At 37.2% G+C, this 72,089-nt stretch overlaps 1 non-coding gene and 2 pseudogenes across 1 annotated transcript; 2 read left to right on the top strand and 1 right to left on the bottom strand.

The window, feature by feature from the left end:
* Positions 1-4,110: 4,110 nt before the first annotated feature.
* Positions 4,111-4,183, top strand: Trnaa-ggc (transfer RNA alanine (anticodon GGC)). The gene has a single exon. It is a non-coding gene; the product is annotated as a tRNA-Ala (tRNA).
* A 17,974-nt stretch (positions 4,184-22,157) lies between these two features.
* LOC144256064 (TATA box-binding protein-associated factor RNA polymerase I subunit A-like) lies at positions 22,158-43,850 on the bottom strand (annotated as a pseudogene).
* A 20,062-nt stretch (positions 43,851-63,912) lies between these two features.
* The window catches only part of LOC144256065 (transport and Golgi organization protein 1 homolog), a 13,080-nt pseudogene continuing 4,903 nt past the window's right edge, over positions 63,913-72,089 (top strand).

Consider the following 72,089-nt stretch of genomic DNA (forward strand, 5'->3'; position numbering starts at 1 on the left):
TCATGCAAAACTCTGTTCTGACCTCACATCACCTCTGCTTCTAGGACCTGGAGCATCAGGACTGGGGTAAAAGGGGTAGAGAATGGATACTGAAATACAGGAAGATCTGGAAGGCTTCAAAGGAGGCCAGTGATGACATCCATAGCACACAGATAGGAAAGCAGTCCTGAGTCAGAACATAGCCCTGTGGCCTAGAAAACATTAAAAGAGGAGCTGGGTGAGAGGCTCTCAGCTCCACGCTGGCTGAGAGCCACCCACGTTTGCCTATGTTTGCTGCTGATGGCTTGCACTGAAAACTACTCCCAGGTCCCAGGAGTATCCCTGTGGCCAGCACATTCTGGAAGACCCTTGGAGATCCAACCATGGCCTCAAGCCCTCTTTAGGTCATCTCTATTGGGAGATAGGCTTCTTTCATATTTCTCCCATATTGAAGAAGTCCAGGAGATGGTAAAAGGCTGACAAATGAAAGAAACACATTTACAAAAGCATTGCAAGAGTTCATGGTCAATGTGTGTCTGTTTGTTTAGCCTTGCAGGGATTGGGTGGTTTGTGGGATCCCTGCTTAAAACAAGGTAACATTCAATTTGTCTGCAAGAAAAATAGGAGATCTAGTTCCAAGTTCCTTATGCATCAATTTTTTCCACAGTTATTTATATGTGCTTAATATGAATTTTAGAATGACTCCTTAGGCTCTCTTCTATACCTAAGAATTCACCAGTGAATAAAACAAAAGTCTCTTTTCTTCTAAGGCATAAATAAAATGTCAGGTGGTAAAAAGTGGAACAATGGGGGAAGGGCAGAATCAATCTAAGAAGGACAGTGTGTGTTTGTGTGTGTGTGTGTGTGTGTGTATTCATGCACACATAAATTAGCATGATTTTACAGTTAAGGAAGGCGTCTCTGATAAGAAAACATCTGAGCAAAGTTCTGAAGGAAGCAAATGATCAAACCTTGTGGGTATTGCAGGAAGAGTATTATGACAAAGTACAAAGGTCCTGATGGTAATGGTGCAGAGAAACCAGTGTGGAGGAAGGGCCATGCAGGAGTGGGAATGCAAAGGGAAGGGATCACGGGGTCACTGAGGCCACTGTAAGGTATTGGCTTTGACAAGGAGAGAGACAGGAATCCCTGAAGGTTCTGACTAGAGAGTCATATCTAGTTTTTCTTTTAGAACAGGCTCTCTCCTGGTTTAATAGAGAGATTGTAGGGGATGAGAGGAAACAAGGAGACCAGCTCCTGCCTACTATATTAAGATCTGATTTCTAAATGATCCCAATGCATGGCAAGTATTCAAAAATGAAAGAGCAGACAGCTAGCATTTAAAATGGAGAAGAAACATTTGTAGTTATCCTTTTAGTAGACTGGAAACTTAAAATGTCTTGGAGACTGATAAGGATCAGAAAGGTTAAATATTTGTAATAAATAACAGTACTGAACAGAGAGAGTAAACACTGAAGAAAGATTCAAACCTGTGTCTGTCTCCAAGCCTGATATAATTAACCACTCCTTCAAATCACTGCCAAATTCATCATTCTATTTTTCACATTTCAGCCAAATTGAACTTGCTAAGAAACAGATCTTACACTGTGGCTGTATTTTGCCTCATGTCCTGTGGTAAAACCCCTCAATAGTCTGCTCAAGACCCTGTATCATCTAACCTCTATGCTCCTGAATGCAGAAATTCTTTTAATTCCCTATATAAGGCACTTTCTTACTTCGAGGCCTTTGCAGACTGTGTTCTTTCCTCAAAACATTTTCCTTCTTAGAATCAAGGTTCAAAAAAGTATAACAAATCACAATTTCTTGAGAGACTAATATTGAATTCCTTTCTTAAAACTGTTATGACATTGTGTTAAATTCTTTACATGTATCAGTTACATCTAATATTTCTAATAACAAGCACTTTTGTGTCACACAACTTTTAGTGTTTCTATTTCCATTTTGGTCTTTGCAAACAGCACCCCCTGGAGTTGTGCAGAGGGTAGTGCACTAACAATAGCCCTATCCAGTAGACACTCATTTTCAAAGTGGGATAACTGAGGAGTAGACTAGTTAAGAACTTGTTCAAAATCATACAGAGAGCAAACTAAGATTCACATCCTGGTCTGCTTCCATCAACTGTTCCATTAGGTCATCCCTGATAGTTGGTAAAGTAATGCTGGACAATTGTTGGATTTGGGCTTGAATGAGCCCATTGAAAGTCTCTTGGCTTCTATGCAGGTTAGGAGAGCCCAGTTAGCAATAGTCTCGTGGAAGGTTTCCAACAGCCTGGCTTTTATCTTATGGATTAGAGACTCAAGCAGACAAGCATCAATGACTGTGGTGTATAGCATGAGGGCTGGCATGTTCCTAGAGACAGCTGCCCTATGCTCCCTGCCCTTTAGCAATTGCCTGGCAACCTTTTCCTGCATGCACAGTCAGGGCTCTCTCTTAGGTTGGCCAAGAAAAAGTCCTGACCTCCATCTCTGCCCTAGCCCACATCTCACAATATGTTTTTAGCCAAATGAGGATCAGATGTGTAAAAATGGATGGATTGGTGAAAATCCATTGTCAGTATTGGGGAAAAAGGAGAGGGGCTGTTGAGGTTACCAAAAATCATCACATTTATATTAAAAAAGTGACAGCATTATAATTTGTGAAACCAGTGGACAAAAAACACTGATGTAAGTTATTGGCAATAAAGCAGCCGGGAAGAACTCTCTGGACTTTGGTTGCTTTCTGTATTTAATGAATACCGAATACAAATGCTTGTGAGGATGTGGGAGAAGTGTTATCTAAAGGAGTATCTTTTTACCCCTATTTTCTCTCTTCCATTATAAGATTCCAGAAGTTCTACTTAACCCTCCCAATTTCCCCTGAGGGATGTGTGTGTGTGTGTGTGTGTGTGTGTGTGTGTGTGTGTGTATAAATTTATATATATATATATATATATATATATATATATATATATATATATATATATATATATATAAATTTTCCATGAAAATTAAGCAGGAAGAACAGAGGCCACAGGTACGTTGGTTTGCTGCCTGGCTTTCTTACATTTTTGCCTTGATCTACTAAAGGCTGGTAGCTGATTTCTTTGGTGGATTCAGATCAACTCTATGTCTATGTCAAGGGATCACTTAGGAATACCCACTTCATCATCAAAATGAGTCTTCAGCCCAGTAAGTATCAAGAATACCTGAATTATCTTCTACTCACTATTTATTTTAAAACAAAACAACTTTATCACCTATAAATTACAAATTTTAATGACACTGACTGAAAACATGGTAAAGAGATACCTGGCTGCCAGTAATCCAGCCCCCTGTGATGAAGGGAGAAATCATAGTTACAAGGCAGAGAAACACATGCCTACAAGATAGGTGTTTATCAAACTGCTTTGTAAAGCATAAGGAAGAACCTCAGTTGCAGAGGGGCCCAAAGAGGAGTGAGGCAGCAGAGTGCCTGCTCCCCACAGGAAACTGGGGTTAGTTTTAACTCACAAGAAGTACCTGACTCAGAGGAAAGGAATTTGCTGGTGTCCTCACCAGCCCTCACACTGGATGGCCTAATCCCATCTATTGATTGGCAGTGGGGTTATTCCAAGGAACTCCCTGACTCGCCTTCATCAGGACTTGGAATTCCCTTCTATGTAATTCTTGCTGACTGAAAGCCTCAGAGCTAAGCAATTAATCTATTTCTAAGGCAACATGAAAGCATGTATAAATCTTTACCCATAACTGATGCAAGTACTTCTCATTGCTTCTAGACAAAGAGATGATTCCAGAGGATGAAGACATTTTTCATGTGACATGAGACCATCTCATCTAACATTCAAATACTCCTCTGGCTCCCAGCCTCATCTATCAGACCAGAGGCAGACTTCAGAAAGAAACTTAGTTTCCACAGTCCTCTCTGCTACTACCTTTTAAAACTTTTTATTTTGTTTTCTTTCTCTCCCCAGCCTCCCCAGAAAGTTTTCTCTCTGTTGAATGATAAATTGGAACAAGTCATGTAGGGAAGTGGTCTATGGGAGGTCTTGTGAGGGGCTCAAGTCCTTCTTCCCAAACGAACAAAACTGGATTGAGGATCCTGTCCCAGGTCAGAAATCATGCAGCTAGGGGCTGGGGTTGTGGCTCAGTGGTAGAGCACTTGCCTGGCATGCATGAGGCACTGGGTTCAAACCCCAGCACCACATAAAAATAAAGATATCGTGTGCACCTCTAACTAAAAAAACAAAACATCTTAAAAAAAAAAAAAGAAATCCTGCAGCTAAACTGTTCAGCAAGGGAATTAACTGGGGTAAGAACCAGGTAATGTGACCAGAAAAAAAAGACTTAGGATAATGAATAAGTTATTGGAAAAAGGTCATGTGATATATATGCCAGCCCTTTTCTCTCTCTTATTTTCCTGTATTGCACTAACTACTTCTATATGCTGTGTACTTTATTCAGTAGTTCTACATATTGTCTTTCTCCCTCTAACAGATGTAAACCCTATAAGAGCAGCAACTTTTCTTCCTTTTTTCACAACTGCATTTCCAGTTCCTAGAGGGGAGCCTGGCACCTAGAATATGTACAGCACATGTTTACTGAAAGAATAAAATAATTATCATAAGGGTCATGAACTGATTCACCAAATCTCTGATGCTGAATCAGAATCTGGGAATTGGGCCTGGGCATTTGCTTTGGAAAATACTCTCTGTGAAATGGATGAGCCCTAAAATGAGCAAAGTTCAGCATCAGATTGAAAAGCCAATATCAGTGTAAGCTGAAGGAGAGGAAATTGGTATTTCAGATTCACAGCAAAGAATCTCAGGCTGGAAAAATTTCTCCAGCACAAAGAGATGACCTGGGGCCCTGACATCTTGCTCAGCACCTGCTACATCAGCCCTGGCTCACTGATTGTACTGGCTCTGTTGAGAGGGTCCTGACACTGGAGACATCCTCAAGGAAGCCTATCTTTTCCTCCTTCGAATAAGTAAAAGGCATCTTGTGTAACACCAACCAAAAATCACCTCCATTATAGAGTCCCTGTAAAAGGAAAAGAGCACCAAGAATTTAAATTTTTATATTAACTCTGCAGGCTTACATGGAAATGTGGGCAGGTAGAAGAAAACTGGAGCAGAAAGAGTCTTCCAATAGAAAATAAAGAAAGAAGAATTCAGAGAGAAGATGCACTGATAATCTTGGGTTCTATGTGAAGTCAATCAGGATTGTCCTCAGAATTACTGTGCCAGGGTATAAGCCCCCTCCCCTCCAGGGTCATTGATGACAATAATGATTGAAATTACTGACCTGAGTATTTGCTTTGCATTCATGATTCCTGCTGACCTCTCTGACAGTACTGCAAGAAGGCCTGTATTATCGTTCTCATTTGATAAATTAGAAAAGCAAAGAGTTCTTACAAGTAAGTTTACAAAAGTCACACAGACTTAAGTGACAGCTGGGATTTAAAATGCAGGTACTTTGCATTACACCATAATGATTTTTGTTTGCTTCCACGGCTTAGGGAAATAATGCTGTTCTTTGAGGACAAAGAGCTCTGCATATAGGTACTTAGTGTAGAATAACCTCTCACACTGCCCCTGCCTCCCACCTGAATAAATATGTACAGGCTGCATTAGTACATGCAGGGCTTTTTGTTTTTTCATTCCCTACCACAACCCCTACTTTTATAAACACTCATATTCATCACGTAGTAAGGGAAAGATGATTCATTTGGGGGATCATCAGCTGAAGTCTGAGGTCTGAAATCATTCCAAAGTTAAGGTTCTTCCACTTGCTCAGGAGGAAAAAAAATGGAGAAAGAAATCCTAGCAGTGAAAAAGCAAAACTAAAGAGGGGAATGGGATGGGAACCACAGAAAATGATACAGAACGGTCATCACAAATAACTGAATATTTCACTACTAACACACCAATATATTTTTTTCCAAGAATCTTCATGCAATGCACAAACTTACTTTAAGTCTTTTTTTTTTAATTGGTCAGAAATCAAGAAAACCTCAAGAACAAAATATCATTCATGGTTTCACCTGCGGAGCTTTACTTAGATACTCATATGTGCCAGATGCCGTGAGGTGTCACTGCAGAAAAAAGTCCACTTACTAGGAAACACAATTCTTTAATTATTAGAGAATCACAGGAGAAGAGAGACATCCCTGGCTTTCAAACAGTGACATCACTGAACATTCAATTAAACTACCCAGTTCCTAGTTAACTGTCGACCATCTTAGGTTACTAGAACCAGGATTCTAGAAACTTCCTCACATCACTCAGTCTATGGCTCTACAGAGATTTCAAGTATAATCTTAAAATCTTGGTGTAGGACCTTGGAACATCTCCTCTGGACTCTGGACCTTACAGGGTCCTCCTGATGGACAGTGATAAATATTTTAGGTGATAATCTGTTCATTATTATCCCTGAAGAGACAGAGCAATCTTTCTTTGATGTTTGACCTTACAAGGAAAAGGAACATGGTCATATGCATGCTTTTATATAGAGGGGACCCCAAAATATTTCCTACCTTAAAATATGTTTTATGCTAGCTGCTGCCATTTAACCTTAATGAACTTTTATATAGTATATTCTTTCTTTATTTCTAGGTCTGGAGGGAATGGGCCCTTCTTGTACTCCTCAAGCAGTTATCAAGTGGCCTTAATGTGCAAAGCACCTTCAATACACTTCAGGGATTACCGAGATAATTGATACAAGGTCCCTGCACTTAAGGAATACCCAGTCTTTGTGTGAAAGTTACCATCAGGGACCATTAATATTAAGAAGAAGGAAAATTATATAAAGGAGGAGATGAGAAGGATGACAAAAGTTGGAAAGAGTTAGAGAACATTCCAGAGGGAAGAAACAGGTGAAAAAGTCAGAGAGCAATGCTTCTCCAACTTCAGCTCCCCCAGCATTCACCTGGGAACAGCACTGCAATGCAGATGCCTGGGCCCTATCTTTGATTTATAATAGGTGTAAAGAGGAACCCCAGATTTGTATTTCAACAAGCACCATGGTAATTCTGAGAGAGTGGTCTTGGATCACCCCTTGAGAAGCACTGGTGTAAAGGGAAAAGGGCATAAAGAAAGAAAAGGAGCCAGCACAGGACAGAACTGGCTGAAACCAGCTGCCCAGAAACACAAGCTGCCTAAAAATCCGAGGGCAGTGTTTTCCAATATCTAGAAGAAAAAGATGTGAAGTAATGTTTCAGATGAGCTTTGCCTCTTACATACTGGAATTCTAGGCAGGACTGAAATATGACAGGCCTGTGCACGGGTTTCTGGGAGTGGGGGGTTGGGGCTGGAGAATAGGGGAGAAGGGACCCTAATCCGGAGTCCTATGACACCCAAAGAGATTAAAGTACTGAGGTAATTATGAAGCACCTACTTCATACATTTGCTATGGATTACTTCTGCCTCCTCTGAGCGGACACAGGCAAGGATTGCTAGGACATTCTCTCACATGAACCAAGACTCAGGATAAAATAAAGTCTTCAGAGACCTCTCCAGTTTCTACAGGCACGCCCTAGGGAGAGGCAGAAGACATGCAGAGCCCCCAGACTGGAAGCCTTGGATGATGAGGAAAGCTGCACTCATTAAATTATAGGCCTTTTATGGGGTCTCACCTGCTCCCCCTCTTCACTACTCTGTGCAGTCACTCTTGCTCCTTAGTATGCCTCTTGGAACGGGGAATGATGAATACAGAATTAAATTTCAAGCTGCGTGATAGGAGCATCCAGAATGACTTTTTTTTTAATCTGAATTTTACGAGCTTTCCCGGCTGTCATTAGGTTTCAGCTTTAAGTAGATAGCTTTTCAGGAGATGGAATCCTATCAACTTGAGGTTTCTGAGCCTTTCAGATTTTCCTGCATAGTCTCAACTCACAGTCCTTGAAACAAGATGATGCTCTTGAGAAGAGGAGATGTAGGAAGCAAGAAGAAATATTAAGGAAAAAAAAAGTCAAGTGAATAGATGCTCACTTAATGGTGCCCCTTTGCCAATATTCTATGCTACCATTTTCTAAACTTCCTGACAATATGCTCAATGGCTTGGCTTTTAAGCCAAGTGTAAATTCAGATAGAACCAGTAAATTTAAAAAAGGGAAGTCAGCTTAGAAAGGAACTTGTCGAATCTTATTATTTAGAAGAACAAATGGGTTGTCAATGGCTTATGGAAAGCACATTTTTTAACACAAATCCTTGAGTAGTTTATAAAATAGTTTTTCTACCAGAGAGGACATTTAGTGAATGTACTATTTAAACCAATCCTATATACTTGCATTTGAAGAACTGTTTAAACGTTGGCTTCTGTGGTATAGTTTTAATGCTAGCAACTATGCTGACACTACTGTATTAGTATTGTCTTTTTGTCATAGGTGAACATTGTGAGAGATGCAGATTCCCCTATCTCAAGAGTAGCCCTGAGAGGAGACACTGAGAGAGAAAAAAAGTGAGTGAAGAAAGAAATGGTAAACATTCAATCATTTTTTTTATTGGTCGTTCATAACATTACATAGTTCTTAATACATCATATTACACGGTTTGATTCAAGTGGGTTATGAACTCCCGCTTTTACCCCGTATACAAATTGCTGTATCACATCAGTTACCCTTCCATTGATTGACATATTGCCTTTCTAGTGTCTGATGTATTCTGCTGTCTGTCCTATTCTCTACTATCCCCCCTCCCCTCCCCTCCCCTCCCCTCCCCTTTTCTCTCTCTACCCCTTCTACTGTAAATCATTTCTTCCATTTGTATTATCTTGTCTTACCCCTCCTTTCCTCTTATATGACATTTTGTATAACCCTGAGGATCGCCTTCCATTTCCATGCCATTTCCCTTCATTTAATTTGTAAGTGAAGATAACATGCCTATTCAACCTTTGTTGAAGCAGACTGTTTTCATGAATATTAATGACTAATGAGAGAACACACATTCGTTCATTCATGAATCAAATATCAGATGTCTGTTTTATGTCTGATAACATACAAGTCATTGGGGTTAGAACCACCCAACAGACCGTCACAATTGCTTATGGAATGTACACTCTAGCTGAAAGATAGATGACAGATGCCAATTTAAAGCATACCCCCCACCAAAAAAAAAACCACATAATTACTAACTCTAATAAATGCTATAAAGGAAAAAACACAATCCTACATGAGTAAGTAATGGAAGACTTGATCTATTAGGGTGTGGGGAAGGCTCTGCTGAAGAAATAACATCAGTGAAAAATGAAAAAACAGTGTTGGAGTGCAGGGCCTTATGTGGGCACTTTTGCCATTATGCTTCTCTGTAATGGGATTACTCACAGACCTACCTTCTTTGATATGTTGAGTATGAGATCATGTTTGGAAAATATGGAAAGTAGCTCTTGTAATTTATATGAGACTTTCCTCTTGGAGGTCAGAACCATCCAACTGCAGTTAATTGCTCTCTACCACAATGTTGGGGACAGTATGGCGGATGGAAGGATCCCTGGCTTAGGGGCCAAAAGGAACCAGTGCTGATCTCAGCCCTACTGACCAGCTATGTGTCTTCGAACAAGTGACTTCCCCTCTCTCCAACTGACCTGGAAATTTGGAGAATTTTTCTAATAATCTGTAGCTGGGCTATTCTAATGCTCCATTTTGGCATTCAAGTTCATCCATAACACAGCGCCCGTCCACCTTCCCAGGTTTGCTGTTCCTGGTAGTCAGCTGAGCTATTTAATGAAAATTACCCAAATATGTGTCATGTTTTCCTTTCTCTCACCTTTGTACCTGTCCTCAATATCCCTCTCAAATGTCAAGTTTCTTTCTATAAACTTACTTTGATTGCTAGGAAGGCCCTTAAAATTCAATTAGCTTTGCCTCATCCCCGGACCCTCTTCCTAATAAGAAAACTTAAACCCTGCTAATTCAAAAGCTTTTTCAAAGCCACACACCACAGAAATTACAGAATTGGGCTGTAAAACAAGCTCTCTGAGTTTCTAGGCCATCCTACTTCACACTACACCAATTGCTAGGATGCCCCAACCCCACTGATGCTACATTTGTATCTCTCACAATCTACAATGAGTGACAGGCATGGGCAAGCCATGGCCAATGGACCATGAAATTAAAATGGTTTTTCCATTTTTAAATTATTGGAAAAAATGAAAAAAATATATTTGATGATGTGAAAATTTCATGATGTTCAAATTTCAATATCTCTAAATAATATCTTATGGAACACAGCCCTGTTTATTTATTTATGTATCATCCACAGCTGCTTTCTTGTTGCAAGAGCAGAGTTGAGTAACAGCAACAGACCTTATGGTACACAAAACCAAAATATTTACTTTATGGATATTTGAAAAAACAGTAAATTATACAAATAATAATCTTGGCTATATTTAATAAGATATAATCTTATCTTTTTCCATTTTCCCATGGCAACCCCCATACCAGTTAGCATGTTCACATAAAAGCACACAGGCAGAGACAGGAACTTTCTCTCTCAGTACTCATCTGTCAAGTTATGGGTCAACCCTTATTGAGCATTCACATAGCAGAAAATGTTTTATTCATTTATCATTCCTTACAGAAGCTATAAGGCTTATTATGATTAGTATTACTATTAATTATTCCCATTTAATAGATGAGAAAATGGAGACCAGAGAAGTTAAGTAACTTGCACAATGACAAATATGGCATCTGTCAGATTGAAACAAAAATTAGAACTATCATGAGTTAGTCTGCTGACCTCAGAGGCCTTTAGTTTGAGTACTCTAGGATCCTTCATTTGATTAATTGATGTCCTCAAACGAGAAGTCAAGTCAAGTTTCTCTTTCCTCCCTGGGAATCATTAATAGACATCTAGGGATTCTTGAGGCCAGAAAACCGGCATATTTCCATATTGTCAAAGAAAAAAGGAACTGTAATTTGGGTGAAATGACTTCAGAGTCACGGATCTGGATTCTTCTATCTCCTGTTTCACTTTTTGTTAAGTCATTTAACTTTTATGGTCTCCATTTGCTTATCTGTAAAAAACAAAAATTTGATGATGTCTGACATCTTTTCCAGGCTGGCCATGGTATTAACAAGAGCACTGACACTGACATTATTAAAATAACTGCATGTCCAGGAGAAGAAAAACAGTGAAGAGCCTTGGGAAAAGAACCACTGACTTCATCCCACATCGATTCACAGATTTCATCTTGGGAAGGCCCACACCCCCGAACTTTTGAATGATTATTTTGTAATTAGGTGTTTGTTTGTTTATTTGTTTGTTTGTTTTTGTAGTGTTGGGAATCAAACCCAGGACCAAACACATTCTAGGTAGGTGCTCTATCACTGAGCTTTACTTCCAGGATGAATGAAAAATTATTTTGGAAGAATGACTGGAAGCTACCAAGAGAAGGCACTTCTGCAAATTCTGATGCCACCCATAGTGGGGGCCCCTACCACAGTCTACAGAGAGGAAGGGAAAGTGTGGGTATAGAGAGAGCTGTCCGATTCTCTAAACCTTTTGCGAGGACTGGACACTGTACATGAGCCTAGAACCAGGAAAAAAAAAAAGTGAGAAGCTGGAGAATCTTAAGGGAGAAAACATCAGGGCCATGAGTGCTAAATGAATAAACTCACCTGAAATGGTATGAGAAATATAATCATTGAAGTTTAATAAAGAATAGGCTAGCAGGTGGTCTGCCCTTTACCTCACTTCTGAATGTTACAGCATCTCTCCTCCAAGAGATGCTACAAGTTCATCCTAAATTTTGGGTTCAAAGTCTAAAACACAACATCCAGTGCATTAGGCTACCATTTGTTCTAGATTTATAGTTATCGAGGCATGGTCCTATGGAGGCATGGTCCTCAGAGCAGAACTGAGGAATCATGAAATGACCCCAAATTGCTCCAGGGTTGCCTCTGTCATCCATTAGCTGGGACATGGTTTATTTTTTTTTTTTTTTCAAAAGTGACTAGGCTTTCTTTTTTTCTAAACCCTTTTCACAGTGAATGAATTAATATGCCTCTTCCTCTATAAGCCATGTCCAGTGTTCTTTTTTTCCTTTCAAATGCTCCAGTACTTACTTGCTCAGGTGCAAGCTGATGATCTACCTCACTCAATCCCTACCTTTCACATGTAGGTGTTCTAGATCATGACATCCCTGAAAGCAGAAAACATTATACAAAGAGCATGTCCACTGCACATGTACTAACCACCAAGTACTAACACGTGGACAAGTTATTCAACTGAGTCATAACTTTCTTTTACTTTTCTTTTTTTAAATAGGGATGATGATGATTCCTTGCAGGGCACTCATGAATACTAAATTAGAAAATCAGTCTAAAGCAACTAAACTAGTCCCTGTTACATCGTGAATGTTCAACTAACATCGAACAACCTCACTTCTTCAGCTGCATTCTTGGAAAAGCCTAAAGCAGGGTCTTGCATGTGCTCAATAAATGTCCTGTTTGGGTTGATGTAAATTGTTAAATCACCTCTTTGTCTGTTTGACTTTGTCTCACTTTAGATTTATCCTAGAAATTATTATTCTGACTTCACATGTAATCACATCTGCAAAGTGATTACTTTTGTCTTTTTAAAGTTAAGATGGACTCGAATATTTATATTTATTTTCCTAGATCTGTTACATGAGCAGGGGATCCTCTAAATTATTATTGCACTATTATATTCTAAGCTATCAGTGTGAATATTCCAAAATGATATAGGAGATTCTATTCAAGATTTTAAGGATATCAAATTATTTGAAGGATATCAAAATATTCAAAAATATTTTGCCCATTTCTCAGAAGCCTTAAAATGGCTAAATTTTCAAGAAAGAATCCAAGATCTATTACCTTGATGCTGCTGATGCAGAGTAAAATTTCATTGTGGAGCTTTATTTTTGCCACTTTCTGGCTACTCTCCATAAACAGCCCATTCCCAGGTACTCAGCTCACTCACACTTTAGAGAAAGTGTGAAGAGTCCTCAGAGGGCACTTGGTAGGCATCAAACAGGTTTCAAACCTCTTTCACTTCCTGTGCATCTTCCTGTGTTCCAGGTCCTCGGGACTTTCTATCCGCCGGCTGATCAGATAAGCCAGTCCAAGTTGAAAAATGAACATATGCTAATGGCTTATAAAATGTCATGGTAGCTCTTTCCCAGGTAATATTATTGCATTAATTCATTAGGCATCTGCTGGATAGAACTCCTTCATCCAGATGAATGGTTTTAATAGGATTTCAGATCCTACATCTGCCAATGAATAAATGCTTTGAGCCTGAGAATGCTGTGCCCATCCTCAAATGACTTGATAGACTGCTGCCTAGGTTGTATTTGCCCTTGACCACAAAAACAATTTTCTTTGCTTAAGTTGCCAGTCAGAGCTTTCTCCTTCCAAATGGTCCTTTCCTGCTTCAAAAAAATAGCTAGGAAGTTTTCGGTAAAGTGGAAATGTATTTCTCTCAAACCTGTGTCTATTGCTACTTTCTACACCCTCAACTAGGCAGATCAAAGGACAAATACAAAATACTTCAGGTTCAAAACAGAATCGCCAGCAAAGAGAGCCTAGAAATAACACTTGAGACAGCAAGGACTGCCAGCAACTGTCTTCCCAAGTTGAGTCAACACACTGGAAAAAGACACCAGATCTCCCTACTTGTATTCTAAACTGCTGTTGATGAACACATACCAGAGATTACTCTGGGAATATCCAGGTCAGAAAATGGGCTGTTTGATTCACAATTACAATGAGAACCTAATCATTGATTATTTTAAGTCTTCAAAATATGTACTGGGTAAAAGGTATTTTGTGACGTGGGGGTGGGCATGAGAGGCAGGGGAAGGAGATAGAGAGAGAGAGAGAGAGAGAGAGAGAGAGAGAGAGAGACAGAGAGAGGGAGGGAGAGGGATGGTGGGCGGACACAAGAGAGAGACAGAGAGAGGGAAAAGAGAGCTTCTCTTTTGGAAAGAAAAGGAAGGAAACTGAAAACAATCCCACTGCACTTAATGAAGCCCCACCGGACTAGTCCTAAATCCAAATCCAAATCTCAAAGGCAGATACTGAAAACTCACACTCCCAGAATCTAATACACCCCAACGGGTCAGAAAACACTTGACATTTAATTCCACTAGATCTTAGATCAATCTCCAGGGAATAGAAATCCTTTTGTTCAGAGTGAAGCACAGAAACAGCTAGTTCAGCAACCTACTGGCCTGGTTAGCCACAATTCCTACTGAGAATGAGATCTGAAATGATAGACAGCTTAGGGAGCTGTGAGAGATGCTACATAGGATTCTGGAATCTAAGGAAAGTCAGGAGAATATTTACCACAAGAGGGAGCAGGAGAATTTGGTAGGAATGGGAGACTATAAATATAGAGGTTATGATGAGGAGGTCTACCTATAGATGCAGGAGGTTACGACAGAGGGTTGTAACTAAGAAGTCATAGGATATTAGAGGATACTTTAGCAAAAGACATTCATCACTTAGAGGTTAGATAAAGGTTGAAAGATACCAGAAGAAGAGAGAGATAAAGCATGTTGATTTCTAAATTCTCAGCAAATATAAGGCGATGATTTAATTTTTATTTGAAAGCAACACATGCACACAGTGCAAACATATAAGATGTTAAAACGATTTGCTCTAACATCCCCTTTCCACTGTGTTATCTTTTTTTCCAGATTTAATATCTAATTCAATTTGTATCTTATTTATTTCCGTGCTATAAAGGCAGCCGGCTTATTCCCTACATGCCGTTTTCCCTCTATCTGAGGGGACAATAAAGAAAGAACTGATCACACTGAATGACACCCTGAAAATCAGAGGTTGAAGTCCTAAAATGCACTTATTTTGAAACAAACACATCCAAAGGCAAAGTGAAAACTTACCTTGCTTTTGTTTTTTTTTGTTTGTTTGTTTGTTTATTTTAGCACAACTTGGTTGGATCTGATGAGCTTTTCTCATCATTTATTTTGTCAAAGAAACAGATTAAGCACTGAGAAGGAAGGAACCATGCATTTACTTTGCAAGATAAATAAAAGTCTATTTTTGTCTGATAAAAAACATGTTAAATATAGCTTGTTAACAAAAAGCTAAAGCTGTCTTCGAATGAGTTTTATTTTTTCAATACATAGTAAGTTTGAAAGAGTAATTAATGTAATTCCTACAAATGAGTCCTGTAGGTGTTCAAGACTGTACCTCACATTCCTTTTATAATTTTATTTTGAGTTAAAGCACTGCCACTGTTGTTATGCTTTCCTTTCCCTGCATAACCAACAAAAGGATTATCTAGTTCTTAATCCAAATCCAAAAGGATACAGTAGAAACCATTAACTAGTAATGGTAAAGTAAATAGACAAGGAAGTAGATGGATAGATAAACACACAACCTTCATATTCTGTTAGTTCACTACTATAATCCCAGCCCTATTAAGGCTCCAAGACAGAGTAGATTAAGTCTGATTGTCATGGACATTCTTACATCCTTTGCACAGCTAAATGGTGAATAATAGCTTACCTCTGCTGAGCGCCCCCCCCCCCATTTTCCCCTTTTTTTCCTAGGAATTAATCATTCTATTTTTAATAATAGTAAAAAAAAAACCAGCCATTTTAAGGAAGAAAAATGGGGGCTTCCTTTATAGCAAGTGGGAGAAATTTTAGATAAGGAGTCCTTATATCCAAAGAGAATCCTTCAGGCAGGCAGCATTTGTAAAATGAAAACCATTTAAGAAAACACATCTTTGCTTCTTGGTGAAATAAGTGATTCCTCCCCCACCAAATCACTCACAAAGCCCCAAAGATGGATCTTTCACACCCAGCTAACCTCCCAATTAAGCAAGTTTAGCAAACCCCGAGAGCTAAATACAAATAACACAGGATTTGAAAGAGGAATCTAAAGCCAGTCATTCCTGTTCTGGCTTTGTTTTATCTGAAATGAATGAAATATCTAGATTCATTTTCCTCCCTCCTTTCCTGACTTGCTGCAGGAGAGCTCTGACAGAGAAAGAGGAAGCATGTAAGTGTGTGAGTGTGTCCGTGCGTGTGTGTGTGTGTGTGTGTGTGTGTGTATGCGCGTGTATGTGCGCCCATGAGAGCGCTCCCCTGTGTGTTGGGAGTGAGAGAAGGGGAAGGTGTATACTTTCCATAGTCTCTCCTGGACCTCCCTCCCCTGTTTCCCTTAGGAAATCTTCATACAAGTCCCGGATTGTGGATGTTCACTGCTCCTATTCGGAGATACTCAAGCCAATGTCTTTAACCAGATCTGATCAGAAATCTCCACCTACTCAGTCAGCTCCTCCATGTTCAGGATGGCTGTACTGTCTTCACCACATCTGTCATTTTTAAAAATGCTTTTTCTACTACACCTCCCACTGATATCCTTTTCTCTCTTTTTAGTCTTTACACCTCCAGCAGGACAAAGTTTGTGTTGTTATATTCACAACCACTAGTGGCTGACTAGCAGAGAGAGGTAGAGAGCGCCTTCAAGGCAGCCAGAATAAGGGGGGTTAAAACCATAACCTAGTGCAAAAAAAAAAAAAAAAAGACTTTCTTTCTAGCGACTGCAGACCACAGGCACACTGCTTTCTTCAGAAAATAAAGAACATTCTTTGTTAAATTTGATCGCCCCTTCTCTCAATCCAACCACTGCTACTTTATCTGGGGAGGGAAATACGAATTGCCAGCCCAAGTCATTCATCAGACAGCGACAGAATCCGTGGAGGGAGGGCGAGTTAAACAATCAAGGATGCACATATGCTGTATTTTTAAAAGCATCGCCTGCACGGATTTGGTTTCTTGAACCCACTGTTCAGCTATTAAGACCTCCCTCTTCTTGACGAAGGAGGAGCCAAGAAGGATATCCTCGCATCTCAGAACATAGACCATTTCCCCAAGAGCCAGCACAGCCCCCAGGCAGATAATGCAGCCGCAAAGTTCCTTTGGAATCTCTTGGGGAATGATGCCTGTGTGTGCAGAATCCCCAATGAACACCACGACATGGTGCCCAGAGACCGAGACCCTGTAAGTCCACTCCCCACATTTTTTCCTTGTCTGTCCCCTCTCTTCGGTCACACCTCCCTCTTCTCCGCAGTCCAGGGTGAAGGAGCACCCAGAGCCCATCTGCAAAGGGGGGGGGTCGCAAGTGTGGCCTTGGGAAAGACCCCAGGGATTACCAGGAGGAGGGAAGACCGCGGAGAGGAGCCCAGTGGGTGGGGATGCCTGGGTCCCTAGCAGCGCTGCTTACTGGGTGGACTTAGCTCTCTGCTCCCGGAATCCTCAAAGCCCAGTGCGGTGCAGGGCGCAGCATCCCTCCTTAACAGCCCTTTCTTCCTCTGGCAGCCTGCACTGGCAGACAGGCACCCTCACGCCCAGAAGCACCAGCCCGAGCAATTTCACTCCCCCAAGCTCAGACACTCAGAAAATGTGCAGGCGCGCGCGCGCGCGCGCACACACACACACACACACACACACACACACACACACACAAATTTGGAAACCAGTCTTTTGCCAAAACGAAGGAAGTGCAGCCTTATGAACAGCAAGAGGAAAACAGTTCACGGTATCTGACTGGATTCCTTTTGCTTGCCCACCATAGGATCCTACCTGCTTTGAGGAGTGTGAATGGATTCTCTCCAGTGCCTCCCCGCTAGTAGGAAATACGGCAAACTCTCTGCTTTTAAATAGCTCCCGGTCAGGAAGAGGTCGCTCCCATCTTCTGCGGGAAGCACAAAGCAGGCGGCGGCGGACAGACTCCGGTGCAGCGCCTGCGCGAGCTGGAGAGGCGGCGGCAGCTGGCAGTGGTGCGCGGGGGCGGGAGGCAGCGCAGAGGCCGGCAGGCTGGGAAGGCAGGAGCCCGGCGGGGTGCGCACACCCGAAGCTCCCCGCGCTCTGGCCCTCTGCGCGCTCCCCAGGCGGCCTCAGGGATCCCTTGTGGTTCAACCTGCAAGTTTCTAGAGCACCGGGGCGGTGGGGAGCCCTTCCAGCCTCCCGACATCTGCCCCTGAGGATATAATTTTTCTATTTCCTCCAGGTTCTCGCCACACAGTGCGTCCTGGCCGCGCGCTAGCGCTCTCTTGGGCACCAGGCCCATGGATTACACACGCGGACCTGCGCTGCAACTTTTCTTTTGAACCTTCTTTGCCTCTTTCACAGACAGAATTCCGACCCCCCCCCATTCGCCTACCCGTTTCTCACCTCTGAATTTGTTACTCCAGATATATCTTCCTTCCTCCACATTCTGCCCTCTGCTAAAGGAAGCTTTCTTTTAGCAAAGGAATCTGAAGATGTATCAATGATTTTTTTAAATCTTTACTCCATGTTTTTCCTACATATCATGTATGCAGGAGTATACGCTACCTACTAGATGCTGACACAAGCAAATAAGGATGGAGTTGGGGTATTCTCCAACCAAGAACTCTGAAAGGCTACCCGTGTTGGTATTTTGCTCAAAGATTGCAACTCACTTGGGAATAAAGACCAAGAGGCTGTTTAGTGTGAAAGCCATGCCGTTTTAAACTACAGAGGAGTAAAAGCTGAGCATTAAGATTGAGTCAGGAAAGACCTAATGCAGCAATCGACAAACTATTCATTGCCCTTTCCAAGAGAAGCATTTTAATTGCCAATACATCACTTCCCCATAATTAATAAAGGAGCATTGCAGCAGGCCCTTGCTCTCTTGACAGCTCATTCATCCTTACAAATCCTTAATGACTTGGCAGGATGAAAGGCTAGCCTCACCGTAGAGTTCACCAGCTCCCAAACCTGGCTGTACAACAGACACACCTGGAAATGCAGACTGATGCTGTAGAATCTGATACAGACTCTGATGATGTAGGTTTCACGTGGAGGCTCTGAGTTTGTATTCTTAAAGCACCAGTTGATATTGGCCCTTGTTGTGACTTACCTAGGTGTGTGGGGCCAGGACCTGCTATATTGGGAAAGTGAGGGGAGGAAGGAGCTGAGAAGCACAAGGCAGAGTTCAAGTTCTTTATCAGATTTTCTCCTGATACTTACAATGTGGCTCTGACAGTCAGGTTTGGGGGAGAGAGATTCTGACTCCAGGAATTCCAGTTTGATTCTGCAAAAAAAGAGCAAGGTATTGGAGCAGTAACACTCCTTTATCCCTATGTCAGTGGCTCACAAACCTGACTGCATTCAGATATCTTCTGGAGCTTTTAAAAGTCCCAGGGTCTAGGCCACACCCTAGAATGATTAACTTGCAATCTCTGAGGTTAAGACTTGGGCATTAGTAATTTGTTTTTATGTTCCCTGGTCCATACCTATGTGCAACGAAGGATGGGAACCACTGCTCTAGGCCAGTACTCCTTAAACATGAATGTGAGTCTGAATCACCTGGAGATTGCAATTACTCCTTCAGTAGGCCTGGAGTGGGCCTGGGATCTGCATTTCTAGCAAATTTACAAGTGACATTGATGTTACCCTAAAGGAGGACTGCTCTTTAATTAGCAAAGGTCTGGCGTACCCAGTACCCATCCAGCATTTAAGGACACTCTGGCAAAAGAAACTCCAACCCACTGCTTGCCTTGCAAATTTGCAGGAATCCTCCTTCCCTGTGAACATTTTCCTTTCTTTTATAAGTTTTCTTGGAAGCTGCTCTCCTCATAGACTTTTGTTAGACTGCACTGAGTAGTGACACTTGGGGAGACAGAGAAGATCACCATCTTTGGGTTAGAATATATCCTCAGCCAAAATTCGCTTAGATCTTGACATCCAGGGAGTGTGAGAGGCAGATATTTGGCTCATACTAAAGAAAGGCTCTAATTTTCTTTTTCTACTCTACTTTCTATTTTCTCCAGCTAATTCTATTTACATTTTTAATGAGTCACTAAAGTATATTACCCTAAAAAAAAAACCCAAACTGTTATTGATTAGAAAATTCCAATGAGATTAAAATTTGATGTTTGAGGCCAGATGGCTTAAGAGTTATGTTTTCTAAATTGTTTTGTTTCTTCGTGTTTACAACACTTAATTCTTGTACTTGTCATTGAGAAAAATGATAATATCAAATCCCTATGTTTTTATTAAGATATTTTTTAAAAACCTGAAATTATATTGTACACAATGAAAACCTACAACATTAAATGAAGTTAAAAATTCACTTAGTAATTTGTGTTTCTTACAGGTTCTTTCCTCTTAAAAGAGTAAATTATTTGGAGACTTGGATTAACTTTGCAATATATGTAATGTGCTTTATGCTATGTTATGCTTTTTAAGTTATCTTCACTATCTCTCTTCCTGCCTTCAACTAATATGGGAGAAGTTAACATAACTATTCTGATGTCCCAAAGGTATTTCAAGTTTAATGACTCAAACAACAAATTGACCTATCATGTTCCACGGACCTCCACACCACTCTGTATTTTCTATCCTGATGAATGCACATTTACTCAAGATGGAACCTTGGAATCATGTTTCCTTCTAGGTCTTTCTCCTGCCATCTTCCTTCACCTTCCCACATCTTTCAGACAGCAAAGCAAATCAATTCTCTTTTTCAAATATGCTCTAAATCCATGTCTACCTTTCTACTCCCATTACCTCTTTCTCTAAAATTTAAATAAATCCTTACTTGGCTTCAATCAGCTGGCCTTCTCTTCAATCCGTCCTCTACATTATACCATGATTACCTTTCTAAAATAATTCCTGAGCATATCATTTCCCTGCTTATAAATTTGCATAGCTCTGTTACTTAAGTTACACCTCCACAGAACAGCAGGATCTAAGTGCTTCCCTTGGGGCCCCACCCACCTTTCCAGGATCATCTCCTCTCTACCTCTTGGTTTACCATTTACAAGTGCCTGGTCCAGAGCACACAATCTGTAAATACGCAAATGACAGCAGGAACAAATAATATTTCTATGGCTCTATTTGTAACAATCTGAAGGAATGGCAAGTCCTTTAAATTCCCCACTACTAATTCTTAGAGATCCCAAAGCAAGATTATTTTTCTCTTCCAATCAACTAGAGTCTGATTGGATAATCTTTTTTATCATGTTTTATATCAGTCAGATGTTATTACCTTATGGAAACTTATATATATATATATATATATATATATATATATATATTTAAATATATATATATATATATATTTAATATATATTTAAATATAAACATATAAATATATATTTAAATATAAATATATAAATTCTTAGGTACTTAGATATATGTGTGTGTGTATATGTGTGTGAGTATATGTACATATACATATATATAATTAATGCTTAAGGGGTTGTTTCTGAATTCACAGCCATTCTATAGTTTTGCTTAGAATAGTGGCTATTAGACACCTTTAAAACAAATATTTTAAAACACTTTATAACATACTTCTTCATTATCCTGAAATTCTTAGGTACTTAAACTTGCCTACACCCCTAATTAAAGACAAATATACTATGTCCAGATTGTCATATGAGAAATTAAATTTTAAAAATTATAAAAAAATATTGTATATTTATGTTTGTAATTTTTCAATAATAATTACACTAGAGAGTTAGATGTTATATACTCTTTTAATAAACAGCCTCGGATATAAAAGATTGGTAGCCATTCTAAGAGATACTAAAAAATGAAAAAGTAGACATATTTAAGTGGATCCCCCCAAAACAAAATCAAAACCTAGTGTTAGGTTAATTGATGACAGACCAGATAGAATTATTTGTGAATGAAAAGGTAAAGAGGTAAATCATAAAGTTGTAATAGTAAATCAAAGAACAGGGGCTGGGATTGTGGCTCAGTGGTAGAATGCTTGCCTAGCACGTGTGAAGTACTGGGTTCAATCCACTGTGTGTGTGTGTATAATATATATTACACATAATTTTTAAAAATTATATATTTTTTATAATTTTTAAAATATATATAATTTAAAAAAATCCTTTCTCAGATGCCTTTTCATTGCAATTAGATAGATTCAAAATACTTTTTCTTCTATTTGTCCTAACTCTTTGGTGTGCCTGAAAACTTCTTTCTCTAGGTATTTGAATGGCTGACTACATTTAGTTCAGAAGTCAATCTGTCAGAATCTTTTCCTCTGAGGAAAGTTTAAAATAGGTTCTTTCCTCTCCTTCAAGTGAAACTCTTTCCCATTCGCTGTCTTACACAGTTAGCACTTTTGTGTCTAAAATCGTTCTTCCCTCTCCTATAAGTCCTACTCTATCCTATTTTCCTGGTTTATGTACTTAACACTACTCAAATGGTCTTACAGGTGCATTTATTTTCATCTCCCTGCCCCCTGTCCTCATTCATCTGCAAAGGACAGTAGGGGAATGGAAACTGTCAATTGGATTCACTGCTGATTCTCCCAAAGGCATACTGTAGGTGCTGAATGAATAAATAAATGAATAGCAGGTGACTAGATGACTGACTAACTGAAATTTAAACCAGAATTGTAAAACACTGGCACTTCTGTTTAATTGAAGCATTATGGTGCTAAGAATGTGGATCTATGATCATAATGGAGTATGTACTTAAAACATACACATCCATCATAGGCATTTGTTAAGGTCTTTCCATGTGAATGGCACTGAGTTATATGTGGAGGTCAATTATTTTGACGGAAACAGTCTGTCAATCATTTTCACCCAATTTTTTCAAACTTTCTTTAAAGAATTTCAGGGAAAAAGTCTCTTAGTTCTAACATCTGTGAGAAGCTTGTGGAGAGTGTGAGAGTAAGTCATATTTTTACATTTGTTAGGAGTGTTTATAGATTCTTTGCTAGATTTAAGAAATTTTGAAAACATGTATAATTTTCTGTAACAAATCACAGTCAACATAGTAAAGACATATGTTGCTTTTGTAGGTGTATTTTTAAAAAAAATAATAATATACTCAATTCTATTTTTAGAAACCTGAAGGGTGGCACTGCATTGGATATCTAAAAGTATGAGTAACTGGGCAGAAAACAATCATTTCACTGATGTTTAAGCTGGTGATCATTTTGAGAAATGCTTATTAAAATATGTTACCAATGTGTGGTGAATAGTGGTTTGATATGAAGTGTCCTCTAAAAGTTTATGTGTGTGACAATGCAAGGATGTTCAGAAGTGAAATGATTAGATCATGAGAACTATAACCTAATCAGTGGATTAATCCACTGATATGGATTGACTGCATGGTAACAGTAAGCACCCTCTTCTTTTAGAATGCACCCTCTTCTTTCTGATTGCTTTCCTCCTCCATGCCCTTCCACCGTGATGTTCTGCCTTACCTTAGGCCCAGCTGTCTATGGACTGAGACCTCTGAAACTATAAGCCAAAATGCACTTTTCATCCTCTCATTATTCTTGCCAGATCTTTGGTCATAAGAACAGAAAAGCTAACTAAAATTATATACACACATATATAGAATGTGGTGTGTGTGTGTGTGTGTGTGTGTGTGTGTGTGTGTGTATTTATATCTGGTTTAGTTTTTTTGAGAGGCTGTGAATCAAACCTAGGTCCTTGCTAAACATGTGCTTTGCCACTGAGCCACATCTCCATCTCTGAGCTTGTAGGTTTTCATATGTAAAGAAATCTGAACCCAGACTACCTATGTGAACATAAGAGCAGTTAATAAAAAACACATACACACACACACACAGCAACACAGAACTGTTCTTTATGGTGGCTATGATCTAGCACTTATTCTAGTATTTTATATTATTTTTTTGTCTTTTTATATTTTATTTTTGAAGAGCTTATCAGACCAAAAAAATCAAGGAGGAAAAGCCCTCTTCATCGATTCAGCATTGTGCTTCAGTGGCCCAAATGATTCACTGCAGTGACACCTCTCCCTTCTGGACAGTAATAGTGAGGTAGAAGCAGGGGATGCAGATGTGGATGTGACAGCAGTTCACAATGCTGTTTGTCATCTCTGCTTCAGACCCTCTCATTCCCCTTCTTCTCAGAAGTGAATAACATATACTTAGTATATATTTAGTGACAGTAAAAATCAAACATTCCTGCTAATTATGTCTTAAAGTAGCACCAGATCAAGTGAAGTTACAGTAATTTTGCTGCTTCACTTATTAAATGGCATATGTTCATTAAAGTGTTCAAAGTGTCAAGTCCCAATCTTGGGACTGGGGTATAGCTCAGTGAAAAAAAATGTTAGTATAGCATGCCTGAGACCCAGGTTTGATCCCTAGAAACTAAAAAGTAATCCTAATCTTAAATATTTTGCTATAATTTCTATTTTCCTGTTAGCTAGAATGTCTGGAGTTTAGCTGTATTTAGTGTCACTAGGAGAGCAGTACATGGTTTCATTTAATAAGTAAAATGATTATTTTGTAACTGATAGATATCATTTTCATTTCTTTCATTGTGAATGATAAAACAGGATGTACTTACTTTGTACTTCCTTTTTCATTTCCTATTTTATTTGTTTTACAATTCCATATATACTCGATATAATAAATCTAGAGTGCCACTATATACTTTATATTGAACCCTTTCTAAGGGATGTTTTAAAGATCCTGCTGTCTAGTATTCTTTGATCTAGAAATTATAGTAAAAGTAATACTTTTGTGACCCGCTTCAAACAATTATCTCCTGTTTCCCGAACTCTTTTACGTACTAAACATTATTTTCTAAGCACCCCCCAAAAGACCTTGGTTTGTTAGGCCACCTATCTGGAGTAGGTATTGCTTACTTACTTTTGCTTCTTGACTTTGACCAGAGGAGTTTTTTAAACTCTGCTGTTAGGAAGAAAACATAAAGGTTATCTGAACGTGACACAGCAGAATGAGAACCATATACAGTATCTTACTCGTTCATCTCAAAGGAGTAACTAGGGCAAAAAGAGAATGAGAAACATAAGAAAAATAGATCTTACTTGCTGTCCATTTGCAACCTGGTGGGTACCAGAGTAGAGGCTTTAAATAAAGTAAAGTAAGTCCCACTGAGACACACACAATAGCTAGTTTCCTGTTCTCAGGTTCAATAGTTAGAAAATGTCAAAGCTGGGATCTGAGCCAACTCTGCTCAGACTAGTGCACTACAATACCTCCACTTCAGGAGACATCTGTATGATGTACAATCACATCTTTGTACTAATATTTTTTTGTATCTTTTCTGGTTGGGCTAGGATTTGTGTCTTTGTTTAACTGACTCTGGTCTAGAGTTATGTTCAGTGTGTCTTAAACCATTCTTGTCTGGTGCTGTCTAATATGGGGCTGCTCTGTTCTCTATATCAGGGTCTTTATAATTAATTGCAAAAAATCATCAGTCTATTTATTAGTCTACAGTAACTAGAAATCCAGGTTATAAATATGCTGCTGACAGTCTTGTTGAAAGGATGCAGCCCTCCTGAACTTTCTTCCTGTAACCTAAAGGCATCCAGGTATTTAGCACTCTGGGAGTAATGTAACTGAGGGCTTTCAGGTCCTGAATTTCTGTTTCTGAGCTCTTTGCTTGCTGTCTTTGTGGTCAACATTCTCTTGCTTGAGGGGCTGGGGAGATTTTTTGAAGAAACAGGCACTCCTGAACACTGGGTCAGAGCTGAAAACAAATAGTTGTCATACTCCTTAGGAAGTATCACTGGAAGTATGCACTTAAATCCCTTGTCTGGGTAATAACAGTTCTGGTTTCTATGCTTGAACCATTGGTTTTAAAATATGCATGCCATCCAAACTGGTTGTCTAAAATTTTTCCATTGAAAGTGTTTTTCTTAACTAAATATTTCAGCATTTCCCCTCACATAGACAACAAAAAATGAGAAACTGAAGCTTATTATGAAAATAAACATTTAGACATCATCTGAAAAATCAAGATTAAATTCAAACCGATACAGTGAATTATACTTTGTTTTTTGACAGATCTCCAAAAAAGCATTTTTGACACATACTGTCCGTATATTCCAATTTACTAATTATAATTCAATTTAAAAAAATTTTTTAAAGACTGCCTGCTATCTGTTTTGTCCATGAGAGTATTCCCTAACCCTCTAACCCTAACACTCAACCCTAACCCTAACCCCTAACCCCAACCCCTAATCCTAACCCCAACCCTAACCCTAAACCCTAAAACCTAACCCCCAACCCTAACCCTAACCCTAAACCCTAACCCTAACCCCTAACACTAACCCCTAAACCCTAACCCCTAAACTCTATCCCCTAAACCCTAAACTCTAACCCTAAACCCTATCCTTAAACCCTAAACCCTAAACCCGACCTTTGACCCCTGACCCTAACCCTAACCCCTAACCCTATACCTAACAATAACCCTAACACTAAAACCCTAACCCTAAAACCCTCACCCTCATGCTCACCCTCACCTGAACCCTCACCCCTCAACCCTAACCCCTACACCCTCAACCTAAACCTTAAAGCTAAACCTAACCCTAACCCCAAACCCCAAATCCTCACCCTCACCCCTCACCCTAAACCCTAACCCCAACCCACCCTAAGCCTTAGCCCTAGCCCCAGCCCCTAACCCCTAGCCCTAGCCCCAACCCCAACCCTAGCCCCAGCCCCTAACCCATAACCCCTAACCCTAACCTCTAACCCTAACCCTAACCCTCTAACCCTAACACCTTAACCTTAACCAAAACCCTAACCACCCAACCCTAACACCAACCCTACCCCTACCCCTAACCCTAACCCCTAACCCTAACAACTCTAACCCTAAACCCTAACCCTAACAACCCTAACCCCTAACCCTAAACCCAAACGCTAACCCCAAATCCTAGCCCCTAACCCTAAACCCAAACGCTAACCCCAAACCCTAACCCATAACCCAACCCCAACCTCTAAACCCTAACCCTAAACCCTAACCCCACCCCTCACCCTCACCCTCAACTTAACCCTAACCAACCCTAACCCTAACCCCTAAACCAAACCCTAAACCTAACCCTAACCCTAACCACCCAAACCACCCTAACCCTAAAAACCCTAACCCCCTAATCCTAACCCCCTAACCCCAACCCTAACCCCTAACCCTAACACTAACCCTAAACCCTAAACCTGACCCCTGACCCTAACCCCTAACCCTAACAATAACCCTAACCCTAAAACCCTTACCCTCACCCCTCACCCCCTCAACCCAAAACCCTAACCCCTACACCTTTACCCTAAACCCTAAACCTAACCCTAACCCTAACCCCAAACCCTCATCCTAAACCCTAAACCCAACCCCAATCCTAAGCCCTAGCCCTAGCCTCAGCCCCTAACCCCTAGCCATAACCCCCTAACCCTAACTCTAACCCTAACCCTCTAACCCTAACACCCTAACCCTAACCTTAACCCTAACCCTAACCCCAACCCTAACCCTAAACCCTAAAAACCCTAACCCTAAACCCTAACCATAAACCCTAAACCCTAACCCTAACAACCCTAAACCCTAAACCCTAATCCCAAACCCTAACCCTAACCCAACCCCAACCCAAACCCTAAACCCTAACCAACCCTAACCAACCCTAACCCTAATCCCCTAACCCCTAACCCTAACCCCCTAACCCCTAACCCTAACCCCAACCCCTAACCCTATCTCCTAACCCTAACCCTAACCACCCTAAACCTAGCCACCCTAACCCTAACCTTAACCCTAACCCTAAACCCTCACCCCCACCCTCACCCCAACCCCTAACCCTCTAACCCTAATCCTCTAACCTTAACCAAACCTAAACCCTAACCCTAATCCACTAACCCTAACACCCTAACCCTAACCCTTAACCTTTAACCCCTAACCCTAACCCTAACAATTTTCTCCATTAAATTTCCTCCTGATCAATAAAGATAATTAGAAATGCAATCTCACATAGGCTTAAGACAAAAATAATACCAATACAATTTTATGAAAATCTACTTACCTCTACATAACTCTTCACAAAAGGGTCCTAAACTCCAGGAGTTTTAATCAATCCACAAATATTTACAGATGTCTTTCAGCTGTCACTGAGCATACTTTGGGTTGCTGATCTGTATGCATAATCATTTTCATCTGCCCGAAGATAAAAATTTTTTTAAAGTCATTTGGTGAAGGCCCAGAGTTCAATCCCCAGCATCACAAAAAACAAAAAAGAGAGAGAAAAGTCGTTTAGTATTGAGAACTTCTGTTAAGACAATAGTAAACTGACCTATTGTTAAAAGAATAATATATCATGCTCAAGTGGGATCTATTCTAGGAATGCAAGGTTGGCTTAACAACTGAAAATCTATTAATGTAAATAAAGATCTACTGATCTAAACCAAATCAGTAGACCAAAGAACAAAAACTACATGATCATCTTATGACCACGGACAATCTAGGAACTTTCCACAATCTGATTAAACAGTATCTATGAAAAACCCAAAGTAAACATGAAATTTAATAGTGATAGATTGGATAATTTTTTCCCTAAACTCAAGAACAAGATAAGAATGTCCCCTCTCACTATTTCTATTCATTATACTGGAGGTTTTAGCTAGGACTTACAGCAAATTATAGAAAAGACATCTAAACTGAAAAGGAAAACTATATTTTCTGTCTAGAAAATTCTAAAATTCCATTAAAAATTTATTAGAATTAATAAATGAATTCATCAATGTTGCAAGGTACAAGATAAATACAAAAAATTAATTTACAATGAAGAAGCAAACAATGAAATTAGGAAAACAATGCCATTTGTAAAAGCATCAAAAACTAAAAATAAAAGATGTAAGTTTTATGAAAGAGATGAAAAGTTCCATCTGAAAAGTAATATTGTTGAAACAAATTTCAAAAGACCCAAATAAATATAAAGACACCTCAGATACACAGGTTGGAAGACCACTATTGTTAAACTAGTCTACAGAGTCCTATAATTCCTATCAAAACCACAAGTAATCTTTTTGTATAAATGGACAAGCTAACTATAATTTATATGAAAATCCCAGGGACTGAGAATAGAATAAAAATTTTTTTAAAAGAACAAAGTTGGAAGATTCACACCATGACTTTACAAATTCATTACAAAGCTACACTAAGCAAGACAGTATGATATAGGTGTAAGGAGGAAAATACATAGATCAATGACAGAAAATTGAGCGTAGAGAAACAACACCTTCATGTTTATGGTATCTGATTTTCAAGAAGGGTACCAAGACAATTCAGTAAGAAAATACTTGTTTTCAGCAACTATGTTTGCACAACTGGACATTCACATGCATAATAATTTAGTTAGATTGTTTCCTAACTCATATCACACACGAGTTAACTCAAAATAGATTAAAGACCTAAATGCTAGAGTTAAAATTATAAAACTCTTGTAAGTGAAAATCTTTGTGTCCTTGAAGTGGGCAATGGTTTCTTGGATATGCCAACAAAACCACAAGCAACAAAAGCAAAAGCACATAATTGGACTTCATCAAAATAAAAAAAAAAATGTGTGTTTCAAAGGACATCAGCAAGAAAGTAAAAAGGCAACCTACAGAATAGGAGAAAATATCTCCTATTAAGAGACTTCTGTCTAGAACATATAAAGAACTCATGACCCAATAACTAAAAATTAATGGTTTAATCAAAGTATATGCAAAGATATAAATTTCTCCAAAGGCATACAAATGGCTCACAGGCACATAAAAAGAGCTCAACATAATTATTCCCTATAGAAACGCAAATTAAAATCACAGATACCATGGACTTTAGTATCCTTCCATTGATAATGGTGGTAATTTAAAATCGTACAGCTATTTTGGAAAACAATCTAGTGCTCCTTCCAAACATTAAACATAGTTATATAATCCAGAAATCTCACTCTTAGGATCATATTCAAGAAAAATAAAACTGTACATAAATATTCACAGCAATATTATTCAAAAAGTAGAAACCACCCAAATGTCTATCAATTGATAAATGTGGAATGGTTAAATGTGGTATCTCTATACAATGGCATGTTATTCAACAACAAAAAGGAATGAAATACAGTTACTTCCAACCTTAAAATCATTATGCTAAGTGAGCACATATTGTACAGATGGTTCCACTTGCATGAGATTCCCAGAATAAATAAATCTCTAAAGACAGAAAGTAGATTAGTGATTGTCTAGAAGCTTATGAAGAAATGGAGAGTTCAGGGTTTCTTTCTGGGGTGATGAAAATATTCCAAATTTAATGGTGGTGATGATTACTGGGCAACTCTATAAATATATTAAAAACTATATGCTTTAAGTGGGTATATTTATGTGGCATATAAACTATATTCTCAATTTTCAATAAAGCTATTATTTTTTTAAAAAATATGATACCACTATACCCAATAAACTAACAGATGTAAAAAAATTCTGAAATTAACAAATGTTAAGGAACATATTGACAAAAAAAACCCTAATCAGATTACCAGTGGAATATAAATTGGTATTACTTTGGAAAGAGTTTAGCATATTGTATATTGCCAAGGTTTTTGTTGCCCAAAGACACACTATGATTACTGGCTTGGGCCTCAGTGTGGTACTATGGGAGATGAAAACAGTGGGGGATGAAGCTTTGTGCGAGGTCCTCAGGTCCTCAGGCTAATTCTCATGTAGCCTCCTGTGTTCTCACAAGAGGATTGTTAGAACAGAAACAGCCTGGCTCCACCTGCTTTTTCCGTGGCACTCATATTCAAGATGTGACCACTTGCTTCTACCTACTGTAGAGCCACCCAATCTTGGACACTGAATCTCCAAAACTATGAACTTAAATAAACCTTTTCTCTTTGTAAAGTTAGCTTCCTAAGGTATTTCATACAGTGACAAAGATGCATATACTTTATGACAATTCTACTCCTAGCAATGCATGCTTATGAAGGGTTAATTTCAAAGCAGCATTAAACTATAATACACTAAAGACCATCAATAACAGAAAGAATAATTAGTGCGATAACATACATTTTTTTAGCAGTAAAAATAAACTAGAGTTACATTCAACAATACAATTGTCTTAAAAACCAATGTTGAATAAAATATGCAAGGCCCCCCAAAATAAACACAGTAAAAAATTTCTATATAGGCAAGAAATTCATATATAAGCAAAACCAATTTTGTTTACCATTTAAAGAAAAGCAAGAGAATGAAAACCCTAAAAGACATTACGATGATTTTCCTGATACAGAATGGGATGAAGTATGATCAGGAAAGCATACATAGAATACTTTTACTTTAAGGTGACAGCAATGCTGTGTTCCTTAATCTGGATAGTAGTTAGAGGAATGCAACTTTAAATTTATGCATTACAGCACTCATTTATTTCATATGTTTTTCTTGTCTACATTATATTTCATAACATTAAGGTTTAAACAGCAACAACTAGTAGAAGCACAACATAATACCACAATAAAAACAGGTGTTGATATTCTTTTCTAAGTGAACCAATATGGACTCCATATTGCTCCATACAGTATCTCACCTTCATCTCTTGTAGCCAGAGAACAAAATGTCAGTTGCATAAAAGTACTGAATCTAGTCATGAGAGTGACAGTCTAAATGTCATATTACAATTGCTTTAGTCAACTATTTGCTCAAGTTTTTTCTAACCATGTGTAATAAAAAAAAAGTAAATAATGATTGTAAAACTCACCTAATCAATTAATATCAACAAGCCTTTTTTAAAAGGAAAATTTATACCAGAAATGATAGCAAGGTTAAAATAGAGGAAAAAAGAAAATTATATCAGAAATGATAGCAAAGTTAAAAAAGAAATAGAAGACAAACATGTGACATCAAAAGATGGCTTAATCTAAATAAGAAGATACAGCATAAAATATACCTGAAAAAACTTAGAACAATTAAAAACCAAGAGATGAAAAGCCAAATGACATAGGCTGAACAGGCAGCTGATATAGAAGGTTTAAAGTTTTATGAATCAGGTGCCAGGGCAGGTTTCGAAGAATCTTAAAGGACAGAGGGTATGATAAATGAAGAAACTGCAAAAATGTCACAAGATTAACATTAGGGCCTTCCAGAAGAATCTTGGGAGACAAGAAGAGGTAACACAAGAAGGAGGATGGGAACTGAGATTGGTGAAATCTACATGCCTAGGGACAAAAGAAATATTACTTACTACATAAGGATAATAAGGAAATAGTGTTTATCACCTATAAGGTGATAAATACCAGGGCTAAAATTAGGATGAAGGGTGTGAAAATAGAAAAGACTTAATTCTAGAGAAGCTATGGAGGAAAACTACACAAGGGAAATAAAAGTGCAGAGAATCATGTAGCTTCAAAGAATGTATATCTGGGAGTAGGAGAGGATGATATCACCAAACAAGGTTAAGAGAAGGGGAACTCAGCCTGAGAACTGAGTGCTCAATTTTTGGTATGGCCAGTAAATAAAAAAAAAATTGCATTATAACCTTTGTACAGAAATTACTTTTTATCTTGTCGTATTCTTTAAACGTTATTCTGGGGAACAATAATATGGAACAAACTAAACTATACTCTAAACACACAAGAAGAAGAGTTTATTACATGCAATAATGGCTGCTAAAGAAAATTTATAACCTTTCTCATCAATTCAAAGACTCTCTCCTAGATCAAACTCCAACCAGCTCCTCTAAGCCTAGTTCCTCTTTGGACTATGCCCTGATCCTGGCCTACCTATAAAGACTTTAAGAAACAGTAAGATAATTTCTTCTTTTTAAAAAATATTTTTTAGTTATAGATGGATGCAATATCTTTATTTCATTTTATTTATTTTTATGTGGTGCTGAGGATTGAACAAAGTGTCTCACATGTGTGAGGCAAGTGCTCTGCCACTGAGCCACAACCCCAGCCCCAAGAAACACTAAGATAATTTCTAATGCAAGGCTATATCCCTAGGATAACCTTAGGGCTCCTTAAAGGGTATACTCAAGGCTGCCTAAAGAATTTAGTTTGTTTTAGCCAACACTTCTAAAGATAGGGCTCCTGACTCTCTGTGGGAGAGTATATGCCTCACTTGCATAAACCCAGTTAGTAAATCCAGATGGGTTTCACATGGACTACCCTTCTTTAGAATTTTTCACTTTTCTTACTCTACTCAAGGCACTGTCATCCCCCCCACTTTTCTATTTAAGACAGTGAATCGCCTCTATACAAACTGCAATGGAGCTTAGCTCTTAACCTACTGAATGTGTTTTCACCACTGAGGTCCATCTGTTTACCTGTGACCAAAATTTTAAAAATCATTAAAATGGTCATGAATTTAGCAATGAATCATCTCATTTATGACCAAGAAGTTTTATGATATATCAGAAATATCATAAAGGATATTCAAGAATTTATCTGAATGAAGTCAGTAGATGGATTACTAGATTACTCCTTAAGATCCCTTCTGCTCTTCAGTCTCTTCACCATAAGAAAATAATTTATTCGTATTCACTCACCAAGCTTTGACAATTTAGCTTTCTTTTTGGACCACGTATAATACTGCAAAAGCCCTTTGTAGGCCTGAACAAGGTTGATTAATATTTCCTGGGAAGATGATTTTTCACCATATCTCCATGTCTCTGCCTGACTTAGATTTCTGTTTGCATCCTTAAGCATTCCATGATGCATAAGGTACAATGCATGTTGTAAGAACATCTGCACCAGTAATAAGAAAAAGCCCACTGTCATTGAAGTCATTAAGATAACCATTACTCAAAAAACACAGTAAATATATGATGGACTAAGTCCTTGATTGGATACGAAAGATAAGACACTGTCCCTGTCATCAACAATTTCAACCTAACGAAGAAGAAAGACAGATGAAATGACACTATGTAAATGAAAAAGGTAAATTATGTAAACTTACAAAGAGAAGACTGTACAATAGTGAAAAAAAACAATAAAAAACAGGGGTTTTGAAGACAGTGTCCTGGCTCATATGCCAATTAAATGCTAAATAAATCTGAATAACTAATTCGTCCTTTTGTCTGACCTGTTCTATGAGGCAATTCTTAATCCTTCAGAAGGGTGTTGTTAGGATTAAATGAGATTTAACATTTGCATACTACTAATTCCTAGTTTGGGATACAGTAGACAACCAATAATATAACTATTTTAAATATATTAAATCAGCTCAAAAGAAAACACCTTAACAGGGAATGTTGGAGAATGATGTCAATTCCAATAGAAAGGAAAGTGAATGCTTCCACTTATCTAAAACATATTCATAAAAACAGAAAAGATATTAGAGACTGTCAGTATCATGGGGAGGAGGAGAAAATGGGAAACTATTGCTTAATAAATATAAAGATTCTGTTTGGAGTGATGGAAATGTTTTAGAAATAGTGGTAATAGTTTACAACATGGTGAATATAGTTAATACCACAGAACTGTATACTTAAAATGGTTAAGATAGCATGGTCCATTATATACAATCACAATTTAAAATTCCATAAAACAGGAAAAGTAAAAACAAAACAAAATTTAAAACTAGCTACAAAGTAAATATTTTAGGCTTTGCATGGCACATGACTTCTTCATAATTACTCATTTTCATTAAAAAACAGCTATTGACAATATGGAAATGAATGTGTGTGGCTGTATTCCAGTGAAACCTTATGGCCTTGAAAAATAATTAAAAGCAGATTATAAAATTTTATTGAAAAGTGCTCTGTTAGTTAAAAGAGAGAGAGAGAGAGAGAGAGAGAGAGAGAGAGAGAGAGAGAGAGAAAGAGAGAGAATGAATCTTAGAAATGTCTCAGCCCTTTTGGTAATACTTTTAATAAAACATTAACTTGGAGAGAAGGTTCAATGCAAATAGGAAGTAAAATGTTTTTACACATTCAAATTCCCCACTTGTTTCGCTTTTTCCAAAAATACCAACTCAGCACAAATAACTTGGGCAAACAGTAGAAGCACAACTTCAACATCTGATGGACTGGTTTTGGCAGCCAACAAATAGGAGGTATTTCCCATCAGACAACATGGAAGGTGATCAGAAACTAAGGAATGGCTAGCACAACACTGCTTTCTTTCTGATTTATCCCAGTATCTTACCCTTTCTTCATTATTGTTTACTTTACACTGATACAAACAATTCAGAAAACAATATGAACACTGGAAATATAAGTTTACAAAGTCTATATTCTTACCTGTACATAATTCAGGACACCAATATTTTTCATCTAGTAAGCAAAGGTATTGAAAGGCTCCACATTGCTTTTGGGGTGATAAAAGAGAATTTCACTTCCAAGCCTCCAAATAACCTGTCAAAGCAGAAATTATTACCCAATGTAAAGTCCAACCCTGCCTTTATTCTATTTTTCCTGTAAGTTTTGTTTTTCTGGTTATATATAAAAAAAACCCTAAAATTCCTTTCCCTAGATATCATAATTGTCTGTTATCGTACTTTACCCAGTGAAAATAACGTTAGGTCTCACATGACAAAATCGATTCAATACTAGTTTTTAAATTCTAGGTAAGTATAACAGTGCCATTATTAGATTAGCAGTCTAAAAGAGGAAGAGGCAGTTAAGATACTATTAAGAATAAAACTTAATTAGTATAGGAAGAATAAGTCAGAAACTAGGTTTTGGTAATATTGGCTTCTTAACTGGTCTCAAGCTCATCTTTATTCTCAGCAAAGTGAGTGCAACAGACTAGTTTCTTAAGATCTTATCAATATTGAGTATATTTATTTCAATATTTACAACACAAATTTAAGAACTATCATCAGATATAAACAAATTTTAATAAAAAATATTTTCTCTTCAGATCACTAATCCTGGTGAAAGAACTTGGGAGTACTTTTTTCATGGAAGCAAATGTCTATTTCTCTTACCCCCATTTAAAGTACTTCAACCATACCAACTTTAAAGTGAACTTCAAAGTCAATTATTTCTAGAAGGCACACATTGGTTGTTTGGTACAATAACTTCATATTCCCCCCCCAAAAAAAAAAAAAAACAGGGCTGGGGCTACAGCTCAGTGTAGAGAGCTTGCCTTCCATGCATGACGCACAGGGTTCAATCTTCAGCACCACATAAAAAATAAACAAATAAAGGCATTCTGTCTATCTGCAACTACAAAAAAAAAAAAAAGATCATGACTTTATTGTAGAATATCAAAAGTAGCATTGAGGAGCTTAAAGAAACTTGTAGAGGGCTGGGGAGTAGCACAGTGGTAAAAGCACTGCCTAGCAAGGCAGGTACTAGGTTTCATCCCCAGCACCACCAAAACAAAAACTTAAAGATTATCCATTATCTATAGTTATCTACAGTTGTTCTTAAACCCAGTCATAAAAATTACCTGGGGCACCTATTAAAAATAAATATTCTAAGCCACCATGCCTGTAATCCCAACAGCTTGGGATGCTGAGGCAGGAGAGCATGAGTTCAAAGCCAGCCTCAGCCATTCGGCAAGGCCCTAAGCAACTTAGTGAGACCTTGTCTCAAAATAAAACATGAAAATGGCTAAGCCAGTGGTTAAAAGCCCCAGGAGTACAGTACCAAAAATAAATATACATACGTACATATGTATGTATGTGTGTGTGTGTGTGTGTATAAATATATATATATATATATAAATATATATATATTTTATATATATATATATATATATATATAGAGAGAGAGAGAGAGAGAGAGAGAGAGAGAGAGAGAGAGCGAGCGAGCGTGTGCACACGCGATAGACAGACAGGGTTTCACTAAGTTGCTGAGGTTGGTCTTGAACTTGCAATTCTCCTGTCTCAGCCTCGAGCTGCTTGGGATTTCAGCTGTACTCCACAGTGACTGATGGAATCTGTATTTTCAACACATGCCCTAAGTAGTTCAAAAGGATTCAAACAAGGATCTGGAAGCCACTCATTTAATTTCTTCATTTTATAAAAAAAAAATCTGGACAAAGAGAGGTATATAATGCCTCTCTGTAATGTAAATCATTACTAATGATTTACAGATATATGTAAATTTAGTCCCTAAATTAAAATTTGTCAATTATATTTTCTTTTTACACACATACACACACACACACACACACACACACACACCAAGTAGCATATATGTACTATTTGGTATTTTTGGTTTTGGCTCCATTAGATTGATGCACTGGTTACTATATTAGTAAAAGCACCTGAAATAGTCAAGTAAAGTTATTTGTGGAGAAACTGCTTTTTACTCAACAAATTTAGCAGTATATGCCAGGCACCGTTTCAGGCACTGTTTTACCCCTTCCCTTAGAAATGTACATTTGATATGGAGAGACACACAAGAAGCAAGAAACATAATTATATTGACAAGTATTACTGGAAAAGCGTGAGAAGGACATGGAGTTCAAGAGTGCCAGTACAAAGTAGGAATAAGAAAGCAAGAAATGCAGTTGTAATTTTAAATAATCAAGGTAGACCTCACAGAAGTCACAGAAAAGCGGTCATACAGAAGGGCAGACATGATGATAGCTGAAGAAAGATCTTTCCAAGTAAAATAAATAAACAAATAAGGTAAAGATTGAGGCAGAATATGCCTGGCTTATTCTAATAAGAGCAAGGCTAGTAAGACTGGAAAAGAAAATACAGGTGAGCAAGTAACAGGAAATGAGATTAAGAAAAGAAAAGGTCAAATGGGAATGGGTGAGCACATCACACAGGAACCCCGATTACAGTGTTTTCAGCAGAGGAATGAATGAGGACTTAAGGTTTTAAAAGGTTCACTCTACATCATTAGACACTAGGAAAACAAAAATCCTTTTAAAACCACAATAAGATATCATTTTAAAACTACTAGGATGACTAAAATCAAAAAGAGACAACAAGGCACAGGTGTAGAGAAGCTGGAACTCTCAAATATTACTGATGAAAATATAAAATGGTGGAGTCACTTTTTAAAATAGTCTGGTAGTTTCTTGAGAAGTTAAATACAATTACCACATGATCTAAATTTCTACTCTAGGAATATACCCAAGAAAAATCAAAACAAACATCCACATACAAACACTTGTGCATGAATATTTATAGAAGCATTATTCACAATAACCAAAAAGTATAATCAACCCAAATGTCTAACAAACTGATGAATGGATATATAAAATGTGGTATGTCCATATAAAAGAATATTTGCCAATAAAAAGGAAAAAGCACGAATACTTTTACTACAACATAAATGAACCTTGAAAACATTTTACAAAGTAAAAGAAATCATTCACAAATGACCATTACATTATAAGATTCCATTTATATGAAATGTCCACCGTAGAAAATAGTAGATTAGTAGCTTCCAGGGGCTACGAGTCAGTAGAGAAGCAATGAGGAAAGACTGCAAATAGGTATAGGTTTTCTTTTTGTAGAAGATGAAACTATCCTAAATTTAAATTGTGGCTAATGTTTGCACAACTCTGTGAAAATATTTAAAATATTAAATTGTACAAGTCAGTGAATTGTATGGTGTGCTAATGTCTCCATAAAGCTATTTTTTAAAAAGACAAAAAGAACACTCTGGTTGGAGAAAAAAACTTTCAAGTTTTGTTGAACAAGAGTACAAAACAGGTGCACAACCTGTGGAGTAAGTGGGAATTAAAATGATTTCTAACACACACACACACACAAAAAAAAAGAATTAACACCTTTGTAGATGAAAGGTGTTGAGGGTTCCAGCTTCTCTACACCCTTGCCTTATTGTCTCTTTTTGATTATAGTCATCCTGGTGGTTTTAAAGTGATATCTTATCGTGGTTTTAAAATTTTTGTTTTCCTAATGTCTAATGATGTAGAATGAACGTTTTAAAACCTTAAATCCTCATTCACTCCTCTGCTAAAAAACACTGTAATCAGGGTTCCTGTGTGATGTGCTCACCAATTCCCATTTGATCTTTTCTTTTCTTAACCTCATCTACAAAGGTGTTAATTTTACCCTATACAGAGGGTAAAATAATACAAGGTAAGAAGGAATTATTATTGGAATAAATGAATACTGGGAAATTTGAGAATGCACAACTCAAGACTATTTTTAGTCTTGATATAATTTCTACATCCAACATTACTTTTAGCAGCTTTTAGTAAATTCAGTTTGAAATCCCCCTAAAGCTTTGTGAATGGAGCTAGAGGCAAAATCTTTCAGGAATCTGCTTTTTCTTTCAGCAGACTCACACTTTGTTTACCTCTGGTGCAGCCTGCTTTTTGTAGTTGTCTGAATATTCCAAGGTCTGCAAATAGCTGTACATATTCTCTGCAGCTTGCTGCCACTCGTGCTTCAGAAGGGCTTCTTGGATAAAATTTAAACAAGCACTTGTTGTCTAAGCAAAATCTTTCTTCTTTTTCCCTCCAGTCACTGTAAAGATGAAGGATAAGGGTCACCCAGTGACTCCAATTCAACTATTACAAAAACTTAATTTCTGATAAATAGAACAGTAGGTATTACTTGACCCAGTCCATCCCCAAGTATCAAAGTCAACTTCATTTGAAACAAACTTTTACACACATACTGTTTTTTAGCAAATTTCTAAAAATCTAAATTACATTCTTGGGCTACTACAATCACCAGATCCTTCAAATCTCATTCAATCATCCTTTCATCTTGGCAATTTTTTGAACAAGAGTAGAAAACAAGTGCACAACCAATGGAGGAAATGAGGAGAATCTCTCAATAAGATCCCCCAAAGCACAAGCCCTGGTAATTAGAATAGGTAAAAATCACCAGTCACCCTATGTAAGCACAGTCTTTATTATCCACCAATATTCTGAAAATTCCAAATAAACTTGTTTATTTTTACAGTACTAGGGATTGAACCAGGAGTATTCTACCACTGCTGAGCAGTTATAGTCTTTCCTTCTTTCTTTCTTTTTTTCTTTTTTCTTTTTTTTTTGTTAGACAGGTCTTGCTAATTTACTTGCCAAGGCTGAATCTCAAACTTGCCCTCCTCTTGCCTCAGCTCCTAACTGAGAATACAGGCATGTGCCACCTCACCTAGCTGGGTTTTTATATTTTAAGTTCCAATTTCCCAGTAACACAATGATATTAAATGCACATGAAATTAAAATAGCTATAGACATTAGCATTTATATCCCTTAAGTATTAGCAATTCCTTTAAGGATATCTGGACTTAGTTAACAACCTCATTATATAAGTGACTGGTTACTATGCTTTCCTTCCTATACAACTACCAGACCCCTCTAGGCTAGCAGTCTTCTAGCTGGGTACCCTTACCCCTGCAAATACAATAGATCAATAGGTCCTCTTAAAGCAAAGATCCTCTTAAAGCAATCAATTTGCAGATTCTACCTCCTTGTATATTGTTTCCTGAAATTTACCTCCTAGAGTGCTATGCCCATAATCAAGGTCTCACAATCAAAATCATTACATATTACCTGAAGGTATTTTCAACACATGATGAAAACTGAATGATTCTAATATTTACTTTTGCAAGTCAAGTGATTCCCAATTCTTTTATCAAAACTGTAGAATGTTCTAATAATTTTAAATAGAACATGTAATTTTTTGTGAGTAACTCATGAGTCGAAGATCTGATACTTGCTTAACTAAACTCCATTCTACTTCCCTATGTGACTAAAGTTTCTCAGAGTTTACATTCATTAAAATATAGAATTAATGCCAGATGTTTTCTCATTCTAAAGTTAACATTCTTAATGATACATGAAGTAACCGGGGTAAGATTAAAAAATTAAAATATACTTGAATACTTAAAACACATATCTCAACCCACAAGAAATTTTAAAACTTAAAAATTTATAGGACATTAAAAATAAGTGCAAATACAGACATACTTTTACTGCAAAATGTACCACAAAAACAGGAACAATACAAAATTTCCATTTATAAAAAGTTTTTTCATTGAATGTTTTAAGGTTGGCAATGGAAAGACATTATATCTCTGCTATTTAGATTCTACCAGATCTACTTTTTAAAGTAATTTAATTTAATGTAATTAAAACACCATCATGTGCTGGAAATTTATCTCTTGCAACTGATAAACTTTTTAGAAGACAAATTTTTAAATTTTTAAATTGTGCAAAGTAGGGCAGTTTAAAAAAAGAAATATGACAGTGGAAAAGGTCAAAGACTATACTGATCTAGGTACATATAAATCACTAATAAGGTACATATAAATCACTAATAAGGTACATATAAATCACCTTGGGATCTTGAGCCTAGCTACTGGATGTGGTTCCTAAACTAGCAACATTAGAATCACCTAGAAGCTAATTAGAAATGCAGAATACAATGCCCCATCCAGATCTCCAAATCAGAGACTTCATTTAACAACACCTATACTCAAGCTGTTTAATCAGCAACAATCCCTGGCAACTAGCCCAGAAAACTAACAAAACACACTTTCCTTGAAATATTCTGTGTTCATCTAAAAGAATATTATACTCAGGTTAAGTTCCCTTCATCTCAGTGGTTAGAAGTGAATGCTGTAAAATCAGATACACATGATTCCTAATAGCAATACTTAAGAGTATAAATTTGAGAAAATCAGTTACTTCATACTAAAATGCCTAGCACATAAATTTACTGAGGATTAACTGAGATCATCAAATAAAAAGAGTAAAAATTTTTTTTAATGGGAGCTAAAATTTAGGATTCTTCATTGAAATAACTCATACCTGTTACAAACTGAGAATATTAGTTACTTTTTATCTTAATCTAAAAATTTCTGGATTGTACAGAAAAACAGCCACCTTTTCATCTGATTAATATCACTTGACCAGCAAGATTCATTGCAGTGATATGTCGGTGGCAAACTAAACAAGAAAGACAAATGCCAAAGTGAATTTGGAATTAATCTTAGGATCCAAGGAATCACTGCCAAAGGGGAAAGAAGGCTGGGATAAGAAAGACATTTTGACATAATAAAGAAAGTGTTGATTCAAACGTATTCCTGGGGTTATACCACCCAACATGGCAATGTACAAATAACTGATTCTTGTATATATCTTTAAGGAATTTATCCTATCGAAAATTTTGCTTGTATTTACATTAGATAAAAATGAGGGAAAATATTATTTTTTTGAAAGCTATGTGCTTCTCAAAAGAAGAGACTATATCTTTTACATGTATAAGTCCCCAATATTTAGACTTAGATATTAGTGCTCAGAAAGCACTGCTGAAAAAAAAAATGTGGCTGCAACATAATATAGACTGTATATTAATTCAAAAGAAAAGGATTCCAGAACAAAAAAAAAGAATATTTCTTATGATTCCCTTTCTGCTTATAGTCAGAACAAGAAAACAGCTTATATATTCTTAAAAACTAAACCAGCATGGTTCATTTTGTATACATATTGAATCTACTACTTCCTTGCACTAAAGTTAAAATGGTTCTGTTATTTTACTTACCTACAGTTTCTAAATGCTTCTGAAGCCAAGGAAAATACATTCCTGTACCAGTGAGCACAGATGTTTCCACCTGGTCATCCTCTGAAATGGTCTTTGTCAATTCTTCACTGAAATCACTCATACCTATTCCAAACTGAGAATATCAGTTACTTTTGGTATATCTTAATCCACAAGTTTCTGAATTGTACAGAAAAACAGCCAATAATAAATATGACTTGAGCAGCAAGATCCATTGCATTGTAGGTTTTTAAAAATTATACATATATTTATATATATTTTTTATATATTTATATATATATTTAGTTGTAGATGGACACAATACCTTTATTAATTTATTTATTTTTATGTGATGCTAAGGATTGAACCCAGTGCCTCACACATGCTAAGCAAGCACTCTACCCATTTAACAACTCCAACCTGCAACTGGCAGTTCTTTTAAAGTAAAGAATGAATTTGCCAAGGCCTGTAATCCTAGAAGCTCTGTTCAGCTCAGTAGGCTAAAGCCAGGTGGATCACAGTTCAGAGCTAGCCTCAGCAACTTAGCAGGGCCCTAAGCAACTCAGTAAGACCCTGTCTCTAAATAAAATACAAAATAAGGCTGGGGAAATGGCTCAGTGGTTAAGTGCCCCTGGGTTCAACACCTGGTGCCCCCCCACACCCAAAAAGCATTTAATTATGTCAGAAACAGCCAAAATAAATAATCCATTTCTCAACTATTACTAAGTTCCAAGCACATAAAAGATATTTCCCCTTAATTTTAAAAAAAATTTAAGCCTAGAGAAAAAAAACAACAAAATGCAAATAACAAATACAGTACAAATAGTAGTAGCTAATATTTATTGGATCTTTACTACATACCTGGTCTATTATTTAATTTGGGGCTAGGGATGTAACTCAGTGGTAAAGTGCCTGACTAGTGTGCATGAGGCCCTGGGTTCTATCCCTCCCACACAGCATCACACACACTCACACTACATACTAATTGTTTTCTTCCACATTATGTTGAAAAAGACTAAGGGAGTGAAATTATGAAACTTGTCCAAGGTCACATACACACACACAAAATGAGGACAAGGAAATTCAGAGAACACAAAACTACTAGGCATGACTAGAACTAGGACAAGAGATAGGTAGGAGGCAATGATGTCTCAGGTGGCAAACAAAACTAGAAATACAAATGCCAAAGCGAGTTTGGAATTAATCCTCAAGAGGCTCAGTGTCTCTCTCCCTCATTTGCCACATCGACCCAAGCATTAAAGCTTCTGATCCTACCTCCTAGAATTTCTACAATATTTCCTCTTCTCTGGAATTCTACAACACCCTGAAATTGTGTTAATCACTGCCTTAGCTTTCTAACTAGTTACCCTGCCTAAAATACTGCTTTTCCACATTACTACCAGAATTAAGTCTTTTAAAGTCAATTTCCGCGGTTAAACACCTGAGTCTGAAATAATATGTGACTCTGAATGCGACCCAGCATGTACTTTGAGGAGTTATAACACAAATTCTCTGTTTTCAAATCCTCAAAAACCAGAATGGTAACACATGGTTGCCACAGTAACCAAAGCTTCTCCAGCTGGCTCTCATTTCCCAGAACCCAAGGTTTTAGAGCATAAGGGGAAAAAACTCGGAAGGAAAACACGGGTAAATCCAAGCACACCCTTTTTGTCTTCTTCTAAACACGTAAGCTCGCAATTATACACTCACCCACCTACCGCCGGGGCTCTGCAGGAAACCGCCTCCACTCCAGAGGAAAGCTCTCACCTGAAATTGTTAGCGTGCGCTTGCTCTGAGCATGCCCCAAAACCTGCCTTGGGAGCATGCACAAAACCTAGCCCTGCCCCAACTCCTCCTTTGAAGGTTGGAATGGAGTTGCCCGCCCCTTGAGCCGGTACTGGCTAACGGAAGTGAACCAGGAACTGACTATAGGCTGCTGCCTTCCCATTTGTTTGGCCCGAGATTTGCATCATTCTGTCCCATCCAGAAGGTGTAAGATTTCCATTGCAAATAGAGATTGTGGAGAGGGGATGGCGGCTGGACTAGGGGAGTAAGATGTCACTTTACCTGGTGGTCCTTTGGATTTTGCTTCGCTTTCCCACGGGAGTGGTGGTGCACACCTGTAATTCCAGTGGCTCAGGAGGCTGAGGTAGGAGGATTTTGTCAGTTCTACCTTTGGTTAAACAATCCCTGCTAAAGGAAACCACATAAGCAGTAATAAATACCTAGAGCAAAGGACCCATCAGGTTATGTAAAGCCAAATCATAGAATAAGGAGAAATAACAAAGAATTTTTATTTTAAACCATTAAGTTTAGTACACAGTGAACTAAAGCACACAGTGCATCTGTTTCTACCTGATGGACCATCTCCTTTTATCCTGAAGAGGTTCTTTTAGCATTGTTAATAGTAGAGATCTATTGGTATTGAATTTTCTTACTTTTTATTTATTTGAAAATGTCTATTCTGCTTTCAGTTTTGAAGAGTATTTATCCTGGATTAGCAGTTTTTGTCTTCTAGCACCTTAAACCTTTCCATTAACTTTAACCTCTCATTTCTGATAAGAAGTCAGCTATCATTTTAGTCATTTTTTCCTCCTAATTGATTATTTACAGTTGACTCTGATGCATATATATGTGATTTGCTTTGTAACTAACCTTAGTATTCACTGAGTTTCCTAAATCTGTTAACATCTTTTTTGTTAATTTGGGATAATTTTAGCCATCATTGTCTTAAATATTTTTTTCTGTACAACTTATGCCTCTATTCTTCTAGAAATCTAATTATATGTATGTTAGGTCACTTTGTACTGATAGTAACCAAGTCTCTATTTTTTTCTTTCTGATTTTTAGACCAGATAATTTTTATTGGTCTATCTCCAAGTTAACTTTTTGCTGTTTTTGCATTATACAATCTGATGATAAATTTGTTTCATGAATTTTTCATTTCCAATACTATACTTTTTCTTTTAAAAGAAATTTTTATTTATATGTTGACACCCATATCTACTTATTCATTATGATTAAGATTTTCTTTAACTCCTTGAAATTAGTTATAAAAACTATTTAAATTTTTTTTCTGCTAATCCTAACATCTGGGTCAGCTCACGGAACTTTTTTTATATGTGATATTTACTCTTGTGGTTCTCATTTTTCTATCTTCTTTGCATTCTGGCAAAATTTAATGATATTCTACATGCCTATAATCCCAGCGACTCAGGAGGCTAAGGCAGGAGGATCAAGAGTTCAAAGCTAATAAATTATGCATGGCACACATTGTTTAATTTTAGTGCATCAACGAGGTTTTAGTGACATTGTCATCCAACACTTGGCCTTTGTTGTTCAGGGAATGCCTTCATGATTTTAATACTGGTTTTCCTATTCAGACTGTGGATTGGGTTTGAATATACTGTTATCAACCACCTGGTCTTTTAATTACTCATCCCAGTAAACTTATAGTTTGTGAAGCATTTGTTTCTCAGATTCATGACACTGTTAGAACCTGAAGTAGTAGCTGATGGGTATCTGTGAATTTTTTTTTTTTTTTACTTGAAGTAGATTGTCTGAAATAGGCATATTCTCCTCTTTGTTTATCCAAACCTCCCTGTCATGTGCACTACAAGTTACAATTTGGAAGTTACTGTATTAAAATTCTGTCTGTTCATGGTTCTAGAAGAGTGATGTTCTCTCCCAAACACTGGTTACTGCAGCAGCATTTTTAATGTTGTAAAATAAGAATAAAGGCTCTGAAGGCCAAAGATTTTAAAAAGTCACTTTACAAATGTTATGTTAAATTAAAACTGAGCTTTGCTGTAATACTGTTTTCTCTTCAAAATGTGATGGTACAGGGAAGGTGTTATATGAAGGGGTGGTATTGCAGGGGAGCATTTTAAATTGCAGAAGTAAAAAAGTTATAATATTTATAATTTTGATGAGTTTATTTTTATAGGGAAGATTTTTCTCCCCTGAAATTTTTTCTGGAATATCAAAACGTTTCCATTATTAAAAATTGAAATTGTTAAAAAAAAAAAAAGAAGAAGAGTTCAAAGCTACCCTCTGCAACTAAGGGATGCACTTAGCAACTCAGTGAGACCCTGTATCTAAATAAAATGCCAAAAAAGGGCTGAGGTTGTGGCTCAATGGTTAAGCACCCCTGGGTTCAATCCCTGGTACCAAAAAAAAAAATTAAATTATATTCTGGTAATTTATAGATGATACATCATAGGAAGTCTGGATTATGTTGTCTTCCTATAAAGGATATTCTGTTTTATGTGTCATGCAGGCTAATTACTAGTGAATTGTTTTGATCATATTAGACTTGGTATTATTATTATTATTATTATTATTTGGTACCAGAGATTGAACTCAGGGTACTCAATTACTGAGCCACATCCCCAGACCTGTTTTGTATTTTATTGAGAGACAGGGTCTTGCTGAGCTGCTTTAGCACCTCGATTTACTAAGGTTGGCTTTGAGCTCGTGATCCTCTTGCTTCATGCACCTGAGTCACTGGGATTATAGGCATATTCCACCGCGCCTCACTAGGTTTGGTATTTTTCTTTATTTCCATATTTCATGGTGCATTATACTTGTACATAATGGTGAGATTTGTTGTTATGTTTTCATACATATGTACAATATAGTGATAAAACTTAGCCAATATCATTCTCGAGTATTTCTCTTTTACCTGCTTTCCTCTCTCCCCTGATCCCTTTCCTCTATTCTACTGATCTGCCTTTGATTGTCGTCAGATTCCTTTCACACACACACACACCTTTCTTTTCCTTTTTCCTTTCTGGCTGCCACATACATTTTCAGCATGAATCAATTTTGATTTCAAATTTAGGTCTACCATTTTCCCTTTACACTTTTGTGTGTGGTTCTTTTTGCTAAGGCTTATTTCTGAACTCTTAATTAAGTACCTGATATATTAGTGAAGCTGCTGCAACCTGACTCTGCTGGAAACCTAATTTCTTCCAACATTGCCATTTAGCATCATCTTCAGTCTCCTTTATAGCAGTCAAACTCTGCTAAGCCTTAAAGAGTCCCATCTGGTATATTCATATCAAAAATGAGATTCCTCCAGGCTTTTAGTATTCTCTCTCTAACACACACACATAATCACATTGCACCCACCATAAATAGCTCAGACATTCTTGTCCACAAAATTCCAACCACTATGATAATCTTGCACTTTGATAATTTCTCCTTAACTCAGTATGACCACCTTCTTACTTGAGCTTCATCTCCCTAATTGTGTTTTGTGCACCAGGCCTACAGTCATGTCTGAAATTAATACCTGAAAATGTTTAGTTTTTCTAGTTTTATACTCTTTTGTGTCAGGAAAACAAATCCAGTACAGTAGATCTATAATAGTTTCAAGTAAAAATACTAACTTACTTATATCCTTGCCGATCAATAGTGGTAGACGCACTTAGGTGAACTTACATAGAAACTGCAACATCTTATATACTCAACAACAATTTCATTGCCCATGGAACACAAAATTAATTGAAAGAGTAAACCCCAAAATGGATATCTGAAAAATAAACTGGTCAAAATTAGTAAGGCAATCAGACTTAAACAATCATATATTTTACCAATAGCACTAGCTTAAAAGTATGGATCTACAATAACTAGAAAAATACATGTTAATGGCTAGAGTCATAAAAGTTTCTATTATGATAGGCAGTCTCTTATGATGCTTTAATATTATATGATAGTTGTGAAATGATTACAAACTAATAATGAACATAATCTATTTGCAGATTAAAATGTTCTTCCCTGTATTATCTACAAAGTTTAGATGCACCTCAAAATGCCCTGGAAAAGAAATTTCTTAAGTCTCATCAAAATGAACTGCTAGGTTTTTTCCTACATTTGACATGACACCATGCCAAGATTTCTAGTCCTGAATACACACTTTCTATAGGGAAGAGACATTTATCTTGGCAATTAATAGACCATTTATCTCATTTCATACAGCCAATTTTAGTCATAAGAAAAGAAATGTTTATGTATTTATTCTGCTGACTTTAATCTATAATCTAATTAGGGATCAACAAACTTTTCCTGAAAAGAGACTGATAATAAATATATTAGACTTTGTAGGCAAGTCTTCATTGCCACTCAGGTGCCAGTGTAGCACAAAAACAGCCTAGACTGTGGGTAAATATAAGTTTCTGTGTTCTAATAAAACTTTGTTTACAAAAGCAAGTGTTGTTGTTGGACACCGTGGAGTGCTTCAACAGTCACAACTACTCAGAAAGCTGAGGCAGGAAGATTACTTGAGCCTAGGAGTTTAGGCCAGCCTGGGAAAGAAAGAAAGAAAGAAAGAAAGAAAGAAAGAAAGAAAGAAAGAAAGAAAGAAAGAAAGAAAGAAAGAAAGTGAGTGAGGGAGGGAGAGGGAGGGAGGGGGAGGGGAAAGAAGAAAGAAAGAAAGAAAGAAAGAAAGAAAGAAAGAAAGAAAGAAAGAAAGAAAGAAAGAAAGAAAGAAAGAAAAGAAAGAAAGAAAGAGAAAAAAGGAATAAAGAGAACAATTTAAAAAAAAAAACAGTGTCAGGCTCATCACTGTTCCAGAGTATTAATGTTTATGCTTAAAATAGATGTTTGGCTAGGCTGTATACATACATACATACATACATACATACATGAAAGCAATTCTGTTCTTTTGTTTGCTTTCTTTTATTTTTTCCATTTTTTTTTGTTGATACATTATAGTCGTAAATCATGGCAGTATTTGTCGTTACATATTTCCACATGCACATTATAACACTACAGTTTGGCCAATATCATTCCCCAGTATTTTCCCTTCACTCCTCCCTCTCCTGGTCCCTTTCCTACACTCTACTGATCTCCTTTTGATTTTCACTTTTCTTTTCCTTTTTCCTCTCTTTCTTCCCCATCCGAGAGAAAACATATGCTCCCTTGATCTTATGAGTTTAGCTTATTTTGTGTAACAGAATGTTCTCAAGTTTCATCCGTTTTCCAACAAATGACATAGTTCACCTTTATGGCTGAATAAAGCTCCATTGTGTGTAAATGCCACATTTTCTTTATTTATTCATCCTTGATAAGCACCTAGTTTGGTTCCATAGTTTGGAACTGTGAATTTTGCTGCTATAAACATGGGTATGCATGTACTACTCTAGTATTATGACTTTAATTCTTTAGGATAAACATTGAGTAGTTGTATAGCTGGGTTATATGGTGGTTTCCTGCCTAGTCTTTTGAGGAACCTCCATACTGATTTCAATAGTGGTTATATTCATTTACAATCCTATCAAAAGAGAAAAAAGTGTCCCTTCTTCTCCACATTCTCTCTAACATTTATTATTGTTCATATTCTTTTTTTTAAGTAGTTGGACACAATACCTTTATTTTTATTTATTTATTTTTAATGTGGTGCTGAGGACCGAACCCAGGGCCTCACACGTGCTAGACAAGCAATCTGCTGTTTTATTTTTTTAAAGGGAGAGAGAGAGAGAGAGAGAGAGAGAATGAGAAATTTAACATTTTTTTATTTCTTAGTTTTCGGCAGACACAACATCTTTGTTTGTATGTGGTGCTGAGGATCGAACCTGGGCCACGCGTATGCCAGATGGGCATGCTACCGCCTGAGCCACATCCCCAGCCACAGCAATCTGCTGTTGAGCCACAACCCCAGCCCCATATCGTTCATATTCTTGATGGCTGCTATTCTGACTAGAGTGAGATGAAAGCTCACTGTAGTTTTGATTTGCATTTCCCTAATTGCTAATGATGTTGAACATTTTCATAGATTTGTTGTCCATTTTTATTTCTTCTTTTGAGAGGAATCTGTTTAATTCATTTGCCCAATTAAGCTAGGTTATTTGATGTTTTGGTATTAAGTTTTTTAAAGTTTCTTCTATAGTCTGGATATTAATCCTGTGTCAAAAGAGTAGTTAGCAGGGCTGAGGATGTGGCTCAAGTGGTAGCACGCTTGCCTGGCATGCATGCAGTCCAGGTTCGACCCTCAGCACCACATACAAACAAAGATGTTGTGTCCGCCGAAAACTAAAAAATAAATATTAAAAAAATCTCTCTCTCTGTCTTTTTTTTTTTAAAAGAGTAGTTAGCAAATATATTTTCTCCCATTCCATAGGTTCTTTCTTCATGTTACTAATTGTTTCCTTTGCTGTGCAGAAGCTTTTAAATTTGATGCTATTCTGTTTATTAACTTTCATCATTATTTTCTGAGCTTTAGGAGTTCTAATAAGAAAGTCATTGCCTGTACCTATATGCTGGAGTCTCAAACCTATATTTTCTTCCAAGGATTTGCATAGTTTCTGGTCTAATTCCTGGGCTTTTGATCTCTTTCAAGTTTGTACAGGGTCTAGTCTTATTTGTCTACATATGGATAACCAATTTTCCTGGCACCATTTGTTTAAAGCCTGTCTTTTCTCCCAATATGTTTTTGGCCTCTTTGTCAAGAATTAGATGACTGTTAACTGTGTTGGATCTTTTTCTGTGTCTTCTCTTATTTCCCATTGGTCTATGTTTCTGGTTTTATGACAGAGCCATGCAGTGGTTATTTCAATAGCTTTGTAGTATAATTTGAAGTCAGGTATTGTGAAGATGCCTCCAGCTTGCTTATTGACTTAGAATTGTTTTGGCTATTCTGAATATTTTATTCTTCCAAATGGATTTCAGGACTGTTTTTTCTAGGTCTGGAAAAATGACATTTATTATTATTATTATTTTAAATTTATATATGATGACAGAATGCATTACAATTCATATTACATATATAGAGCACAATTTTTCATATCTCTCGTTGTATACAAAGTATATTCACACCAATTCGTGGGTATTTTGATGGGAATTGCATCAAATCTGTATGTTGCTCAAAAAACCAATTTCAAACATATACAATCATATTAGTAGTGATTTTAGTGTACAAAAAGAGATCTACTAAACAATATTTACTGGGCTGGTTTGGTGACTTGTAGTCCTAACTACTCAGAAGGCCAAGCCAGGAGGATTGCTTGAGTCCAGGAGTTGGAGATCAGGTTAGGCAACATAGCAAGACCCCCATCTTAAAAATAATAATAATTACTGATGTCAAAACACATCTCAATCATTATGATAGTCACTAACTCTTCATTGTTTTCCTTGAAACTCTAATATACAATTAGTGAATGTCAATTTAGGACTAATTGTGCTGTTTTATAGAGGAGAAAACTGATTATAATAGTAAATGAAATCAGCTATCATGAACTCATTTGTGTTTATTTAATTACAATTATCATGATGATGACTCTACACATTAAGTCTCCACCTATAGTCCCCTAGGTGCTAATTTTAAAAACATGAGTTTTCATTAAAAATAAGAAAAGAAACCCCTCCATATGCATTTCAATAATTCAAATTGTATCATAATTTGACTATTAAGACAAGGGAAAATCAATGCAACTAATTCAGATTTAAATTCAAGATTACACAGTGCAAAAGAGGAAATAGTCTTGGAAAGGGAAGTAGAAAAATGTAAGATCCCTCTTAGAGGTCAGAAAAAATAAATTCAAAAATGTGATTTTTTTTTAAAGGTAGTGTTAACTTGAAGTGGAAAACAAAAAGCAAAAAAATTTTGAAGCAAAGTCAGTTGTGTTTACAAGGGCATTTGAGTTTCTTTGATGTTTTAGTGATTGTGGTTTTTAAAATGTTGATTTGTGGAGGATGGGCACAGGGGATTGAATCTAGGTGCTTAACCACTGATCCACATCATCAGCCCTTTTTTTACGTTTTTTTAAATTTTGAGATAGGAAATCCATAAATTACTTAAGGCCTTGCTAAATTGCTGAGGGTGACTTTGAACTCAAGATCCTCCTGCCTCAGCCTCCAGAGCCACTGGGATTACAGTGTGCATCATGAAGCCCAGCCTTAAATGTTGATTTTATAATCCTTTCTTTTCAGCTGATAAGAGAAATTACAAAATACAGAATACTTGCAAACTACAAAATATAGGATACTTACAACTAAAGGTGCTTTGTTCACTGATCAGAGTTTAACTAACATTTCAACCAGTGACTCTCAAACTGGGAGAGTGATACTAGTCTTATCAAGAGAAGTTTAGAAATGCCTGGGGGCATTTTGTTGTTGTTTCACCATGACTGAGGAAACTACTAACATTTTTTGGCCAGGCCCATAGATAGTATATAACCTTCAGCTAGTAGGAACAGTCCAAACCAAAGTACCAATAGAGTTCTATCAAGAAACCCTGGTGCAAAGAAGTAATCTACCAAGTAAAACACAGTTGCAGTTAAGTAAGAGAACAGAGCAGGTGCCGGGTGCAGTGCTGTATGCCTGTAATCCCAGTGGCTCTGGAGGCTGAGGCAGGAGGATTGTGAGTTCAAAGCCAGCCTCAGCAAAAGTAAGGCCCTAAACAATTCAGTGAGACCTTATCTCTAAATAAAATACAAAATAGGGCTGGAGATGTGACTCAGTGGTCTAGAGCCCTTGAGTTCAATCCCTGTTACCAAAGAAAAATAGACCACCTAGGTGACTTGTTTGTACCAGTAGGTCTACCTAAAACGAAAAGGCATTTTATGCAGTCAATTTGTTTTATTATCCATTTAAATATAATTCTTTATTTCTTTATGTTTGTCAAGAAGTAAATATATTTAAGATAACAATGAAAAATAATAAAAGAATGACAAGTGTAGGAACCGAATGATGACTTACACTTTTTGATTACAGACTTGAGATTCATCTGAAATGACAATGCAATCCCTAGCTATTACAACAGAAATCTTAACCTCTGAGTGAAAAAAAAAGAGGGATGTTGAGATACCTTCAATCATCTTTTCTCACTTCTGCATAAGTACCAACAGAGGTTGGCCAAAAATATTTTAAAACCTAAAACATACTATTAAACTTGGCTTTTCTTTAAAATAAGTGCAAGTATATGATATGGCCTAGTGTTAATTTACAATTCCTACTTTCTTATGCTGCTACTGTCTTTAAATGTGTCCAGTTTGAACTGAGATGTGCCATAAGTCAGATATCAAAGATTTATTATGAAGAATGTAAAATAACAGTTATATTTTTATTTTGATTACAAGTTAAAAGGATGACATTTTGAATATATTGAATTATGTAAAATGTATTATTAAATGAAGCTCATCTGTCCTATTTTTTAAAATATGACTTCTAGAAAATTTAATTTACATGTAGAGTTAGTATTATATTTCTATTGGGGGTTCTAAGGGCTTCTAGAAAATTTAATTTACATGTAGAGTTAATATTATATTTCTATTGGTGGTTCTAAGGGATCAGTGAGAAATAAGAGAAAGATCATGTTCAGATTCTCTATTTCATCATTTGGGTTTGATGTCATTCACTGATCCTCTTATGTATTCCAAACCATTTCAAATTTCATGTGGATTTGGGTAAGACTGAGCTTTCATACTAATCGAAGAGAACTTACTTTCCCATATATGTTTGTTCAGTGTCCCCCACTGAGTATAGTCTTCATAATAGTGTTTATGGTCCTGTTTCTAATTTTATACTGCATGCATCAGTTAAAATGCTGAAGATTCAGGAGGGTTTGCTTTGCTTCAGTGTATGCTCTGGTTGACTATATGTTTTCCCGAAGAACATATTTTCTCCTCCACTCTCCGTCTCCTCCAAGAGGTGCTTGTGATCTTCCAAGCACACTTTGGAAGGATGTTATCAGCCTTACTTTGTTTCAGTGAGAAGAGAACAGTTTCCAGAGTAGGAACTATCTAAAAATGCCTCCTTAGTGATGAAAGCATTTATTGCCAAGACTTTTGTTGCTTTGTCAATTGTCTATATTGGCTGTAACCGCCCGGATTTTGCTGTTTAATTATTTAAACCACATAAATGGGCAATCTTTCATATATTATCTCTATTTCTTCTTTAAAAATGAATTATAAAATTTTAACTTTGACCCATATTTGTATAGATGAAATATCTGAGACTCAGAAAAGTTAATGATTTGCCTATAGTCACACAATTAGACTTCTGACTCTTACTACAATCCTTTTGGCTATATTCCTTACTTCTGCTGTTGTTCTGGTAAGGAAGTAATTTATATTTCTGAAAACTAAATGGATAAAGCCCAACAGTGCACTGTGGAAATTGAGATGTGCAGGCCACAAGTCCCCAATATCTGTTCTGCACTTATTTCAACACACCAAATATTTGACCTCCATGAAAAGAATGCCAAGGTAAATTAGGCAGAACCAGAAACAGGAACTCATATACATGCCATATATTAGTGGCAATTTCAGATGTTTGAGTTTCTTTCTTTGTACAGTTGAAAGTGGAATAATATTTGTCAGGGCTAGACAAACAGTAGATGCTGGCAGAAGACCTTGCCTTGTATATGACTCACTTCCATTAGTACAGTATACTTCGACATGACTTTTTAATTGTGGGGAGTGCCTCAGCCCTACTGGTCATGCCCAGCCTAAACCTCCATCTTCCCTGGATTTAAGGACAAGATACTTGTTTAAATTCCACTTAAGTTATATGATCCCTTTACTTAAAGTCTAATATTTTATGCATTTTTTATTCTAATAAGTCTAAATCCTTTTGCTTGATTATCAAGGAATTTCATAATCTGACCTAAGCACACAAATATGTCATCCTTTATATAATCCTTTCCTCTTAGCAAAATGAGGTGTCCTTACTGTCCTTTAAACATACTTCTTTCTGCTGAGTCTTTCTTATGCTGTTTAATTCTCTTGCCTTTTATTCTCTTTTTAGAATCTGAATCCTATGTACTTATCCAGGTCTAGCTCAAATCCAAAGACTCATCTCTTACTTTTAACTCTTTAGTGTTTACAATTTGTACCAAAACACATTTTAGCATTTATTTTGTGGCAGGGTAGGGCCCTTGCCACCCTCCCACTACATTAACTTTTACCAAGGAGGAAACTGGTGTTACCAAGAAAGACCTGTTTATTTTTTAGGAGTTCCCATTCTCGAGATTATAATGAGGATCTAGAGTCACCTCCACCCTTGGAGATAGATCCAAGATTGGGGTCCTTCGGCACAGGTGTAAAGGTTGATCCATTGCCTAAACCTCTTACACTGGCACAGAAGATGATGTACACACACACACACACACACATACACACACACACACACACACACACACACACACACGCCAAAACTCAGAAAGGAAGGAAGGAAGGAAGGAAGGGGAAAGAAAGAAGGAGACCCTTTGAAATCCATTGAGAAATGATACTGTTCTGGTCAACCTGACAGAAAATGGATATTTGTTTTCATTTTCTTACTTACCATATTGTGACCAAGCATAGTGCTTTTATTTTTATTTTTTTTTTTTACTAAGACCTTTACTAGGATTCACCTGGTTTATAACTTTCTACCTTTAAATATAACTGAATCTGCTGGAAGGTGGTGGCAGAGTCTGTAATCCCAGATATTCAGGAGGCTGAAGCTGGAGGATCGCAAGTTTGAGGTAAACTTGGGGAACTGAGCCAGACTCTGTTTCAAAATAAAAACTAAACTGGGCATGGTGGCACACACCTGTAATCCCAGCGGCTCAGAATGGTGAAGCAGGAGAATTGGGATTTCAAAGCCAACCTTAGCAACTTAACGAGGCCCTGAGTAACTCAGAGGGACCTATCTCTAAATAAAATACAAAAGAGGCCTGGGGATGTAGCTCAGTGGTTGAGTTCCCAAGAGTTCCATCTCTGATAGCAAAAAAAAATAATAATAATAATAAATGAATAAATAAAATAAAAAGGGCTGGGGATGTAGCTCAGCAGTAGAGCACCCCTGGATATTTGTACTAGGGAGTACAAAAAAAAAAGAATTTTCAATGCATATTACTTTTTGTCTAGTTTATTTCATTCAGAATCTCCCTGTTTTTGCTATTATCAATAGTTCTTTATTCTTGCTAAGTATGTTTCCAAAATTTATTATCTATTTTCCTATTGATATACATTGAGGATTTTTTTAAAGAAAACCAGGTTATATTTATACAGTGGAAAATTATTAAGCAATGAAAATAAGAAGTACATTCACATTCAACAACTTGGATAAATCTTATAAAAATACATATGGAGCTAAAAAAGCCACATACCAAAGAACACATTTGTATGATTATACTATATAAAGTAACAAAACAGGCAAAACTAATCCTTGTTATTAGAAGTTAAAATAGTGCCTAACTCTGGGGGAGCGGAGGGAAAAATTAGGGGAGCAATGAGAAAGGGCTCATGAAGGTGCATTTGATGTCCAATTTCTTGACCTTGGTTAGGGTTCAGTGGATATGTTTACTTTGTGATAATTCATTGTGCTATACGTGATTTTCTTTTGTCTGTTATATTTAATAAAAGAGAAGCTCTATTAACAGTAAAAAAATCAATCTTTACATTCATGTAATAGTTAGTAATCAAATGCCTACTATATGGTTAATATGAGTATAAGGGTTCTGAGGCATGTAAGACAGACATGTTCCCACAGTCCAACACTGGGTATTTTTTGACTATTACAAATAAAACCACCATGAATAGTTGTGCACAAGTCTCAGTGTGGATGTATGTTTTTATTTCTCTGGAGTAAATATCTCGACAGATGTGATTTAATTTTTAAAGCAACTGCCAAACAGTTTTCTAACAGTTTGTGCCATTGTTTGTACTACATGATATAGTCTGTAGTTCTAAGAGAGATACCATAGTCTTCATCTTTGTCAACATTTGTTATGATCAGTCTTAAATTTTGTCCATCCTACTGTATGTGTAATAACATTGCAGTTTTGATTTACATTTCAACTTATGTTGGATATCCTTTCATGTGCACATTCACCATATTTGTATCTACTTTGGTGAAGAAAAAAAATCTTCTGCCCATCTTTTCAAATTGGGTGAATTTTCTTATTAATAAGTTGTAAGAATCATTTGTATATCCTAGATATCATTCTCTTGAGAGATATATGTTTTGCCAATATTTTGTCCTAGTCGGTCAGCTTACCTTTCCATTTCCATAACAATGAATATAGAATAGACAAAGTTTGTTGTTGTTGTTGTTGTTGTTGTTGTTGGTACTGGGGATTGAACTCAGGGGCATACCACCACTGAGCCACATCCCCAGTCCTATTTAGTATTTTATTTAGAGACAGGATCTCACTGAGTTGCTTAGTGCCTCACTTTTGCTGAGGCTGGCTTTGAACTTGCAATCCCCCTGCCTCAGCCTCTTCAGCCACTGGTATTACAGGTATGCACCACCACGCCCAGCATGAGACAAAGTTTTTAAGTCTGATTTATTTCTGAGAGGAAATAGAGAAAAAAAGAGAGCATGAGGCAGAAAGAGCTAGTTAGTTTTAAAAGTCTCTGCCAAGCAGCTTTTTATATTTTCTTCCAGAAGTTGTATAGGTTTAGCTGCTACATTTAGGTCTGTAGTCTATTCCTACCAGGAGTGTGTGAGGGCTCCCATTGATCCACATCCTTGCCAACTTATTATTATCTTTTTTACTATAACCATCTTAATAGATGTGAAGTAGTATCTCACTGAGGTTGTACATTTCCCTAATGGTACTGGGTATCCTTTCATTTGCTTATTTGCTTTTGCATATTTTCTTTGGAGAAATGTCTATTCTAATTTCTTGCCATTTGTCTTTTCATATTGAACAATAAGAATTGCTTGTATATTCTAGGTAGTTATATTCTAACTACATAAATTGTAAATATTTTCTTCTATGATTGTGTTTTCACTTTCTTTGATGGTAGCCTTTCAAGTTTTAAATTTGATGAAGTTCATTACTTTATTATTATTATTTTTTTTTTGGTGCTTGGGCCTTTGGTGTCTTAACTACAAAGTCATTGTCTACTCCAAGATTTACCTATGCTTTCTTACATTTAGTTTTGGTTCTTACATATATATTTGTTGTCCATTTTGAATTCTTACATTTATGTCTGTGGTCCATTTTGAGGTAATTTTTATGTAGGGTAGGGTTTAACTTAATTCTTTTGCATTAAAGACTACATCATTTTGAAATATATTTTCATTTGGAATGCAATTCTAGGATGTCAGTTTTTTTTTCTTTCAGAACTTGAAAATGTTGATGTACTATTTTCTGGTTTGCATGGTTCTTGAATGAATTTTGACATTTTACTTTCACTCCTTTGTACATAATGGTATCTGTTTTCTGTAGATGCTTTGAAATTTTTTTCTTAGCACTGGTTTTAAGCATTTAGTGTATATTTGTGTCATCCTTATCATTTTTCTTATTCATTGAGCTATTTGAATCTGAGTGTTCATCAGATATAGAACATTTTTATTTATTATTTCTTCAAATGTGTTTTTCCCACCTCTTTTAGGAACTACCATAACATATATATTGGACTGGTTGAAGCTGTGCATACTGATGCTTTGTTAAGTTCAGTCTCTTTCTCCATGTTTGATTTTGGAGTCTTTATCACTGCATATTCAGTTTGCTGATATTGACTTCTTCAATGTCGAATCTGCTGTTAATCTCATTCAGTGTAATTTTCACCTTAGCCATTGTTTTATCTGATTTTATCTAATTTTATCTGTTTTATCTAATTCAGACATTTTTATATCTTCTTTTTTCTCCTTTACATGCTTATGCTTTTCCATAGCATCTTGAACATATGGTATACAACTGTATTAATGTCCTTGTATAATAACTATCACAGTGTAATTAATGATCATTTCTATTAATTTTCTTTTCAACATGGATTATATTTTCCTACCTCTTTGCATGCCTCATACATTTTTATTGGATTCCAAACATTGTGAATTTACCTTGTTGAGTACTGGATATTTTGTATTCTTTTAAATATTCTTGAGCTGTGTACAGCTTTTTGCTGAACTATCTTGGAAACATATTTTGTATTCTTTTAAATATTCTTGAGCTGTGTACAGCTTTTTTTCTGAACTATCTTGGAAACATTTTTATCTTTTTAAGATTCTGCTAGACAGGAGTTACCTTCAATCTTGGGCTAATTTTTCCCTTTGACTGACTATGTTACTTGATGCCCTTTTATTATAGATTTTCCATTCTAGCTGATGATTACAAAAAATGATCTCCATGCCAACAATCGCCACCACCTTCCATTCTGTTCCTTTCTGAAGGTTCTTTCTCTGGCCTTACATATGTGCCCATTGTTACATAGCCACAGACTTCAGGGGAACCCTCCATAGATGTCTAGAGAGCTAATGCATGTACACACTCTCCCTCCCTCTGCAGTTCTCTACTCTCGCCTTTATTCTGCTCTGGGACTTCTAGCTGCACCGGTCTCTTCAGACTTTAAAATCCATCTGTTCAACTCAGGAGATTTTCTATTTGAGTTTCCTTTCTCTGGATGTGGCCTGAAAAAGTCTTTCCAGCGAGTAAATTGGGATAATCCTAGCACTCATCTCTCATGCTTAACTTTATCTTAGAGGTCACTCTTATGCTGCTTATTATCTAATATCTGAGAACTGTTTGTATTTTGTCCACTTTTTTTCCAATGTTTCATATGCGAGGGTAAATCTTTTGCCCCTCTTGGAGAGATTTAGTTTTCCATAAATGTTTAACACTATTATCTGGCACATCATTTACAATAGATGAGGTTCTTCCTGGTAACAGCAGCGTTAGGCCTACTGAATGCTCCTAGGCAAGTGCCTTCACAAATTTCCAATGGTATATGTTATTATGCTGCCAATTATTTGTTTCAGATATGTTTTTCTTGTCTCATTTAGATTGTACTCTGACATTTGGAACCCTTCATATCTTAGAATTTTATGTCCCCTCCACCCAAACTGGTCACATTTACCTTTAACAATTACTCAACCCTTACCCCGTAAGAATTCCCTTTGAGGTATTAAAGAATAATGCACTTGAGATTATTTATCCCCATGCCAATAATCACCACCACATTCTATCTGTTCCTTTTCTGAAGGTTTTTAATATAACCTTATATTAAACATCATGTTAAATATCAATGCCACATATTTAAATGCTATGAGTAAAAGTGAATGCTGTTTTATCCACTAATTGTATGTATCCTGGTAGAAAGAACTACCACTACCTTATTGTGGCCAGTTGAGAAATTTTCTTCTCATTATCCACCAGACTAGTTAATATGTCTTTAAGGCAATAAGTTTAAAAAATAATACTGATAAATCAAAATATTGAAAACTCTACAAACTAAGCAGCTAGTTCTTCAGTAACTGGAAGCACTGACTATGCATATAAAAGTATATCTGTCAAAGTAAATATCAAGAAGATAATATGCAATTAGATAATTTTGCTCTTCTGATTTTTCTACCAATGAATTATCATTAATTTCTATTCTACAATAAGAAAAATTCTACAACATACCATATTCTATAATAAGAAAAATAAGAAAAAATTAAAACTAGTTTTAAAAGATCTACTTAAATATTCCAGTATCATGTAACCAAACAACTACTCTCCACACAAGTATGTTTTTGTTCAGCAACAAACACATTCAGGGGTACATTCCTGGAATTGAGGATGCATGCTGCTGAGAGGTGGACCTTAAATGCCTTGTTCTCATAGCTTATTTCCTCTCAGTACTATTTATATATGGGGGCTTAATAGTTAATATATGTGTTTAGGTTAATAGTGTAGTATATTTATAATATTATTGGAACCATGAGTTTATCCAACAAATCATTTGTTAACTCTCTTATACATTCTAGGCATTTCCCTAGTCACTGATGTAACAGTAGTGAACAAAACAACTAATTTCCTACTCCTGTTGGAAATTGTGTTTGAGGTTGGGTCAGAGCAGTCAAGTAGATAAACAAATGTAAGGCAAGTGGTAAGAGAAGTCTAAAGTGGTAAGGCAAGTCTGAAGAGAAAGAAAGGCAGGGTAATGGGCTTGATAGTCATGGCAAGAGGCTCTATTTTGTGTAGGGTGGCCAGGGAAGGCCTTTATCACATGAAATGCCACTGTTACAGAGACATGATAAAGTGAGGGGGTAGTTAGCTAGTCAGATGATTTGGGGAGTTAAGGTTGAGGCAAAGTTGCAAGTGTAAATGCTCTGAAGCAGGAGTGGGATTGGTGTATTTAAATGGAACTAACAGACAAGAGAAGAATGTTAGGAAATGGGGAGAAAAGGATGAGGGGAGTCACAATGAATAAGAACAGTCCATAATAAGGCAGGGTAGTCTATAATAATGTCATGGCTTTTTTTTCTTTTTTTTTTCCTGATACCAGAGATTGAACCCCCAGGGGCACTTAAACACTGAGCAACACCCACAGTTTTTTTTTAAATATTTTATTTAGAGATAGGGTCTCACTGAGTTTCTTAGGGACTCACTACATTTCTGAGGCTGGCTTTGAACTCAGGATCCTCCTGAAAGCCTCCTGAGCTGCTGGGATTACAGATGAATACGACCAGGCCTGGCTAAAGTCATTGCCTTTTATTTGGAAATGGGAAGCTATAGGAAGATTTTGAGCAGAGAGACACAATCAAATTTATATTTAAGAATATCACTCTAGTTGCCATCAGGACAATAGATATTGGGGAAAATGAGGGCAGAAGCAAGGACAGAAGAAGGCTATGGGAATCATTAAGGTGACTTATGTTGTGGGTTTGGCCTGTATATTGGCTTAGCAGGTGCAGAAGAGTGGTCAGATTCTGGGCATGTTTCAAATGTTTATTTGGAAAGAAGGAAGTCAGAAAAATAAATAAATAAAATGCTGTATAATTTATATCAAATTCTAGAAAATGCAAAACAATCTATAATGACAGGAGATGTTTGGAGACAGCCCAGAAAAGGAGAGGGGAGGGATTACAAAGAAGGATGAAATACTCTTTTGATTTTGGTGATAGTCTCATAGGTATATTCATGTCAAAACTTATCAAATTGTACACCTTAAATGTGCAATTTATTGTAGGTCAACTATATCTCAATAAAATTATAAAAATAAAAAAAATAATATTGTCTAATGGACTGGAGTTGGAATGTGAGAGAAAAGAGATCAAAGATGGTTTGTAAGTTTTGGGCTTTGAGCACCTGGATAATGGGAATAAATTGTCATTCTTATTTCTGAGATAGGGAAGACTGAAAGGAGCAGATTTTGAGAGAAAAATGAGTTCAGTTTTCAACATGTTGTTAGAGATGCCTACTAGATACATTTTATAACATAATAAATACATGGTAGAAAAGAAATGAAGAATGACTCAGATAGACAGTTTCTCTGTATGATCCACTGGTTCTCCAGAAAGCGCAGAAGTACACTGGACCAACGGGGACCTCTCATGCCCCTGTAGACAAATGTTTGTGCACACCTTTTTTTCCCATCGTTTTCTTTATTTAACATTATGAACATGGTGGACTACATTCTTTTCTCTAAATTTTAAAGATTCAGTTAATTTGGGGAAACAACTGATGGGTTCATTGCTGGAGGTTGATGAATAACCTTAGCAGAGACTATAGTAACAAGCCCTTGGTCACAGACAAACGAGAATGGCTCCACCCAGGATGGGAGCATTGCAGACACTCTTCCTTGGGCTGGCTAGCTTGTGCCTTACCCCCCCCTTAACTGTACATATCAGTAATTCAGCTATATTATGATTTAAATCAGATTTTGCTCCTCTTGTCAGAAAGTACAATTGCTTGTTAGTTGATAGGTTGTGATGAAAAGGAGTCTACTTCTTGGGCTTGAAACTTAGCTCCATTACTCACTGGATGTGTGACTGCCTCAATTTACTCTAAAATAAGGATTGGAATACTACCCACTACTACTGTAAGGTACTATTGTTATGAAGATTAAATTAATTGATATGTATAAAACCTTCAGAATAACAACTGGACATAAAGAAAGCATTCAAGAAATGTTAGCTACTAGCTTTCTTCTCTGACAATCGGTTTTGTCAGTTGGTTCCCACTAAGTTGTGGACTTTTTTGGACCAGGACCAGATATCTTGTCTTTTGATTTTCATCCACTCCCACGCCATGCTAGGGCTTTGTCCAGCATCTGGCATGAATGGTAGCACAAAATGAAAGTTAAAAATATGGTGTTGAATTAAATGATTTCTTCCCTTATGGATAAAGATAAGAATCTTAAGATCTTAGCCCAAAGACTAATGTCCATCTCTCTGCCCCCACCTGGCCCTGCCTTAAAAAATAAAGCAGGCCACTGTCTCCAGTTTACACCCTCACTCACAGTTCCATTCACCTTCCCCTTTCCTAATCAGAGGGATCTTGGGGTGGGGCTTCAAGGAACCTCTAGGAGTTTGAAGGGGAGGGAGCTTGGAACCATAGACTAGCTGTGACAAGTCAGAGGTGGGATTTGGTAGTTCAGAAAAGGAGGTACCAGACCAGGAATGAGGGATGGGAGTGATGGTGGAGTGGGCTAGTTCAGGATGGACCAGAAATGAGATGTTGAGGAAAGCCAGAAAGGACCAGTTGGCGGAAGGGGGGGGGATGGGTGGGTGACGACTAGAATCACGTAGAGGGTCGCTTGTGAGGGCACAGAAGCAAAGGCAGATGATTGGACAAGAAGGAGAGTCCTAGTTGCCAAGGCAGTGACTAGAGGAGAAGGTCTTCAGTCGAGGAGAAGGTCTCAACTAGAGAAGGACGGAGCTCCAGCTCCGTGCAGTTCTCCAGTAGAGTCTGTGGATCGACCCCCAGATATCCCTGCTGACGTGTCACCCGGGAAAGGCTTAAGCCTTCCCTGGCGCCACCCCTCCGCGCTTTGCTACCCACCCGCCCCCTGAGCCCCGCCTCCAGCGCCGCCCGCTGCAGCCTACTCCACTGGGTCACCGGCTCCCCGAGGTGACCACAACATGGTTGTGGCGCCACTGCTGCTCTTCTGGCTGTTCATGGTGCTCTTCTGTCTGTTCGTGCTGTGGCCAGCCTGGCGAGTGCCGGGCCAACCGGACCTGATCACTGGCCAGCGCTTGTGGAAGCACAAACTCTGTGCAGATGAGGAATGCAGCAGTGAGTGCGCAGGTGGGCAGGCAGCCCGGGGTCTCCGCGGTGGCTCTTTGGGGCCGCATGGCTCGGATCCCCTGGTCCCCAGCCCCGCGGGCTGGGCTAGGGGGTTGCAGGATGATGGGTGGGGCGCAGGAGTGACAGAGCCTTGGGACTCTGCCTGTGTCCCCTCCAACTCTGCTGGCGCCCCAGCCAGCCCGCTCAGGTTGGGGGGGGGGCTTCGACTCCCACTAGTTGCCAGCATTTTATTTTTCTCTACTGACTGAGGCCGGGGTTGGGAAACAGGAGTCCTCATGGACAGCTCTCAGTTTCTTCCCTTCCAGGATTTGCCTAGGATCTCAGTGGGTGATGGGGTTGTGCGCCGTGAGCCCAGGGCTCCCCATGCTGTAGCAGAGCTCTTTTCTGCCCCACAGGGACCTGGGCTGGTGCGGTATAAGGGCAGATGCTCTCCAGGGCTCAGTGGCCCTAATCCCAGCGGCAGGTTGATGGTGGGGCTCCTTGGGAAAGGCTCACTGGCCCCTTCATCCTTTTGCTGCACTGGGGATTGGGCTGGTTTTGCCTTTTAACAGGGACTAGAGTTTAGGCTTGGGAAGAGCACTGAGTCCAGGCACGCAATGTGTTCCAAGGTCTCAGCCCCGACTCTGCTTCAATCCTATCATTTCTGTGCATAGAAGCCTCCCTTCATATTTGAGGTAGGGTAGCAGGTGGGCCAATAATCTTTTGCTTTTGAAAGAGGCCAAGGATCTGCACCAGCCACCTGGGAACTGCAGCCTCTTCTGTGCGCAGGAAGCGGACAGAATTGCTTCCCAGTCCTGGATTGGAGGTGGGGGGTGGGGAGGATGTAGCCATTCAGATTCAGATGAAGAGTTTTGATGCAATAACAATAATAAATACTCCAAGATTTTTATAAGCCAATTCAGTTTTAGATTCAGTCGCTAGTGTGGTTAGAACCTCTTTCCTCTATATATTTACTGGCCCAGAATACTTCTTATGGCCTCCCGCTTGGTTTCTAGTAACCTTGCAACTTGATGACCGTGTTGTCCATAAATTGTAAGCAGTACATATTTTAAAATATTCATGCTAAAAAAGCCAATAAGTTTACCATTGAGCTCTTTATGCCTAAATTGGTGTTACCAAAAACAAATTTTATAATTTGAATTGTTTGTTCCACTCCAATAAAGAAAAAAGATGTCTCCAATATATGTTAAGCAGTTCCTAGAGGTAACCCTAAGGCTGGAGTAAATAAACACTCAGAGAAGCAAAGCAGCTGCCACGATATTTCCTTTCAGTTTTGCTATTGTTTGCTATCGAGCGCTATCCTACATGGGCTACCTGGACAATCTCATCACTGATGCTTCCTCAGTACTAAGACATGGTGTTGGTAAGGTTCAGTGGGGTAACATAACTTGAGAAATGGCCTGTGTCCAAACAGATGTGACCAAACACAACAGGTGGGTCTGTGTTGTGTTGTAGGAAGTAGTGAGGTGTGTATGTCAGGTGTCCTTGTGTGCCTTCCAAATAAGTGCTCCAAAAAAAAAAGAACTAAATAGGTGCTCCATAGTATGCATTATGTTGTCACCTGATATATTACTGATTTGTAAATGCTCTATGACCTAAGGGGGAACAAGAGAAACATTGCCATTTCCACTTGTGATGAGAATTCCCCACCTTAAAGTGTCTCTCACCTTCAACTTGGCCTCTTAATTATATATGAATTAGGATGCTGACAGTTCTGAAAATAGTCCTATTTTAGCTTCAAAAAAACAAGTCACCCTCTCCAAATCTGTGTTTGTTCCTCAGACATATATTTTTTATAAAACACACATTCTTGTGTATTTTACTGCTAATTGGCTTTTAGAAAAAGTGTTATTTCCATTTCTTTGTGCTTTTTACATACATCTATTGTCCATTTCATCTTAAATCAGAAACTGTGTATTTGGTCAACCAAAAGAAATATGTTGCTTCTACCAGTTTCTAGATCAATTGTGATTCTAGTCCTGCATTTTAAGCATGAAGGTATTGCCTGACCTTTTCTCGTGGTTAAACTTGTTCCTTGTCAGATAGGATACCCACTTTTGATTTTGTTTATTAAAAAAAAAATACGAATGAGGATGTTTTGAAACAATCTTAATGTTGGATATAGTCAACAATATTTGCTCAGAGAAAATACATTTCCTGGTAATTTACCCAGATCCTGAACACAGAGACAGCAACTCTGCTACAAATGAAATTGACAGTGTTTATGGCTGCATGGTACCACTTGCAGCCACTTAAAGGTAATGTCTTTTAGCGGTTAGTTCAAGTTAATTAACCCCTTGGGGGTTCCTGGATATTCTAACCTCTTCCCTATTACCTCTGCATGAAGCCATACTTAAGCCTGTCCGTATCTACATTTGGATTTACATATTTGCAAAATGAAGCTTTTTATGATTATGAAACAGAAAAAAATTGAGGCCTGCAAGAACCAACTGAAACCAGCCATGGTTGGTGGTAGCCACTTTGCTTTTTATTTCTCAGCACAGAGAAAAATAGAGAAGCTTCCTTTTCCCTTGTTTAATTGCAGGGAATATTGTATTTTATAGCAATAAAATCTCTAAGGATGTTAGATACTTTGAGCAGGTGAATTAAAAGTGATTCCAGAGAGTACTGGAAAAACTTGATTTTTGTTCATAGTGGGATTCATATTTCCTGATTAGTCAATATGGACTGTGAAAAATCAAATCCTGATGTTTGTTTTTCTTTTTTCAATGTTTATATACAGTGTTAATGTATCGAGGTGAAGCTCTTGAAGATTTCATAGGACCAGATTGTCGTTTTGTGAATTTTAAAAAAGGTGACCATGTATATGTCTACTATAAACTTGCAGAGGTATCATGAGAACTTTGGGCCGGAAGTGTAAGTAAACGTTTGACAGGTGTTATATTCTTACTTTTGATGGGTTTTTTAGCAGTGTAGATTTAAATGACTGATTTCTTGGGGTCTTTGTAGAGTTAACCTGACCTCTTTGCCAGGCCCTGTGCTCCTAACATGCCTTAGGCCTGGCACAGCATAGAATGTCAGGAGACTTTCTGAAACAGAACTGAACTGGTTGTGGTTGCTACCCCTCACATCAAGTTCCAGAAGGCTCTACACATCATAAAGGTTGTCATGGTGAAAACCTGACAATTCTTAGCTTTGCTGCTTCGAAAGGGAAGGATTCATGGACATTAGAGTTAATCCTGTAAATTAAGTCTGAGATAGTAACTCAGGCATGCATATTTAAAGTTGATTTTTTGTGTATTTTACCTAATCATTTGTGCTGTTTTTACTCTAAAAAAGCAGAATATTATGTTCATTATGTACTTTTTCCCCCCTTTTTTTTCTTTTTTGCAACTTCTGGGTCATCCATTTCCTATGCGGATTGTTTACTTAAAATAGTAGCAAGGGTCTTTGATGACTGTAGGAATGTTCCAGTTTAGAGACATTCCGGGTTGCATCCTTGAAAGTTCTCACCCTAAATAAAACACCACACAGCAGAAAATAAGAGTAATCCCTATGGGAAAACTAGTTTCATTTTGCTGCCATTTCTGATTCTTAGGGAATGATCTTGAAACATGGTGCCTCTAGGTACAAACTTTATATTTAGACAGAGTCCCACTTGCAGTACTCCATATAAAGAACCATCTATTGTTTCTTTCAAGTATACCAAATAGGATTGGTAACCTTTAAACTTGGAACTGTTTTTCCATTTACCTAAGTGGCATTTTTCATGTAGTAGTCATCTTTCTCCCCTTCTTTGAGCTTTTGGATAAATGGGTTTGATTTACATTTTCTCCTGTCACATTGTAGCCTGTTAACTATGTTCATCCCTAGGACTCTTGCGATTCTGGGTGGCAGCACTCATCCTGTCTTCCTGAGGAGCCCTGCTTTCAGCACCTGACCAGAAAGGATCTTTGCCGACTGATGAGTGTTTGGGTGGCACTTTGTTTGCATTGCTCCTGTGGCACTCATTTGTCTTCTTTGCCTTCAGTCAGGTTGTGTTTTATCTTAGCTCCCTCTAAAGTGAAAAGCTCAGTTAGGAAAGGACCCCTGTCTAATCCATCTTCCTTTTGAATATTTCCTTTCAGGGCAGTGGCACTTAAGTGCATTTGTTCTGATAGTAGCTTATGCAGAATTTGTTCTCTTGTGGCAGTTCTTTGCTCCCCACCCACAAATCAAATCAACAGCACCTTGGCAGGGATGATGTATGGAAGCAAAATTAGATACAAAAATTATTTCCAGTCATGAGCCTCCATGATTCTGCATCATATTTTTTTAATATCACAACAAATGGGATACCACCCAGTGTGTAATTATGGAGCTTTATATAATCTATGGTCTCAACTGACACAGATTAAGAAGAGATAAATGTGTTTCCTTTCACCATACATCTCTGGTTTATTTCCCTTTTCCAAATTTAACCTTAATAGAATTTTCATCACAATGGAAAAGTGTATTTCCCCTCAGACTCTCCTCTCATGTCATGAGTGGTATACTTAAGAAATTAAAAACTCTTTAGTTTTCAAAATGATTCTCATTTCGAGTTTTTAGTTTTCATTCTGCAATGTTGTTGGTTTTCTAGAGTCTCAGACTTTATCTGCAGTGATGAAGCTTTTAATTGCTCCGTTTTATCTAATCTTCATGGCAGTATTCTACCACTAATTCTGGCTCTCAGATGGTTTCTAGATGTAACAAGAACATTCATGAATGGAATATTTTAGAGGTAGTGATAAGATGTCTTTTTAAATTTTCTTTTTTGGGCATTTGATTTGCCTATCAGTTTCCTTTAATTATTGGCAAGAATCTTCTGTTCCTTTTAGTCAGTAGTTAGTAATAAGAGTGTCTTTCTCAAGGGGAACTTTATATACCTTTTGTACACTTTATGTAGCTTCATATAATTTAGCTGTTGGTGCTGAAAATAAATGGGGTTCTTTTCTGCAGAGGATTTATTTGGGGTGAAACTGAAGCTTGATATGTGGTTTCATATGCATTATATTGTAATTTTATTTTCTCCCCAAGTACTTGTAAAAGTAGATTTGGAAAAAGCTAGGAAAGCATATACTATCAATACATTTGCTATAGTGGTAATACATTTTAGAGATTTTGTATTGTTTTTACTTATTAATTTTTATGACCGTTGTGTATTGGTTAAGAAAGACATAAATATTGGTTTATGAGCAATGCTACAAAATGTACAGGTAAATTCTTGCTAAAGGTTATTTGGAATTGCATTTATAACCAGCTTTGATTTACATAGTTTTAACCATATAATATACAATAATCTCCTATGCAGATCTTTTATTTACTTCAGAAGTCTTAACTTTATATGCTCTGTGTTGAGAATTAAGCTAAATGTAAAAAAAAAAAAAAAAAAAAAAAACTTCAGTGGTTGGAAATGTTTTAACAGTTCTGTACTTAATTTTTATTTGGAATAATAATCTCAGTGTAATTGTTATAGCAACTTTCTTTCTTGGTTATACCATATACCTATCTATTATGTGTATATTTCCTGCCACTTCTGATAAATCTCTTATGTATATTCCTTGTACAGAATTTATTTGATATTTGTCTCTTTTGCACTATAGGTTGGCCGTATTTTTGGATACTTTCCAAAAGATTTCATCAAGGTAGTTCGTGAATATACTAAAGAAGAGCTACAAATTCCAACAGATGTAAGTTATGGATTTCTTTTTTGTTCTCAATTGTAAACTGGCTTATAAATCCATTAGTTATATTCAGTTAACTGCTTCTGAAAGTTTTATAATGTGTTTGGGGGGCAATCTAACATTTGTGTATCAGATTTTCATTTGAAATCAGACTACCTGTAAAAAAAAAAAAAGTTTGAAAGGTATTCAAGGGTGATTATATTATAATCTGACAGTTGTCTAATATATTGAAACAGATATTCTTGTAGAAGGCTGTTTACTCAACTATAGGGCTTTTCTCTTCTGTTTTATATGTGAAAAATAAATAATTTAATATATTTGTACTTGGCTATTAAATTTAAGAGGTAAATAATTTCATTTTACAGGCAAAACTCATTGGACAGTTATTAGACATTTTAAGTATATTTAGGTTAAATTAATAAACTCTAACTTTTATACTAGGCTAGAAATATGTACTTACAAAGGTTTTCTTATTCTTAGTCATATATGGGATCATAGTCATGTTATAGATTTGGAAAAGGGGACCTGAGCATTTCAGGTGATGTTCAGTCTCAGATCTTTTAAGGCCCCAACTGCTTCCTTTATACAACATTCCTGTATGGTGCTCTGACTTAAATTGATTTTGTGACTGAAAGGATTTCGTGTTCTAGAATTCTCACTTCAGCTGATTATTTTCTAGAGTTTTAAATTGCATAGTAATTGATGCCCACCAACACTGAAACATCTTTGGGCAGCTCTTTGTAGTGGCTGTAGAATATGCAAGCTGCTAGGCTAGGACAGTTCTTAGATTAGATGGGCTGAATGGATAAAGTCATCCTGTTTGTTGTTGCTGTTCCTCAAATTTCTTCATAATCTCAGGGGCCATAAAATCACTTCTGTTGCTTGTTGGACTTCATTGTTGGTAAAGAGAGTTCTTAGGATTTAAGCTGTGACAGCAGTTCACTGATTACAGAGAACTCATTTGTTTTGAACTCTGCCTTCTCATTATATTTCCCATTACATGCATCCCTCATGGCTTAGAAATGCATGTGATGAGGAGAGGAAATCACTCATCCCTACTACATTGAACTGCCTCCCCCACCCCCGGAACCCCCGCAGAATAATATGAAGGTTTAATTAGGAGATGGAAATTTTTTTTAAAAATTTCCATTCATACTATGGCTCCTTTTATATCAATTTGCTTACTAGTGGCAAGAAGGAAGACTAGATAAATATATAGATAGTCCTGAGAGAGATCTTAGTGACTGTGAAACCCTGATGAAGAGAAAGGTGTATACCTTGTTGAATCTTGTTTTCAGTTTGTTCTTGTGGTAATAATAATGTGAGGAGCCTCCTTAATATCATTCTTCATTCCATCAAATGTACTTGTATCTCAGAAGATACTTTAAAACTGATTCATCTTTCTCAATGCTGCAGGATCTTCCAGATTCTCCTGAGCAAATGATTAAGAGTTAAATTTCTTAAACATAGGTGTAGATATTAAGAGCTGGAGGATCCTATAAGTGATACCTTGCCTTTCCCTACTTACGTTCAGAGCAAATTGAGAGAGACCCAAGAGTCATGCAGTTGGAGACCAAATTGTCACCATTTTTACTCATGATGCTTTTTAAAGAATATGACCCATGTTAAAAAAAAGAAAGAAAGAAAGAAAGAAAGAAATAATAGACTTTCTAACACTGTAGTCTAGAAAAAGACAGATTTACTCAGCCGTAGATGGAGTTAGCCAATGGGGGTTGGAGGAGGGTAATCTGGTTGACCCCAAAGATTCTTTAGAACCAATCCTGAATTTGGGAGCGTGGATGAGTTTGCTTTTGTGACACTTTGTTATTGACACACTAATGGTTTTCTTTTCCTTACAGGAGACAGATTTTGTGTGTTTTGATGTTGGAATAGATGATTTTGATAATTATAACATAGAAGAACTTCTAGGATTTTTGGAATTGTATGATTCTGCAAATGAAGATTCTGAGAAAGCTATAGAAAAAGTGGAACAATTTCCTGAAGTCTCCCAGGATGTTGAACCTGAACCTAAACCAGTAGTAGCGAACTCACAACAAATTGAAAGTGCATTCTCAGAAAACACTGTGGATCTTGAGGAACAATTTTTGGCTCAGAAGAACCATCCTCATGCAGATAGTCAAACAGATAATGCTCAGGGTGAACAAACTTCATTTGAACTTTTTGAAGAAATACTACCAGATAAATTGAAAGTGCCAGAAAGTGAAAAAAACAAAACCAGCAACATTTCTCAGGTCTCAAACGAACAGGAGAAGACTGATGCTTATAAACTTTTGAAAAAAGAAATGACATTAGACTTGAAAACCAAATTTGGCTCTACTGCTGAT

This window comes from Urocitellus parryii, chromosome 7 (genome assembly GCF_045843805.1).
Source record: "Urocitellus parryii isolate mUroPar1 chromosome 7, mUroPar1.hap1, whole genome shotgun sequence".
Classification (NCBI taxonomy): domain Eukaryota; kingdom Metazoa; phylum Chordata; class Mammalia; order Rodentia; family Sciuridae; genus Urocitellus; species Urocitellus parryii.